The sequence below is a fragment of the Lepisosteus platostomus genome, chromosome 5, assembly GCF_059453375.1.
Source record: "Lepisosteus platostomus isolate fLepPlt1 chromosome 5, fLepPlt1.hap1, whole genome shotgun sequence".
In the NCBI taxonomy this organism is placed as follows: Eukaryota; Metazoa; Chordata; class Actinopteri; order Semionotiformes; family Lepisosteidae; genus Lepisosteus; species Lepisosteus platostomus.
Window position 1 is genome coordinate 45,029,339 of NC_142615.1, and position 65,180 is coordinate 45,094,518.

The 65,180-nt window shown below is 40.8% G+C and overlaps 7 non-coding genes across 7 annotated transcripts; all 7 read left to right on the forward strand.

Moving 5' to 3' along the window:
* The first annotated feature begins 25,909 nt into the window (after positions 1–25,909).
* On the forward strand, positions 25,910–26,003 carry trnai-uau (transfer RNA isoleucine (anticodon UAU)). The gene is made up of 2 exons: positions 25,910–25,947; positions 25,968–26,003. It is a non-coding gene; the product is annotated as a tRNA-Ile (tRNA).
* Positions 26,004–31,499: 5,496 nt separating this feature from the next.
* On the forward strand, positions 31,500–31,581 carry trnal-aag (transfer RNA leucine (anticodon AAG)). The gene has a single exon. It is a non-coding gene; the product is annotated as a tRNA-Leu (tRNA).
* Positions 31,582–38,776: 7,195 nt separating this feature from the next.
* On the forward strand, positions 38,777–38,834 carry LOC148667084 (U7 small nuclear RNA). Its single transcript, XR_015938974.1, has one exon. It is a non-coding gene; the product is annotated as a U7 small nuclear RNA (small nuclear RNA).
* A 946-nt stretch (positions 38,835–39,780) lies between these two features.
* On the forward strand, positions 39,781–39,838 carry LOC148667085 (U7 small nuclear RNA). Its single transcript, XR_015939058.1, has one exon. It is a non-coding gene; the product is annotated as a U7 small nuclear RNA (small nuclear RNA).
* A 13,102-nt stretch (positions 39,839–52,940) lies between these two features.
* Positions 52,941–53,033, forward strand: trnar-ucu (transfer RNA arginine (anticodon UCU)). Its single transcript has 2 exons — positions 52,941–52,977; positions 52,998–53,033. It is a non-coding gene; the product is annotated as a tRNA-Arg (tRNA).
* Positions 53,034–58,542: 5,509 nt separating this feature from the next.
* trnay-gua (transfer RNA tyrosine (anticodon GUA)) lies at positions 58,543–58,630 on the forward strand. Its single transcript is given in 2 exon segments — positions 58,543–58,579; positions 58,595–58,630. It is a non-coding gene; the product is annotated as a tRNA-Tyr (tRNA).
* A 3,507-nt stretch (positions 58,631–62,137) lies between these two features.
* On the forward strand, positions 62,138–62,219 carry trnal-uag (transfer RNA leucine (anticodon UAG)). The gene has a single exon. It is a non-coding gene; the product is annotated as a tRNA-Leu (tRNA).
* The last annotated feature ends 2,961 nt before the right edge of the window (positions 62,220–65,180 follow it).

The window sequence follows — 65,180 nt, forward strand, 5'->3', positions numbered from 1 at the left end:
GGCTCACGGTCTTTTCCCCAGGTCTGTGTCTTCTAGGATATAATGCCAGCGAACTCTTGTTTTTATGTCCACTATAACTACGCTGGGCAAACGTTCTGAGGTCAAATTCTTCCAGCACAGGGGTACCTTTAAAGCAGAGATGACGGCACCGACATTTTTTGGTGCGCCTTCTCTTTAAAGCCCTGGCCAAATATGAAGACAATAAATAACTTCCTAAGATAAGCGATTAAAAAATAAATAAATAAAAATTTGAATCTCCTGCGGAACACATTCCATAAGAATCAGCGGTTTTACAGTATATATCGCCTTTAAAGGTGGCTTCTCAAAACGCTTTATGGGATAAAAACAACCAGAACAGCAGCAACAACAATATTGTATTTCGTTGCACTTTGAAAACCAAGTAATAACTTAACTATACAGTACGTGCAAACGTTTCGTATGTTGCTGTCGTGAATGCCTGCGTACCCATAACTATCTTATTTGCCTTGAGTCTGTCTACAGTATATCTGTCCCACTACCCCCCTCTCTCCCTCAATTCAATTCAATTCAAGGTGTTTTATTTGCATGACAGATGGGTACAAGCAGTGTTGGGTACTGTATGTATATTGTAACGCTTACGGCAGACAGGCACTGTGTAGGAGCCGACGCACCAGAGCAGCGCCTGCATTTATAACTTAGTTTTTAAAATTAGTCAAGCAATACGAAGCATCTCCTTTTACTTAGTGCCTGAGCATACTGCAACGCGTGTGAAGCCCATAAACGATATTAATTTTGGAACTTAAACATACAGTATATGGCTGGTCTCGGTAGTTTAAAGAAAACATACACACCAGTATTCCATTTCTCCCTAAACATTTTAAGCATCGAAGTCTTTAACTAACGCGATACCGGAGTCAACAAGCATACTTTTAGAATTTGATTAAAAGGGAATATAATATGGAATCGCTTATCTCCAGAATTTAAAGACCAGACAATCGCAAACTCGTTTTCAATAAAATTATTTTATTCATTCAGCAGTTTGTGAGAGGGACATCCAGCAGGGAGAGACACACACACCGGTTTTCATTGACAACATTGTTTTTTTTTCAATTCCTCTTGTCTAACAGGAATGTTTTGTTTGTGGACAGACAGTTAGACAAGAGGAAAAGACCGCCTCCTCCTACGAAGCATTTCGTTGATCCGATCACGAATTCTTTTCCAGTCGTACGCAGCAAGGGTTGAGAATCTCCGATTCACCATTGTACTAATGGTTACTAATGGGATTCTCAACCCTTGCTGTTGATCGGATCAACGAAATGCTTCACAAACAAAACATTCCTATGTAGAAAAAGCGATTAGGTTTATGAGCAATCTAATTACCTATTCGCTTAAAACGCTATATAAAATAAAGTTTATTTAGAGATGAATGATCAGTGTCGCAGTTTAAATAATGGGAGTCAGGAAACTAACACACAGCGCCACCGGATTTAATAACGCAATAAAAACGCTATAAAATAATGTGACTAGGCACAGAAAAAGTTTACAGCACAGTACAATAAATGCTGACCATGACATTAGAAGCATAAATTACCTTACACTCAATTTAAACACAAGCTGTCTTTCTGTATGAACCTCTAAGCTGGTTCATACAGAAAATGTAGAAATGCATTAGCCTGATTATGATTAAAAAACACATAATTAAACACGCGTTTGCGATTTAAATCAGAACACGATTTAAATCAATATAAATGTTGATATTGTAACGCATACTGTCCAGCCTCCATTTCTCTATAAAAATGTACTCTGTTGCACACACACACACAATAGAAGCAGGAACCGCTGTCAGAAGGGAAGATATGTTCAAAATATCGCAAATATCGATCATGTTGCGATATTTTGAAATATAAAAGTCAATTGATTGTCCATAATATCGTTTACCTATTTTTTCGAAGAAATGTTTGTCCAGCAACAGAAAAGAAAAGTCCAGCACCAGCTGGATTCAAACACACAACCTGCCCGTTGGTAGTCACGCACCTAGACCAGTAGGCTACAAGACAGCTCGCATGAACAGGCAGGCGAAACAGCCCTACACAGCCCTGTCGCAGTACACGGATATAATCATACCGTTATTAAATTCTTTAGATACGCGATTCCATATTATATTCCCTTTTAATCAAATTCTAAAAGTATGCTTGTTGACTCCGGTATCACGTTAGTTAAAGACTTCGAAGCTTACAATGTTTAGGGAGAAATGGAATACTGGTGTGTATTTTTTTCTTTAAAGTACCAAGACCAGCTATATACTGTATGTTTATGTTCCAAAATTAATATCGTTTATGGCCTTCACACGCGTTACAGTATGCTCCTATTCTTTTTATGCTCAGTTACTAAGATTTCCTTTCAGTGGTAAAATTCAATATCTACAACGGGCACAGTAAAGACATTTACAGTAAGTCTTTCTACAACAGACCAACGGACCACGAGTGCCCCTGTCGGTCAACCAATCACGCACCGCGGTACCCCGTGTCATCTTACCTGCGGTAAGTGTCTGTACCGCTCACTTTGAATGGCTGCATCTGTAGTTTGCTTGCATGATGCCGGGAACAGCGTGGTTGTTCGTTGAAATATGGTCTAGTGGTTAGGATTCCTGGTTTTCAGCCAGGCGGCCTGGGTTCGACATCCGGTATGAGAACGTGTCGTTTTTGCCTCCTGCTTTCCAAAAGATCAGCACCGTGTACGAAGGAGCCGCATTAAAACTACTCGAACGTGCAAAACGTGCGAGAAGAGGGGGCGCTTGTTTCCAGTCGAAACTTCTCGCTTGTGAGACGAGCTGATCATCGCTGTGGGAGGGTTACTCTGGTAGACAGGGCTGACCTTCAGCAACAGGATTCATAGTCTCCAAGATGATATTTGCACTTTCTGGAGAGGCGATTTTCTCCACTTCAGTAGCCCGATTTCGTCGATTGCGTGGAGAGGGCTGTAGAATGTGGCGCCGCCTTTCCTGCTCCGTCCATGACAGGCGTGCTGGTCTCTGGAGAGAGAGCACGGTCCATCAGCGCGTTCCAATAAAGGCACTGGAAGCAGCTGAATCGCATTGGCGAAGCTCAGCGCTGGGCTGCTGGGCATGTCTTACCACTGTTTCCGTAGTGTAGTGGTTATCACGTTCGCCTCACACGCGAAAGGTCCCCGGGCGGAAACGGACTTCTTTTGTCGCCACGTACAAAAGGGGATTGGGGATTCGCCTAGCGCTGTGATCGAACAGACCCACTCACCTCTTAGTGTGGCAGGATCTGCACAGTGCATGTCGCAGCGCTTCCTGCTTTCACTTCAATGTGCTTCCTGATGTCGAGTTGTGTGCCGTGCGGAGGCTCTGAAAGCAAGACCAATGAAAAGGTGCACGACGCTGTGAAAGAAAACAGAGAAGTGAAAGGCAGTCCTTTCTCTAAGGAGGTGAAAGAAAAGCTACTCCCCGTCGGGGAATCAAACCCCGGTCTCCCGCGTGACAGGCGGGGATACGTGCCACTATACTAATGAGGAAGACAGCGCATGCACCGACCCCCTGCATCGTGTCCCGACCCACAGTGCTGGCAGCCGACGCTGTGATTCCTTTACGGAGCAGAAATGACAACCGAGGAGCCGAGAGATCATTTCAGCATTTTGCGTCTGAACGGAAAACACAAACGACCAACTCGGAATGACTTGCTATTGACGCTTTTCAAAGCCTTCTTTGTGGATGACGACTGCGCCGCCTAGCAGATACAAATGGGTTGTACAACTTTGAACTAGCAAATGGAAGAGGGCTAAGCCCCCTCTCTTTTAGCCCAGGTTCGATCTGTCTCCCAGAATCACCAGGACGCACACACACACCCGTGTCGTTGAAGTGCTCTGCTTCATTTCTAAGGGCAACTCAACATTCACTCCTACCCCGAGTGCAGAAAAGACGGCGTCCGCAGCAACAACAGCTCAGGTCTCTGCACAGGAGCTAAGCTGCCCCCATCTCCTCTGCTCTGCGGCTCCTGCGGAGTGAAGTCCTGCCTGGAGCCGTGTTTGCAGGCGGCGGCTCCCCGCGCCCTGTCTGTGCATCATTTCCAAGAGCTCCTGGGAGGAAGAGAGAGCCCTCCCACTCGGGGGCTTTTCCACGGTCTGTGTGAGGAGGGTGTGTCCAGTAGCTTATCGAGCGGAAGCCTGGGGCTGCGGAGAGCTGTGATCGTGCAGACCTTGGGGTGTCACCTCTTTGTCTGCTTTCCCGCCCCCCCTCCGCCCAAGCTCTGCTCCAAAATAGCCCGGCAACCCCTCACACCTGCACGTATCACAACCTAAGGTGTGGTCATGAGACACCCATGGGGTGTCGTTCTGTTCTTGCTAATTGTTTCCTGCCCGTCGCAGGCAGAAGTCCATGCGAGGAAGATGCGCTGGACAGAGCTCAGAGGGCGCACCTGGGTGGCTTTCCTTCTGAGTGACGTTCCTGCAACACTCTCCCGCTACTCTTGGTGCGCTCATGCCGCAACACAGGAAGGCTGGAGCAGGTGGCTGTGGGCTCTGCGCACCGCTGAAATAGCTCGGTTGGGAGAGCATCAGACTGAAGATCTAAAGGTCCCTGGTTCGATCCCGAGTTTTGACATTTTGTTTCATCGCGCCCTTTGTTCCTCTCTCCAGCGCCCCCTGCCTAAAGTGACGTGTCCCTTTCTCAGCCCGAAACGCAAGCGAGACACCAGCAGCGCTCCCTGCAGGTTTCCGTAGTGTAGCGGCTATCACGTTCGCCTAACACGCGAAAGGTCCCTGGTCCGAGACCGGGCAGAAACAGCCTCGTTTTGCACGCTCCTGTACTTCACAGAGGTCTTGAGCGACCGGTCATTTGTTCCCAATGTATTTCTGGTGCCTTCGTGCACTCTTGTACCAAACGCACGTTCCTTCTGTACGCGGAGCCGATCATTTGCAATTGGGCTGTGCCGACAGACCAGGAAGAGCTCTGTCGGCTCAAAAGCAGCGCAGGACCTGCAAGAACAACAGAAAGATAAGCATCCAGCGGGGGCCTCTTAGTGAGCCCAAGATCTCATCAAGAATCGGCTCCAGCAACAGGGCTGGGCGCATTGTTCCATTCTCCGACCACTTTCGGTGTAAACAAGTCCCTCCTGGTCTCTGCTTGAAATGCACTTTCCTGCGTTTGCTTTGGTGTAACTGGCTTCCCCTGCATGGGCGAATGTGAAGAAGATCCTTAGTAAGTCATTGAAGAAAACCGAGAAGAGGTCGGAGTGGCCTCTGTCGTTCATCAACGATCCAGTCAGGCAGTACTCCTCTGTAAAGTGCCGTTCGTTCACATCGATTGGCTTTTTTTTGCCTTCATTCGTGCAAGTAGTAAAAGCAGACGCCCCTATTCTGCCATGACCCGGCTTCAAACCGGGGTTGTTGCGGCCACAACGCAAAGTACTGACCACTATACGATCACGGCGAGTTACTGAGACACATGTGGGTAGGACGGAAAAGGCTGTGCTCTCTTCGTGTGACATAATTCGGAAAAGTCCTGACGTTGCATTTCAACTGAGCCCCAGTATAAATCGACCCTTCGACACTCTGAGTGACAACTCTCTTGCGTGTTTTCTCATATTTATGTAGTTTGCTTGCATGATGCCGGGAACAACGTGGTTGTTCGCTGAAATATGGTCTAGCGGTTAGGATTCCTGGTTTTCAGCCAGGCGGCCCGGGTTTCAACATCCGGTATGAGAACGTGTCGGTTTTGCCTCCTGCTTTCCAAAAGATCAGCACCGTGTACGAAGGAGCCGCATTAAAACTACTCGAACGTGCAAAACGTGACCGGGGAAAAGTTAACTTGAAGTTAGAAAACGATTTTGGCACGCCTGTAGGGCTTTCGCGAAATCTCTTAGAATTACAAAAACACATGCTTTGTGTATAAAATACATTGTGAATGCTTTCTCAGCCTTCACTTTGTCATTTTTATGACGTTTTTTTAACCACACTCGAATATTCTTTTGTCCATATCTTCGCAATGGAAGCACAGAACGCCTTCAAACCAAATGCATTTTAAAGACCACGACTTGCGGATATTTCCACAGCCTCTACACCAAACTATCAGTGTGCTAATAAACCTCTGGTTTTTCATCGATGCGTAATTACGCACGAACTGGAACCTGGGAACCGCTGTGTGCACACGTTCACAATGCAAGAAATACTGTTCAATACGGTCAATATGACCATAGGAAGCATAACAGCGCAGTCTCCAATTACCCAGACTGTAAGCACGGGAATAAAGCTTTGTTTGATTTCTGAAACCCCTCCTTTACGTCCTGTTTTCATTCAGGTAAGGGTCAACTATATTGACAATACTACTGACAGCAGGAAGATTAAAATATTCTTTACTCAGCGGCTTATTAAAAACAGCTCCCATGATGTTCCAACCGACTTTTTACACAGAACGCTGACACAGCTTTGTGTTCTGAATCTCTTTTTCTCGTGCTTTTATTTAATGTGGCACAATGCACTGGGATAAGGGTATTCTGTTCACAAACCAATAGCATTTAAATCACAACACCCACAATGCTGCATGTAAGTGTTTTGCACACTAAGCAGGTCCTCTGACTTTTCCCAGCTTTGTTTTGGGTTGTGGCCCCTTTATTTTTTTATGATTTTCTGAAGATAACACTAAAGGTAATACACTGGGATAGGTGGGTCTTTTTCATGGCTCAATAGCAATTTAAATACAACAGCCACACTGCTGAAACCAAGTGTTTTACACACCAGACAGGCCCCCGAACCTCATACAACCTTGCTGTGGCTGTGGCCCATTTCTTTATTTTTTATGATTTTCTGAAGATAACACTACAGGTAATACACTGGGACAGGTGGGTCTTCTTCATGGCTTCATGATTTTTTACTGTAATCAAGTGTTGTGCACACAAGGCAGGCCTCCTGACCTTTCACAGTCATGCTTTGTTGTGTGAAACTTTAATTCTCTTTTTAGGATTTTTTGAACATCAAAACTTCCAACTTTCATGGAGATGAACGGGGTGCTCTTCAATAGCTTTTTCATCTATACACACAAGCGTATATAACCAAGACACTCAGAACAAACAGAATCAACCTGAAGTCATAGAAAATCAAGAATGCCCCCGAGACACCTGTACCCCCCTCCTGGACCACTCTGGTATCAACACCCCCAAACCAAGCCATACCAGCTAACAAGACTCAGAATCGGTGTAACCCTCCAACTTGGACCAAGAGCAGGATGGGACAAGAACCTGCACCACACTACGCACCCCTCAGACCTGTGGTCAAGGGCTGGTGGAGTAGGGAATATGATCAACGAATTTCTGAAGTTTTCTAAACTCGAAAAAAAATAGTTGGAATGACAATATGTGGTCAACACTGTCAAACAGAGTCCTTGGAGAGGATTGCCCCAGCAACAAGAAATGGTTATCAGTGATTTGGCATGAAGATAGAAAAAAAGTAAGAACCCAAGTGCTTAGGGTGCAGAAAGAGGAGAGTATTGGTAGGGATTCCAAACCAGTTGACAGTACACAATCTATAGTCAGTATTTCAAGTCAAAGTGAGGGACATAGTTTGGAAGGCAACACAGAGCTCAGAAGTTCATCAGAAGATACAAAAGATGCATGGGCAGCACACGGCAGCACAGACAGTGGTGACATGTTAGAGGGAGAAAAAAAATCTGTGTAGAATCAGGAAAAAAGCCTGAAGAGCACAGTGAATATTCCCAGGGGGCAAGCTCGTCTGGGACGTCACCTCAGGATAAAAGGGGATTAAGAAAGATTATGTCTGTGTCTAAAACTTTCAAAGTATGTCTAAAGGCTGAACAATGGAGAAAAATAGCACCTCTAAAAGGTACGTCTAAACTAAGACGACCATGGACCCAGATGTTATATAGCGAGTTCAGGAAGATAAATCCTTGCTGCCCAATAGCCTTCAAATACCAATACATCAGGAAAGAGAACAGCAGAAAAAAAAAACTTTCTGATGATAAAAGCAGTCTGTACCTTCAGGTCCTGCAATGTAAAATACATAATGACAACAAGACACAAACCAATGGGCAATGATGACATCACAATTTATGTTGTACAAGTAGGGCAAATACAGCACAGTAAAAGGGAAACAATTTCAACAAGCACGTCAGCCTTATCGTCGAAAGATTGCCAGTGCCCTCACAAAAGGAATCAGCAATGTATACTACAGGAACCTGAGCAGAACTCCGCTTGCTGAAATTGCAGCAGGCAATTTATCTAAACCACTAACACAGAATGTCCTGAAAGTCATTTCATCAGAGTTCAGGAACAGTAAACGCATTCACTATGATCCAGTGATTGAATTACATATGGCACAAAAATATATGAAAGCATGCAACTTCAACACTGTCCATTTTTCAGGATATATACAGATTTTGCAATTAGACACATTTGCTGCCTATCTTTACACAGAACAGAGTATGCAAATTCTTATTGCCCATCTAAAGATGAAGGAGAAAGTCAGCCTTTACCTGGATGCGACAGGAGGGGTAGTCAGAAAAAATTCCATCGGAGAACAAAAGAATTTTGTACTACAGTCTTACGTTACCTGGAGGTGGAAAAGAAAGCCTCCATTACCAGTGTCTGAAATGTTGACAACTGACCACACCATTGTCAGTATAGATCGTTGGCTACGTAAATTCATGTTTGACATCTCAACATGTACTACCAAGAGAGTGCAGCATGTAGAAACTAACTACAGCTGGGCCCTGATTCACAGTGTTTTTTTTGCCTTCAATGGGGACACCATCCATGCATACTTAAATCGTGCAATGAAAGTCTGCCAAGGCAAACTTAAGTACACAGAACTTCAGATGTTCACTGTTCTGCACCTTTGCTCTGCCCATGTCATAAAGGCTGTCTCTCAAGCAATTAGTAAAAAAACAACAGACAAAGGACTGCGAGACTTTGCAACATTTTCCTTTGCCATTCTGCAAAACAGCACAACTTTGAGTGTCGCCAGAAATGTTTTCAAACACATGTGTATTGTACTCTCAAGCAGGAGGTTCACAACTGAAGTCCAATCTAGTGTCTGCCTCCTTAACGCTTACATTTCTCAAACAACCACACCAGACCAGATGGAAAAGGAAGCAGAAGTCAAAGACACAGATGAGGTACTATACCCAAAAATGAGAGGCAACCTGGGCTGCTCTCCTTTCGCTGTGGAGTTCAAAGGTATTTATGAAGACAGCATATCAGTTCAAGGACATGATGACTATGGGACACAACACAATGTGAACCCCTATTTCTGTGAAGACATAATTAGATTTATGTTGCAAAGATACATGGCATTATTTCCACTGTGGAGTGGAATTTTGTTGGGTGACCTGACAAGATATGCTTCAGACAGCAAAAAAGACATATCAATGTCAGAGGTATCACAAACAAGAGCCAATAACTGTCATGTTGAGACCTGGTTTGGCATTGTCAAGCAATCAATACTTCAGCACAGGAGGAAACTGAAGCCAGCAGAGTTTATTACGATGATGAGAAAATCCCTCTAGGGTGGTACAGAGAACATATAATCCAAAATGATCTCCCCAAAAAGGTTTTGATGGCACCATTGATCACCACTAAAACACGTCATGAACATGCACAGGAACAATGGGCAAAGAGAGCACCAGGTGTAGGCAAAGAAACAAAAAATAAATTCTACAGCGCACCACAGAAAATTCCAATCCCCCAAAAAATGAGAAAACAGGAAAAAAAAGTTAGCAATAGAAATATTGAAACAAGTGAAAAGTCGCCAGATGACAGCAACGGCCTGCAAGTACAGCAGGGGAAAGCAGGAACCACAGAATGTAAAGAATGGCAGCACAAAGAAGAAGGGAAAGTGTCACCCAAGCAAGCTGCCGTGGGCATGACTGAAGTGATCACACCACACTGTGATGCACGCCCCATTTCAAAACTTATAAAAGAGAAAACAGATTTCAGAAAGAAGGTAGGATTTGTATTTCAAATATTTCTCTGTGTGGACATTCACTTCTTTTTCAGAGCTTATGAATGTCATCTTCTACTACTGTAGGTGTTCTTTGTCGTTTCTCTCTAACTTGTTATACTTGTTGACATACTTGTGTTATACTTGTGGTGTGTAATCTCAATTTTCATTATGTTAGGTCCAGTGATCTCTTGTGTATGCTTTTGGCTTGGTAAATCTTTTTTAGGTTCACGCCCTTTGGAACATCAATCCGAGTGAATTAGTGGTTGCAGTTCTGCCATCCATGCACAGTGCAGACACATATATTCTCAGACACTCGGAGTTTGTGTCTCTGAAACCAGATGAGTGGCTCATAGGCGAGGTGAGATGAAAGTGTTTGATTGCAAGGTTTGTTAAGGTTTCTGAGCTTTTGTGTAATCAAATGTGTGTGAGTGCGTGAAATCATATCTTCTTCAATTGTATTTGCTTTTTCCATAAGACCATTGAGTGTTACTTTCAAGTAGTGAAAGAATCCATGGACTTGGGGAAGAAGGTTTTCCTAATGAACCACTACACAACTAGTGTAATCATAAGTGGGAATAGAGAGCACATGGCTAGACAACGTTTGTCCAAGGTAAGGAGATCAAACACAAATGTTGATGGATTACATTAGTGAGAGGCAAACATGGTTTTTCACTAACTGATGATTGTTTTATCAATAGAGAAACAAGGAGAGCTACAAGCAATCAAAACAGGTCACAACTGTGCCCATGGTGCTGCCTAAAGAAACTAGCTTTATAGTCAGAAATCAAAATTCAAAGGTAGCACACCATCCATGTGAGGCAGCCTGTAGTGCTAATCTCGTCATTCTTTTCATTACAGGTCAACTTTGAAAACTATGAAGCCATAATTAGTTTTTTTTAACACTGGTGTCCATTGGAAGTTGTTGGTAAGTGTGGTGCAGGTAATCCAAAACAGCGTAGGTTTATAATTACACTTGGAACCATAACACAGTTCAAGTGATTATCCCTGTTGCATCTAAAAAAATTACAATGTATTGGTTCCTCTCCTGTTAAAAAAGGCGGACATGGATAGTGAGTATCCAAGGCAATAGTGACAGTGCACTTTTCCTAAAATATTATTGTGAATACTGCTGTGTAATAAACAGAAAACCAAGTGTCATGAATTGCACCCCCGCAGGCAGGCGCTTATGCATTCCCATGAGCTCCTCCCATCCCAAACGTGCACGCACCAATCTTTCCTCTATTTAAACCCTCGCCAGACCCCCATTCAGTGCTCACGATTGAGATCTTCTCCCTGAGCTTAGTTCCTAGTTTACATTGTGTGATACTACTCTTTGACTCCTGGATCTTGACCCTGCTGTTCTTCTGCTACGTCTTTGCCTCCCAACTTTGTACCTACGCGCCTACTACTCTCTCCTGGATTTTGGACCCTGCTCTTCTTTCCAGGCGACGCCCACGCCTACCGATTCTGTACCGACGCTCCTACTACGACTACCCGGATTTTGGACTTAGCTACTTCTCGGACTACGCCTTCGCCTATCGTTACCCTTCCGAAGAGCTCCGCATAGAATCCCTATCCTCCGCAGTCACCCCCTCCGTGACACCAAGCAGGTCAAAGTGTCATGTAGGAAAAAAAAAAGTACTGTTAGGTCATTTTCTGACTGTCTTTGCTGAGGTTTGCAAAATATTACATGTTAAATAATATATAAATATAAATAAAATATTTAAATATTAAAAACTTTTGTTTCCACAACGTTAAACTCCTGAAACTGCCTGTGTGTCTGGCCCCACATTAAATGCAACTTCATGTCTGATGATGGGCCCTTTGTTTCTTGCAGTATCTGTGTGCTCCATCCCAGAAAGTCTTTGTGGTCGACCCTATGGGGAGTGACGAGATGGCAGACTCCACTGCAGCGGCAAAAAGTTTCAGGTAAGAAATCAAGCATTGGTTTCGTGGTGAAACTCTGCACGGGCACACATGCATTTCACATTCAAATTCAGCATGACAAATATGTCCTCATTTATCAATAACCTATTATTTTGATTCACAGAGATTTTCAAGATGCGAAGGAACGTCCTAGGAAAAGAAGACTGGTTGAATATCATCTGGCACCCAAGCGTGATTGGTCACACCAAGCAAGCAGATGCCTCAAGCTGTGGGGTCTTTGTGATGCAGGTCAGCATAACCTTTCCATGCAGAAATTTTGGACTGTCTCAAAACTATTGTATGAGAGATTTTTAGGGAAATAATAATTGTGACAAACCTTCGTCTGTTAGATGGGCGCAGACATCGTGAACAATTTCCTGGATATTCCAACATACATCGAGATGAACAGCAGCGCCAAAGAAATAAGAAAGTTGGGGGAAGACCTGTCAATCAGAATTCTTGAAGCTTCAGGTATTGTACCATTTGATCATCATTGCCTGCGTTTATTGGTGTATGTTGTTTTCCTGAAGCATGTTCTGTCTATGTAACAAGTCTGAATGAAAAAAGATTCTCGATTTATTCATATGCAGAACTCATTTGGGTATCCTTTTTGTACTATATAACACAGAGATGAAAAGTTAATTAAATCACATTTCGCACAGTTAAAATTCAATGACACTTTGGCCTTCGTCGTGGTTGACACAACCACAGTCTGGGAAAAGTGTGGGTCTTGATTGCCCATAGTGAGACAAACTGGTTGAACATGGCTGTGTTATCATGTGCCCCCTTAAAGTCATAGCAACAAAAAAAGGGTAACAGGTGTTGACAGGAGTATTCTGAGACATGACAATGTGCGGTTTAAGAAGCAGTAGAACACCTAATCAGGAAAGTGCATACGAAAAGGTCTCTATCAAATGGTCTTCAATTATGCAACAATGATCTGTAGATAACATTGGAAAAATCAGTCTATTTGGCATGTTTATTATAGCTCCTCTCCAGGACATGTGTCTGATGTGTGGAGAAACACTGGTGCTGCAGACAAACTGGGAAAGTGAACATCATTTCTATCTGTATGTGTAATTGTTATGTCCCAGTGTGTGGTCTGTGTTTTTTTATGTTCCACACTGCTGACCCTTTGATTGTTCTCCCTCCCCCATTGGCCCCCATTGGCCCACCATTACACCACTGTTCTGTATGACATCATGATCAATTAGCTTCTCAGCCAGCGTGCATCTTATTCACTATATAACATGGAGGTTTTCTGAAGGAAGAGCCTTTCGTTTGACTTTGGTCCTGCTTGGTTTTGCTTTGCTTCATTTAGTTGTGGTTATCGCTTTGTTTTGCTATTGTTTTGGCTTTGTTGGTTTGTTGTTTTCTGTTCATTTCTTTGTACTTTCGTTTGTTTGTGTTTGTCCTTGTTTTGCCATTATCTTGCCCTAACATGTTACATGTTCAACCTTTATGTTCTTTTGTACCCTGTTCCTGTCGATTAGTCTTGTTTTCCCTTATTTGTATTCCTAGTTCACTTGTGTTTTTGTGTAAACTTTTGTGTATAAGGTTAGTTCAGGTTGTTGGGTACATTCTACACACTTAAATGATTTTGTATTAGTAACACTAGTTAAGTACGGGTGAGTGGCATTTTTCTTGTATGGTTTTGAGTAGTCAGGGGAGGTTAGCTAGGGTGTTGAAGACGCAGAAGACCGTGTGTTTCGGGTTTTCTTTTGCAGTCAGGTTAGCTTTCCCTCACTTTTTTTAGCCAGCTCCATTTTGTTTGGTTATTTTCTTTTCTTTGGCACCACTCTAGTTCCCTTACCCCTGTGTGTTATCGTGTCTGACCAGTCACTTATTTAACTTAAAATCATCACTTTTACACCCACCTTTGTTATCGTGCTTCCTAGTCACTTACCAGAACCCACCTGCTTCCAAAAGAATTATTCTAAATGTTACACCCCTTTACCCCTAGATACTTGGGGTCGTAACATTATTATGCGTAATGTATGCACATAATAACAAAACATGCGAATGAAATGTGATAGCTGAACTAATATAAGGTTTACTCTGTGTAGGTCCAGTGTGACAGTTGTGAAAACTGGTTCCATGAATTGTGCATCTCAAAAGAAGAGTATGAAAGCACAAAGAATGAAGTAACCTGGATATGTACATTTTGCCAACCCCAGTTTGGTGAGTATGCTCTGCATGCAAACTATCACTATGAAAGGGTTTTTTAAGCAGGACATGTAGTTTTAGATTCAACAGAAACATAGGATGACATTTTTCAGTGGATGTTATAATTGTTTGTTATTGTTAGGAAGTTTGGATTTCAGGGTTATCTTCTGGCATTAATGGTTCTATAAATTAGAGATACCTTTTCAAAAAACACTCCAAAGAAGGCATAAAAAGGCATAAAAGATTATTGATAATCTTTGCAATTTATTACATGACACAGGCATCTCAAAGATAGAATTACTGTGTATCAGATTGATGATTAGATATGGATGCATCAAATCAATTATTAGGTTTCTTTCCAATAATATAGAAACAAAGGCACGAACATGAACACCTTAAAGAGCTTGCCATTTAGCACAGAAACAATATAATGTCTTGCTATAAAAACACAAAGTAAGAAAAAAGGAGTTTGATCAAGAGAGATCTGTCAAATTCTGCAAATACCTAGATCTTGATCTGTGACCCATTAATACTCTTTGGATTCTTTGCAGTTCGTAACCCTTCTTACGGTTTTATATTTCAGGCACTATTGATGAGTGAGCAACCACCCCCTACTCCCAAGCATTACATAAAAGACATGCTGGAAACTCAAGAAGACTGTCAATGTGTTCTCAGCAGAATTCAACTCCAAAAGACATGTAAGTACAAGTTTCAATATTCCCCCAAAAATCTCTTCAGACACTTTGCGAAAAAATAATGAAAAACACTAGAACACAAAAAAATCACTAGAAACCATTTGTTATCTATTGCCAGAAACCAAACAAAGTATTATGAAAACGGTAAAAAAGTTCATCATAACACAACACAGTCCCTTTTATATATGATTACTACACAGTGTTAACATCAAAGTAGCAGTGCAAAGAATTCTAAATCAACAGTATGTCACCATGACATGATTTATTCCACTCCGATGTAAAAAAGATCAATAAAACTGGCTTCTATCCAACAGAGGTGTATCTAATGTGATTCCTTATTATTAGGTTACCCAAATAGTACCATCTCTACAGTACCTTTCAGACATGACACACTACTAAAAGCCTAGACACCAAAGTGATCCTTTTCTTCCAGTAAGATTATGGCAGTTGCAGGATGCTGTCTAGATCAATGAACAGATTACGTTAATAATAGCGAGCAGGTAGCAGAGCATTTAAGCACACAGCCCCTAAATTGTGGAAATATGTCAGACCTTGTAGGATGCCCCATACCTACAAGCATATTTAACAATGCTGTAGTCTCCTACATCATCTCTGTAGTCTTATTGATCCTGAGTGATCTAATTCTTTAGGAAGTACAGAAACAGATATCAGGTGGGTAAGTAGACAACCACGTTGCAATTGTTTTTTCTGTGTCTAACCCATTTTTTTTCTCCACACCATGCCTGCCACTGTTCTCTCTTCGGTGCCTTTGGTTTATATTGAGCTCTGTCCCCCATGACAAGGGATCCTCCTGGATTTCTGAAGCAAGGAACCCAGCCGATATGAGTCCTTACAAAACTCAAGATCCTGTACTGCTCAACCCAGTCGATGGGACATACTCAACATTAATATCTAGCCTGACATAATACAGGAAATAGAATTCACCATGTCAATCTGCATGGTGGTGCATGTGAACTGTTTCTAGTAACTACTTGTCATACCTGGAGGGGAGGTCAACCATCAGGCCTTGGACCCCCAGAGATTTTTTTGTTTTTCTCTCCTTCGTGCCTGATGGTTACACAGTCACATCTGCATACCACACCTTCATTGTGATTTGCTACAGATACAGCTTATTTAAAATGTGAAATTAGGAAAAACTAAAAGAAAGCGTGAAATAAAAAGAATGTCAAATCTAAAATTTTCAGATGTTGTGATGAAGCTTTTGACTCATGAATAGCACCCCCCATCCCAGTGTAATGCATGTTTAATGGTGCCGTATTGAAAAAATAATTTAAAAAAAGGTTTCACAACCCCAAGCAAGGTTGTATAAGGTGAGGGGGGCTGTCTGGTGTGTAAAACACTTGGTTGCAGCATTGTGGGTGCTGTAGTTTAAATGCTATTGGTTTGTGAACAGCATACCCCTATCCCAGCGCAGAATGCCACATTAATTAAAAGCATGAGAAAATGAGATTCAGAATGCAAAGCTGTATTAGTCTTCTGTGTAAAAAATCGGTTTGAACATCATTGGAGCTGTTTTAATTAAGCTGCTGAGTAAAGAATATTTTTAATTTTCCCGCTGTCAGCACTATAGTGTATATATAGTTGACCCTTACCTGAATGAAAACAGGACATTAAGAAAGGGTTTCAGAAATCAAACAAAGCTTTATTCCTGTGCATACAGTCTGGGTAATTGGAGACTGCGCTGTCCTGCTTCCTATGGTGATATACTGTTTTTTTTACACAAAGCCCTATTGAGCAGTATTTCTTGCATTGTGAACGTGTGTACACAGCAGTCCCCCGGGTTCCAGTTAGTGCATAGTTACACATCAATGAAAAACCAGAGGTTTAAAAAGATAATTAGCTCACTAATCGTTTTGATGGCTTAAAAATGACATCGTGAAGGCTGTGAAAATGGTCACAATGTAGTTTGCACACTAAGCAAGTGTTTTCATAACCCTAAGAGGTTTTGTGAAAATGCTGCAGGTGTGCCAAATCGTTTTCGAACTTCAAGCTAACTTTACTCTGCTCAATGACAGTACCTACAGGCTATTGATAGGTTTGCTGGCACTGTGGGTTTGTTGTTCCTGACAATGTGCACGCTGAGAAATGGGCACAGACTGGCTTTCTTTCGGAATGAAAATGTTACCGCTTGTTCCTCATGTAAACACAGTTTTAACCATTAGCACACTCATATATATATATATCTCCTGAATCAAGAATGAATGTGCCCTGGAATCCGCTGTACCGCTTCAAACTGAAAGTCAGATATTTAGAGTCTTGGTAAAGACTTTTTACAGGAAGAGACGTCGTGCTTCAGCTGCTCTGGCCTGCAAAGTGCGAAGGGGCTTCATTTGAAATACCCGATTGTATTTCAAAATCCAAGGTATTTTTGTTGTGCTAGAATGTATAATTTATTATAAATGTTTTATTCACAGCCTCTTCTTCAGGAAACCTCGCACACACTAAACAATCTTCAAAGACTATAGGAACAGTGAAAAAGAAAGCGGTAAGATGGATGAAAATAAAAGATTTTGACATCTCTTCCGTAACTGATGAATACTCCTGTGTGACGTTATTTCTTACATGGATTCCGTTATTTTGCCACAGGCTGCGGGTCTCCGTTTTCAAAAAGAGCAAGTAAAAAGTTTTGTAAAAAAAGCAAGAGCACCTGTTTGGAGTGTTTACGACAGCAGCGGGTCTCCAAACAGAACTTCATCTCCTGAAAAGTGCCCGTCCCTGCCACACAGGTTGCTGTGCCCGGTGCAATGCATATCTCCACACAGCCCTCCACCCCCAGCAGAGCACACACCACCTTAGGACACTCCATCCTGTCCTCTCTGCTCACCACCACCCAGGAATTGGCTGATGCCATCCCCACTGTCTCTCTCCCCTCAGGAAGCACTATCTACACAGCAGAATTCACAGATGCCAATGCCATGTACAGTTCTCCCAGATTTCCACCTTTTGTCCATCAGTCAAGAGAAGGAGGGGGGGATTGAATGTGCAGTGTGTCGGCACGGGGGGACAGCCAGAGCCGACCACTACGCCGCTTTTCTGTTTTGTAATTTTGTGACTAGGAGTGAACCACATCCATAAATGTCGACTGGTCCAGAGACAAAAGGGCCTTGCCTTGCATTCTCCGCGAACGCATAGGCATGGTCAATTGGAGATTCCCAAAACTTACTTTGTATGATTGGAAACCGATACATGATAGGATAAACAAAATGCTTCTCTCTGGTTTTAGTCTGTGCAGCAATGAAACAATCAGATTAAACAGAGAGTGTGACGTTACTTTTCGTTAATGAAAAAATTGTCTTTTCATGTTTATTTAAGTGTCCTTCTTTCATTTGGATTGTATGAAACAACTCGGGAGTTATTGTTATGATTACTCTATTATCGAATCCTCAACTCGTTCACTTCTTATTTTGGGAACATTTTGACATGTTGCTTTTAGCCGTCGATACTGTTGAATTCATTCAGTTTGTAATGTAGGGTGCTCTGAACAAGTTAAACTTTGATACAGGACAAATGTATTTCCCACAAGCTATACTGTAGTAGCTTTAAAAGTATACAATATCACACCATATGCATGTGGCACGTCTTTGTTCAACTTAAGAAAAAACAGGACATTTGATTGCTGGTTGCCTTATGTTAAAGGCCAACAATGACACCAGAAAACTGAAAGTTCCTTCCCCTCCCCCCATAGAACTGTCTAATCTACATAAACACAGTGGGATGTAACACCTAGCCTAGACTTTGTGAGAAGTATGGAGCTGCGTCGCATTAAATTGGCTGCAATGGAATATACAGTAGTAGGCAAAAGTTAATTTCAAGCTGAAAAGAAAAGACTCAACATGTCCCCTCTATATATTTTCCATTTAGACCATCCAATGTCATTTATTATTAATAGCTTCCGTATCCCATTAAAATCAGAAAGTTTCTTACACGTGTAAATCCAACTATTTTCTAATCGCTTTATCCAGGACAGGTAACAGTTTCACCAATACTATTTGGTAACTTTTTACGATTGTCAGACTTCAGAATGCTTCAACTGATGCTTAAAGATATGACATAATGCGCACTGTGTTAAAGAGCTATTGAGCACAGAACATCTTTTCGCCTGTGAAAAGATTTGCACGTCCAGTTTATTCTTATCTGTGTGAAAACAGGAAATATCTATGGAGTTTCAGAAAGTAAACAGAGGTATAGAACACCCTATCTCAGATGTTTAATAAATTCAAGTTTGTGAAAACAGTGACAAATCACCCCAAACAAAATACAATTTTAGAATACAAGCAGTTTGAAATTATTAGTTGTTGTTATTAATAAATCACTTAACTTTGAACATGTTGTGATGTTTAGAAATAGCAACAAATCAATATAATTTACTATTTTAGTTTTTCAAAGAAATGTTTTTGTTAAAGGAAAACTCATGCCAGGAGCTAGGTTCAAACAAAGCTATAGCTGAAAAGGGCAGGCAAAATGTTTAAGTAATCATGGGCGAATGAGACAAATTGATGCAGATGTTTAGAAAGAAAGTGGACTACAGTAATATTTTGAGCTTACAGCCTATCCAATGTTATTCATTATTAATCTTTCATATCACATTAAAATGAATGTTTTTTTTAAATGTAAGAGGCAATACACAATTTGTGTCCTCTATAACACTCCAGTGTACTTTTTAACCAGTTTAATGTTTAACAATGCAATACAAAGCTTAAACTTATTAAATTGGATATACCGTTTAGACTGTTTAATTCTGTAATTGACAAAAGATTGTCCCTCAGCATTGACAGGGATTCAAAACCAAGTGTTTTCTGGCAACAGCCCAAATGCTGCACATGAGAGCTTTCATAACTCCACCTGGTGGTTTTACAAGATATTCCACCCTACTTCGATACATCATGCGGTATCCTACAGTTCTTTGCGGAACGAGCACTGCGATTTACTGCAGCATACCTTGCACATTTTGAATGGTTGGATCTGTAGTTCTACTCAGTTTGGTGAATTCTTGATAAACCAAACTGGTGCCCTCCCTCTAACTCACCATTCCTCCCTTATGGTAGTGTATGCAGAGAAACCCATAGGGTCAAATGCAATGGACTTCCCGAGTTAAAACACAGCCGCGTACTAAGTTAGTATGGTACATTGTGGAGATTATCTCCTGCTCCGAGTTCAATTTCAGCAAAAAACATGTGGAACAAAGTTGGAGCTCAGCTCAACTTGTGCTTAATCCGGTTCCAAAGGCTCGGCCTTGTTGTACTAATTAGCCCGAACTGGAGAGGACTGTACATCAGAACACTTCTGATTAGTAGAATAATATGTAGGTCACGTTAATATTCAATTACTTTTCTGTTTCTCATTTAAATTCAAACTAAATTTCCTAACAAATCAGTTAGTTTTTAATTTAAGAATTGCATTTAGGCTACAATTCATCTCATGAGGCTACATAGTTATTAATGAGATACCCAATTATAATTAGTCATGAAACAAATGAGAATCGCAGCTGTGCATTTGAAATTAAACACTACTGTATAATTGCAGCATTAATTTTGTTTAACACTCCAGATGAATAAGCAGACATCATTATAGCTAAATCGTTACAAAAGACACCGACTAATAACCAGTAAAGTTAAGTTTTATTTTTAACAGAACTGGAAATTAAACTTATAAAAATACTTGAGCAAAAAAAAAAAAAACCAACAACAACAATTGTTCCTCTGACCTTCTAAGCATTTTTTTTAAGGCAATACATTTCTTTAGCAGGGTGTGCCTTGTGCTTACTTTTCAGAATTTTGATTTTCTCTCTCTCCTGTGTCAGCTCAGATTAAGCTCTTTAATCAGTTCCAACATCTTCCTTTCAAAGTGGGGAAGTGCTTGCTGGCGTGTTGTTTTGCTAACTCATGCTTATCCTTTATGACAGTATCTTCTGACACCTGTGCACAATCCAACAACATTGCAAGACCAGCACTATAACAGGAATCATAAAAACACAAGAAGCCACGAGCTTTCAGAATTGTAAAACAACACTTTGCTTGTCTGTCATTTGGTTTGCATACCAGTCCATCAAGAGATAGCACAACCCTGGCTGTTTCAACACAGTCATTGGATCACAGCCACAGGACAGAAAAGGGACTGTAAACCATCATATATCACTTAAGATGCTGAGTTTTTTCCTTTAACATGCTTGGGTGCCACCTATTTCCTCCTCATCCCTGCTTTCCTCGGATAACCACAAATACGGAGACCCATCACTAAAATATTTAACAAAATCTATCCAGTTGACTCCTCAATTTTATAGAACAAATAAAAGGCTCATGCTACATTTTTATAAATAATAGCTTAGGTTCTGTTCTCTTCACTCCCTAGCACCTTAAACTTCACAGCTACTAGTAATGATTAACATTCAACATAATAAGTAAGTGTCACTTTTGTAAATAGCCACATTTATTCATAACGAAGTGGTATGAGTGTTAAGCAATTTTAATTAAATATTACAATGTTTCCAAGCGACGGATGCATAAATTCAGTACGTGGTAACGATATTATTTCCACTATATTCTGGAGCCTTCTAATGCGATTCTTCGTTACACCAAGTATGGTACTAAGTTGCTCAAGCCATATTAAGAGGTGGTTTAAAATAATTCACTAGTTTAGTCACTTCTAGCGGGCAACAACTATTAATTTGTGTTCGTTGTAACGGAGAAAAGGTTTAGTACAGTGCTGTGGACTAAGCACAGCAGCAAAGTTCGTTGCAATTGGATTTAAGGTGGAGCACAACTTCAGACCACAGCTGCGTACTAAACACGGGTTGAACGCCTGTTAGTACGTCACTCTCAGTTTGTTGCAATTAACCCCTAGACTTTGCACTACTAAGGTCTAAATCAAGCTCAAGCAGAGACAACCCATTAACGGCTTTCATAACTTCCATTAGTCTCCACCTCTGTCTTCCCTAACTCGTTCTTGATCTTCCTAAATAGGCGTTTAACTGAAATTCAACCCAATGATACTGTTTAGTCTGAGAAAAAAATATAATAAGCGCTATTCCTGACAGCCTGAAAAGAAACACATATTCCTATAGGCTCAACTGAGCAAAAGAGTCAGTTTCTGCACCTTCTGAAGTATTATTTAAAAAAAAATTACCCTTTTAAAATCTCCAGCACTGGCTGGAGAGGCTGTGTGTCCGGGCTCAGCGGTTATATAGGACAGGACTCAGCGCGCAGCAGGTGTGACTCATTGCTCTGCGCTGCCCGTGCGGAATGCGCGTCTCCTCCCTCTACACGCCACCGCCTCGCTAAACCGCCTTCATACTCCCCAGCGGCAATAACATCTCCATTTATTACATTTATTCTTCCCTCTTAACCCAGAAAACTCCCGGGACGTTTCTGTGAACCGGTAAAGCTCTCTCTGTTGGTGGTCACAAGTAGAAACAATGCACGAGCTGAAAGCAGGAAGTCAAGCACTCCTCCCTCACTGTATATCTGAGTCCAGACTTCCGAAAACTCCTAAAAGTGAATTTCATATTAAAGTCTCCCATCCGTTCGTTTCAAATACATAAATTAGATGAGTTCGGGTACTTTTCTGATGTATTTTAATAGTTCGGCACTGTGCCTTGTTAAATATGTTAAATATGTCACAAGCAAAGTTTATCAACTTCACTTTAATGCGAGGTTTTGCGTGGATACAAAAACATTATATGATATCTATATATAAACATTACAATACGGTAGATGAAAATTGTTGTTCAGCGCTCTTGTATTGAATATACTCTAGTCATGTGTCAGAAATAAAGTGTATACAATTTGCTAAATCAAACAAAACACAAGCTCTACGAAAAAGAAAAAAATGTGTTAATCCTGCAATTTTATCTCGTTGAAACGTTTTTTTTTCTCTGTGGCACTAACGGGCTAAGGCTTAGGATTCCTGGTTTCCTGATTACATAGAAATGTGTCTCTCTTGCCTTACGATGTCCAAATGATCAGTTCAGTGTAGAAAAGAGCACCTAAAACCCCGTCAGGCGTGCAAAACGTATAAATGAAAGAGATCGCTTTGTTTCTGCCCGCTATCTCACTGAAGCCCTTTGGTGTGTTAATAGAAGGTTATAACCGCTACACTGCGCGGTGTGGGGAGGGGTGACTTGCAAGCAGAGTTGACCTTTGAGAAAGGACTCGTCTCGGGAATATATTTCCACATTTTGAAGAGATTTTCTCCATTTCTGTAGCCTGATTTCCAATATTCCTAGAGAGCTGTAGAATCTGGAATCACCTATCTGGGAACAGTGTGTAGATGACAGGTTTGTGACTTTCTCATGAGCACAGTATATGAATCCATCAGATTAAAGACACTGTGAGCATTTGAATTAAATTAACGATAGTCTGTCCCAGCTCGCCGCGATGGTATAGTGGTCAGTACTTTGTGCTGTGACCGCACTACCCGCGCTTTGAATCCGGGTGACAGCAGCCCAAGACAAGAGAGTTTCCTTCTTCTATGTTATTTCAGTGAAGGGGGGGCATGCGTGTACAGCAGCGATCTTCGAGTTGATGTGTTGCCCCATATAAGCAATGTGAACCAACACTGCTTTACAAAGGAGCACGGTCTGATCTTATCGTTGATAATCTGGAGACCAGACCTCTTCTCTAACGAGAAGAAAAGGTCAGGAGCCGCAGTATTTAATATAAATAAGAGATTTCATTTTTTCTGTGGCGCAACTAGTACCAAGCACTTAATCTCGGGGTTGTGAATTCGAGCTCCACGCTGGTAAGAAATCATATAGGTTATGATAAATTTTTTTTAATAAAACTTTTTTTAATAAAAACAAATATCGGAAAGAATTCGCCTGTCACTAAGGAATTTAAGTGGAAAGATAAGTAGAGACATAATCAGAAAACCTACATATAGGAAATGTTAGTTACTTTGTATGTGCTTTAGCGTTTTCTTTTATATACCGAAAAAAAAGTTCAAGGCGTTCTAGTCGCTGTACTCCTCGTAGATAATCTCAACGAAATCACAATACAGTACAGGACACGCAGTGAGGAGCTCACGCAACGAATAGTCTTGAACATGCCAAAAGTAAAGGCACACTGAACATCTGCGAAACATCACATCCTAGTTTAGTTACAGTGAGATTATAGACTGGGAGGTAGGAAGTCTCAGATCACTTTTTTATTAAAGGTTCAAGCAAACCCAAATACATTTGCAAGAGACTTTGCAAGAGAGCTGTGCGGACCTTATCTTCATTTACCTAGTTTAATCGTTTTCAGAAAGTGTAATTGTATTATTTTATGTACCCCTGACGATTCTACTGATGTTATAAGTGCTCTTGTTTATATTGAATCTATTTTGTTGTTCAAATAAAAAGTTAAAAAAAACTTTCCGGATGCGTCTGCTGTAAAAATAAAATGACATCAAAGGCGTTGTAAGTAGAGTTCTGAAGCCTGCTCCACAGAAGAACTAGCTGAGATGAAAAGTTCAATATTCTACTGACAGGGCTATTCCCGTCAACTCAGTTTCTTTCTGAAACAACGTTTTATAAGAAAAACTTACACTTTGCAAAATGTGAAATAAAATACTTGCTTAAAAGTTCAAATTGTTTTTTACCCAAAAACTGTAAATGGAGAAAACCGACCCGTTGGAGTCTCTGTTGTACCATTGCTCAGTGCGGTCAGGTCGGGACTAAAATGATAGTAAGGTGCTGGTTCAAGCACATCTAGGCACGCCTTTCTCACTGTTCCACCGTGAACATCATCTGGAGAAAAAGTGGCATGTAATGTTTAATACATTATTGACCTTATTAATAATTTGAGGGAATACAAATGCTTTGCATGTATCGAATTACAGCACGTAACAACTGACTACCTGAGTCGATATCACCGGGCAATTTCCAATAACGACCAACATCAGAAACTTCAAGAAAAATAAGATTCCATATCTTGGAATGTAGGGCGGGAGAATTCATTTATAATCCTGTTGCATCTTGAGCTAAACTCAAGAGGGCACAAGAACCCGAATCCGTTACAATAACAAAAGGACAGACATTGAAATATGGGCTATTTCGAAGTAGCAAATGTGAGATATAAAGTCGGAATTCTGAGTTGCTAAGTCGCAATTCTGAGATACCATAGCGGTTTTTTTTTTACTCCCTGGCGGAAACGGGCTTCCATAGAAATCCGGGTTGTGAATAACAACTGTCACTACACACGATTGAGTTCTTGAGGCTGGCACCTAAGACCACTCAGCCATCCTGACAAGCAGTGGAGGATGCCCGTTACTTTGTCAAAGGATTATTAACTACTTTTCTTTTCTTATTATTACAGAGATTTCTACATTGCAAGACAATTGACGATTTAGATAGAGGTATATCGTGGCACGCAAACCAGGCACGGAGGGGGTTTGAACCCGCGCTCTTCGGTTTACGAAACCGATGCCTTACCACTTGGCCACCGCACAGACAGTTTAGTTTTTTTTCCCATCAAGGCTAATACATTTTGAAAAAAAAAATCTGTGCGCAAATTGCAATGGCAGGAGAAGTAAAGAATATAGTTCTTCTGTGGAGCTGGCTTCAGACTCTGCTTATAGCGCCCGTCAAATAAAATAGATATTTTATTTTTACAGGAAGACGCATTCCGAAATGTATCTCTGCAGTTTTAGAAAAGTTTTGAATGGTATATTTTATACAACGCACAAACCGTATTCTAATTGCAGACTGCAGATCTGTGCAGCAATCCTACTACATTTCACTGTGATTCTGAAATACTTCTAGCAAACATATTCAGGTTTCCTTGAACTTTAATAAAAAACTACTTCGCTTTCAATCTCTGGTGTTACTGTAAACTCGGACGTGATGTTCCGCAGATGTGCAGTGTGCCTTGTCTTATTCGTTTACTGGATTTGTGAAACGAAAATACAAACTGGACAGTTTCAGACACATGAAGACTCATAAATGTCACTACAAATGACAAATTTGTAGTGTAAATCCGCCGGGCTGATTTACGTGTCTGACCATCTCTCTCCTCCCTCTTCGGCAGTGAGCACTATTTTTTCATTTTCTTCCCTTGTAGTTTCCTCGCTCTTTTACTGTCCCTTTCTCCCACGGAGAGACGGAAAACATGCCGAAATCGTTTTCACCCTGTGTTTGTGCAACGTCAGTGTGTGAAGGGAAAGTAATCTATGTGGTTCCAGTGGCGCAATCGGTCAGCGCACGGTACTTATACAGCAGTGCACAGCGGAGTCATGCCGAGGTTGTGAGTTCGAGCCTCACCTGGAGCAGTGTAGCCTGTCTTTAGCTACCGAAAGCAACCGTCCACTTTAGATACTGTTACTTATAGGTCGTCCTTAACACCTTATCTAACGGGATTGTAGCCTGTTAGGTGTTTGCTGGAGATCCAGTCTAAATTAACATCAAAGGAACAGGTAAAGGTTTATTCCACGTCACACCCGAAGAAGGGTCCACGTTGTGTTTCCTTCTCTTTTCAGCATGGAATAAACCTATAATTTTTCCTTTGCAGCTGACGCAGGTCATTACTTAAATTCCCATCAGCTGTGGACCCCCAGCTGATCTCTACACAGACAGATGAGAGATATCTCATCTTCTTAGATGAGAGGTCTACTGGGACTAAGGGAGCACGATGGTGTACCGAAGACTTGAAAAAGCTCTCGCATTAGATTCTGTTTTTGTTGTTTCCCAGATTTGTTTTTAATGTTCTTTTTGTTTTGAAGTTGTTCCTTTAAGTATTTTTTTATTTTATTTTCTGTAGTCGTTAGACTACTACAGTGATTTACCTAGGTTCCCGGAAGGCTTCTCGCATCGTGGTTGTTGTGTTTTTGGGTTACAAGTATTTTTTTTCTATTGATAGGACCCCACGCATTACTGTGGGACTAGTTAACTGAAGTTCTTACATTGTACCTGAAATTACCACATAAACTACTACTCTGTTTTTCTTTTTTTTAAATAAAGGCACAAATGATGTTTTTTTTTCTTGCAGCTGATTGGCAATGACCCTACAACGGGTCATTGCAACGAACGTGGCTGCTGAAATTTGTCAGCAGCTCCATACTAAACCTGTTCTCAATTGCAACAAACCTAAAATAACATATGCTGCCCATTAGATGTTACCGATGTAGGAGACTAACTTAAACCACCTCTTCACAGGGTTTATGTAGTTCAGTAGAGGAACAGTCGATCGCATTTGAACTGTTCTGAATGTAGTGGAAATAATATAGTCACAAAGTAACGAACATACGCACCACTCGCTTGAAATATTTACTGTAGCTAAAATTGTTTTCTAGACACCACAACTATTCACAATGAATTTGATGAATACATGTCTTTATTAATAAAAGTGTAATTTATTAATAATTAAGATTAATGTATATCTTTATTAGTAGCTGTATTACCGGTAATGCATGTACAGTCCTTAATATGGGATAGTGAACTTTCAGGTATCCTGGGGAGGTAAGAAAACTGAAATGAAGGAAATACATATTTAAAGGGGGTGTAAGTCTTAAATGTGTTCTGTTACATCTGGGTGTTAACTGAATAGATTGTATTACTTATTGTGATTTGACACATGTCTGTCTCAGGAGACAGCAGAAAAATTGGGGAATTTGCAGGTACAGAAAATAACTTGAACTGAACAGGCAAATGTAAGGTTATGTTAAAGAGAAATAAACTTTGTCACCTTTTTAAACATGATTATTTAAGACAGTTTATCGGAACCGTATCTCTCCTCGATTCTGTGGCTGTGGTCCAACAGTAACGGTGGTGAAACAAGCAGAATGTGCGGAAAGAATTGGAGACGTAACGGGAGACTCATCCAGTCGATAGAAGGGTTGTGTACGCTGAGAAGTGTAGTTTAAAAGCTTAACGAGCCAGGGAGGAGTCAAACCCAGACCTCTGGCATCACTCAACAGGGACCCAGCCTGTTGAACTAAAGGGAGACCGTCCTTAAGCTCAAGCGGCTGGGTCCCTGTTGAGCTATGGTGGCAGTCGCAGGTTTGAGTCCCCGACGGTGGGGGGCTGACTTAAGTGGCAATGGCAAGGGTGCCCGCCTGAACCCCCAACCATTACAATACTATACATCGCTCCAGTCCAAATTTTCTCAATTAGATTCACGTGTTTTCTACTTGTATTTAGCTGCTAGGTCTTTCGTTTGGTCTGTTTTAAAAATAGCATCTCAAACGATTTTATGTGTCATGCTGAAATTCACACACGGGGGACGTCACATGAAAGACAATCACAGATAAGATGTTGCATTTAAAAAGAAATCCAGAGTGGCAGTAGAAAACAAAGCCTTATACACGAGATGCAAGTGCTCTACCACTGAACTAAACTGACAGGCACTTTTGCCTGCAGCTCTTTAATTGAGTTAGGGAGAGTGAAGGGTCTACACAGTGTACAATTTAAAGGTCGAAGCAAGACAATCTGATGCGAGGAGAATTCACAAAACGAGCCTCTGCTTTATCGTTTACTGAGCATTCAATGAACGTCTAAGTGAAAGACAAATTCACTATTTTCACTTTTTGTTTAAAGAACACTTTTATCACGTTCTGCACTCCCGGTGTTTAACGGTGTTCTTTTCTACACTCCTGATTTGAGGATCCCCAGCTAAAATATTTTTTAAATACAACAAAATTCCGATATATTGAATAGTATTTATGTTTACATTTATATTCACTCGTGCCAAAAGCTTGTGTTCTCTGCATATATCAGGATGTGGAAAGAGGCCCAATCACATCTGGAGTAGATAGTATTTAGGTCAAAGCTAATTCAAAGTGCATCTCTGGGTGTGTTTGAATTACCTACGTGTTTGACTGAAGGACAAGCTCACGGTGCCATAAAAATTGACACTCGTCATCTTTTCTTCTACATTCACAGGTTTTACGCTAAAGACAAAAAAAATTTTTTTGTCGTTTTCATGCCAGCTGGCACTAATTATTCTGCACTGACAGGGAAGATTAGTATTTTATCTATCGCAATATGTGTGGAATTTGTTTTTAAAAAAGTTGTTCCAGAAATGAACACTTCCATTAAAGTTAAGGCAGACACCTGTTGCTGTCCACAACGACCAACTCTGCATGGCAAGAGAGGAGAAAAGCACTGTGGTGATTTCAACCCAGAAACTTATTTACTAGACATGCACATTAACCAGCTAAGCCACAGCACCAACAGAGCACTATCCTTTTACAGCCTCTTAGACACACCGCTCTGAGATACCTGCGTTCTGTGTGCGCTGAGCCTGCTCGCTGAGCAAGTGATGAGAAATGGCTTTTATCTGGTAATTTCAAGTCCAAGGAGCTCAATATGCTTTTTATGTTGGACATCTTCAAGGAAAATGGTGAAATCGCAGGTGGAACAGGAAAATGATCCTTGAGTAGAGGAAAGACGACCATCTTGAGTACTAACTCATGTCAGGAGGCTAACTTCTGGGATGAGGTGGTGGAGTGGTAAGGTGATGGACTACTAATCCATTGTGCTCTGCACATGTGGGTGTGAATCCCATCCTTGTGAAGTTCAGTAGTTGACAAATGTGCCTTTTTAAACTGGGTGTGCTTTCGTTTCGTCTTTCGCTCCTGTACTACAGCAGTAATATTTCTAGATGTGCATGAACATGGTATAGTAGGCTGACGGCAGGAACACGGGGTCCACAAGCAGTGACAGTATCAGAGGTGTCTGCGGTGTGTTGGTTTGTGAGCACTAATAAAATAACTTGCCGTGGAAGCACGTGTGCCTGCATTAATACAGCTCCATTGAGCAGAAAAAGCAACACAAACACCGACTTGTCAACAGGAAGTTTCCGTAGCTGAAAACACAGCCATTGTGCTCCAGGTGAAGCTTGTGTCGCAGGATGTGGGTCATTGAGGCAGTCACGGGCTGGGATTGATTGGGTTATGTTGATTTGTGTTACAGGGTGTGGGTCATTGAGGCAGTAACAGGCTGTGATTGATTAGGTTATGTTGAATTCCAGGATGGTGTCAATGTTGCCTCTCACTCAAGGGGGTGACTGCAGTTGTCCCAATTAATACAGGAACAGTCAGTAAAAACAGTCAAACCCAAGTCGTTCAGGGAGCAATTAGGTATCGAGACTTGGAGGTGTGAGGAGTCGCTGAGCCAGTTTTAGCCAGACCAAGGGGTGAACTGATAAGGTTCCATGACACCTAGCTCAGCACTCCCACACCCCTCAAACAACACAAGCTTCCTCCTGGAAAAATACTGGGCAGAACTGATTCTGACAGGGACAGTGGAAACCCCCCTGAAAGGGATTGGCTAAGGAGAGGGATAAAAAGACCTGAGACAGAACAGAGGGGGCTCCCGATTCCCACTGGATCCTGGAGACGACACAGGCAGCACAAGGGAAGCTGCAGAGTGCAAGACCCCGGAGGAACTCTGCAGAGACTTCTAATACCTGGAGGCAAGGATCTACTGGTTCAGTAACTGACGACAACGAGAGACATTGGCATTGAAACAGAGGTACTGTACAGACTTTTAACACCTGAAGGTGAGGAACAAGGAAACTGGCACAGCTAGCCGATTCAAACTGAGAGGAATGTAATACAGTCGCAGAGGATTTCTATTGTAACCTGAACAGAGACTGGGAAAATAGGACTGGGTGATACCCCTCTCCTCAAAGTGGGCCATCAGAGACTACAGGTACTAAGTAGAGACGTTCGAGTGACCTCTCTTTAATATTTTACAGGAAAGACTGCTGCCCCTCTGTATTCATTATGACCCTGGGAAGGACCTTTTGCTGCTGTGAATTCTGTTTTCGTTGTGTTTTTGGGTGATAGTGCATGTGAATGTAGTTGGAAAATAAAAAGGGCACTTATACAATACAAATGCTTGTCGCTGGTCTATGTGTGCATTGGTGATTCTAGGAGATAAACAGAACCTGTGGTAATGTAGAGGGGCCCTAGCACCCCGTTTGTATTGCTAGGTGGTATAGTCGTACACGAGGCAGGAACATCCCTCGCCCATAGGATTCACCTTACTGTGACACCTTCTTCATCTATGTTTTTTGAGTGCACTGCAAATGATCTTAGTATCGAAGTGCCGTCCCACATAACCGATCCGAACAGTCTGCTTTACAGAGGAGCACTGCCGGAGCTTATCGTTGGCAACGATTGCTGGATCCTTTGAATTCGACTGAACTATAGCACAGATCTGCAGTCCACCATTAGAATACTGTGGGTGTGCTGTATAAGCCATACCGCCCAAAATAGTTCTAAAACAGGAGAAGCATCCTCGTTTAGGAATGTGGTATAAAGTGAAATGGTCTGGGAAGAGTCCTACGTTTGAACAGTTCAAAATAGACGTAAAGGGGTATTTACGGACTCTTTCGAAATGTAAGAACAAGCTGTGCGGACCTTATCTTTATTTACCTTGTGTAATCGTTTTTCATAAAGTGTAATTGTATTATAGCATGTGCCCCTGACGATTTTCTTGATATGTTATATGTGCTCTTGTTTGTGTTGTATGTAGTTTTGTTGTTCAAATAAAACGTAAAAGACACAACTTTCTGGATGCGGCTGCTGTAAAAATAAAATGACATCAAGGGTGCTGTACGCAGAGGTCTGAAACCTGCTCCACAGAAGATCTTTATCCAGAGGTGTTAAAGAAGTCGAGATCTCGCCATGAGAGGGGAAGCATCTCAGAAAAAGCAGGTGCAGTCGGTTCCACGGTCATAACGCCACTAAATCGGGCGACAAGAGCAAAACCCACCCGGCTTCCTCTGGGCAAGTAATGAGACAAAGAGACAGCACACAGCGGGTAGCGTGGCCGAGCGGTCTAAGGCGCTGGATTAAGGCTCCAGTCTCTTTGGGGGCGTGGGTTTGAATCCCACCGCTGCCAGGTGCTCCTGTTGAGATGCCCTTTCAGCTGGCTTCAGACAAAAGGGAGGGAACTGCTTTTTGGCAGTCTCTCGAGAAACTAAGCAAAGTGTTTAAAGATACTTTCTCAGTTTGACATCAAGGCACAAAACAAAAACCTTCTTGCGTCCTCTCAACCCAAAAGCGCTTTGCCACTTTTGCCACTTTTTGCGTTATGGAGGGAACGACGTCTGCCCAGATCACTTTTGTGTCAATGCAAATCGTAGTGTGCCCTCCGTTTTAATGTTGGCTGTGCTGGCGTGCTGCTTCTGTCTGTGAAACTTGAATGTTCTGCTTCTTCACACCAAACCGTCGGCGGGGGTTGAGCTTGTTAAAGCATAGCGCTCCTTTGGAAGTACTTTGTCCAAGTTCAAAAGCGATCGTGGGATTTACTTCATGCGTGCAAAAAGCCTCGCACGACAGATCTAAATGGGGAATGGAGCCTGCTTCTTGCTCTTTTTCCTGTGGTTGCAGTTACAAAGTTGATTGTGCTTTCACATTCTGTTAACAGTATTCACTGGCTGAGCTTTATCAGTTGGTTCGTAAAGGAATCTCTGCTTCGGTTCCAGAAAAGTCATCTGTAGTGTGTTTTTTTCCGTGCCCATGGCAGTCTTTTAAAGCTGGTAGTAATGGCGGCGAAGTTAATTTTTTATCCTCTTTAAAAGAATAAGGACGGGCTGGGGCGAGCTCCATTTACCACTCTTTCAGCTAACCGCCGAACTCGCGAACTGATTACACTGCAGAGCCACAGGCGCCTCGCTTTTCTCCATTCTCTGGGTCAGGGTGAAAAAAAAACTTGCTGGTATTAGCTGGCCTGCTGGGAGCACCTCTTCTTCACTGATAAGCAAGATTTGTGTTTCATCTTTCGCAAGCTGTATAGATTTCTTTCAAAACAAGTTGTTCCAGAAAGGAAACGAACACTTGCATTCACCTGAATTAAAAGGCATGGGATTTGCCCATAAGGATAAATTCTGTACAGTAAGACAGGTAGAAAGGCACCGCTGGGAATCGGACCCAGGATCTCCTGTTTACTAGACAGGCGCTTTAGCCAATTAAGCCACGGCGCCAGCAAAGTGCTGTCCTTTGACAGCCACTTGGACACGTCTCAACTGCTCTGAGACATCTGCGTTCGGTGTGCACCGAGCCTGCTCGCCTTGCAAGTTGCCTCATTTACATGCGATAGCTCCACCACTAAGAGAAAGGATGAGAAATGGCTTTTATCTGGCACTTTTCATGTCAGAGGATCTCAATCTGCTTTCCGTGTACAAGAGGATGTCCAACTCATGTAGCTAAAGACGTAGACGACAGTGCTCCACTGAAATCTTGATCTCACAACCCTCGGCATGACTCCGCTGTGTTCTGCTTTAGACAAAGGGGGGGAAAAGACTTCTTTCATCACACGTTTTGCACTGTTTACGGTGTTTGCAGTGCTCTTTCTTAAATGAAAACCAGGAATCGGCACCATATGAGGTGAGACTAGATAATATTGGATCAAGTAGCCTCGCCATTCCATGCGTGACGTGAGCAAAGTGTAATTCCTGTCTTTATAGTGTGCTTGTTAGAGACTTAGCTGGCACCCAGAGCGCTTTAAATCCGGGAGTCAGCAGCCCAAGACAAGAGAGTTTCCTTCGTCTATGTTTTGTGCGTGAAGGGGGAAACCATGCGTGTGCTGCAAACAATCTTAGTATCGAAGTGCCGTCCCACATAACCGATCCGAACAATCTGCTTTACAGAGGAGCACTGCCGGAGCTTACCGTTGGCAAACTGAAGACCAGGCTGACCTCTTCTGTGACTCTTGAACACTGAGTCTCAAGGTTGTGAATTCAAGCTCCACGCTGGCGGGAAATTCCATAGGTAATGATCACATTTTCTTGCATGCTTCTGTAGGGTTTGGGCATTTACTTGGACAATTATTAATTGTAGCAGTAAATCACAAAATTGATTCTTTTGATGGCTTTACAATCCAACCATGCGATATAACTCAAACAACGCACAAACACAAGTACTAATACACGAGGATACATTTATTAATACATAGAATATGCATATAAACAGATCTTATCGAGAGGGTTATCAGAATACAAAAGGTATATATTCAGTCAGTTACAAAGAGTTACATATATCAAGAGGACATACATTCAGTATATCAATCATTTAGACCGTTTCATAAATGAACTTGGTTATAACTTCTACATTAGATACTCAAAACAAGTACATAACTCTCAGGAATTAAATTGATATCAACTGGTTGGGATAACAATTGAATTCTCGAGCAGTAATGCAGTGAAGTTGAATACTCATCCAATCTCTGGGGATTCAGATCTCCTGCGGGCACAAAGAAACAGTTGCAGGCTGTTGCTGTCCAATCCGCGCTCTCTGGCTCGTGCCAGGCTGTGCTGTGTGGCTTGCGACGGTGCGCTGCTGATGCTCACTGACCGGCTAGTTAGTGTTGGCTTTAACTAGCAAAGTTTGCGCACAGGAGAAAAGATGACTGTGGGTCCCAGCAAGTCAGGAAGAGGACCGGTTCGTTCCTGATGAAGAGCTAGTTCTGAATAGTGATTCAGCTCTCCACAGTTCTGACCTGTTCACGAGGTCTGCTGCTGGTGCTAACCTCGGGTGGATCCTCTGGTTACTCTCTGGCAACCTCCGCTCTAGACTCTTAGAACAAAGGAAAGTTCTGGCACTCGGACACACTGGCCGTTCCGTGGTGGTCCGGACTGATTCTCAGGATGGTCAGGAGGCGCGCTGCGAGAATGTCCTGCCCTTGGGAGCCTTCTGCTCCTGGGCTGTCCTGCCCTGGAATTCTCCTTTGAATTCCCTTTAGAATAGTCCACAGAATTCTACTGAATCCCACTGAATCTTACTGAATCTCCCTGAATCTCTGTGTTGCCTGTTTTTACCTAGAGGAACTTCAGCTCATTGATTGGCTGAAAGTTCCATGGGCATCAGAGTCCCACGTGGGTTACTCGGCCCTACCAGTCCCTGATTGGTTGATCAAGGTGAGATATGAGTCACTTACTCCTGACACTTAGGAATGCAGTCCAGATGTCCAACTGGCACTCCCTAGACAGATAGGCGCCAATGGATGACCATTGATCATGATAGCCAGGCTTAGCTAAGTGCATCCCCCTTTGGGAGCTGTCCCTTATCAAAGGAAACCTTAAATCAGCCTGCATGAATAGTTTCTCTGTGGCTGCACCACAGAGATGAACAGAGATGAACTTAATTCTTTCTTATTAATAAGCCTCGCCGCTACACTGACATTTGCTCTGCTTTAAGTAATCAATGAAGAACACAATGTGCTTCACTAGACTCCGGTCCAAACAGGATTAAAAGCCAGCAAGTATACCTTTTCAAATTGACGTCAGCAGGGACTAGATTGGCACTTTAACCAGTGCCTGATTGGCTCAGTCAGTAGAGCATGGAACTCTTTATCTCAGGGTTATGAATTCAATTTTGGGTGATACAGGTGTTCTCATTAATTAAGTTTCCTGTTCATCTTTGACCATGTTACATCTTGATGGTGACAAGAAAAAAGAAAAAGAAAAAAAGAAAAAAAGGACTGATCTAGCTCCTCATCTGAGTAGATAAGTCATAGACTCCGTAGATAACCTATTCATACCAAGCACTTGGATGCAGCTTCACCTATCACAACTAGTATTTAACATTATAATAGCTCCTGTCTATTTACACTATAATTTACACTAGTGTTTCCTTAAAAATTGCTTGTAAGAATGAGACATTACACATGTATTCCAATAAAATAAATAGTATTAATCTTTTCACTGTAACAGTTTCACTGTGACTTGGCAGATAACTGGCAGTGATCAATAACCACACCAAAAAATATGGGAAAGCAATGGGGAAAATCGACTCTTCAACATGTGGAAATGTATTACTGAGAGGAGGAGTCCTTTTCTCTTAGGTCAACACTCTTTGTAAGAGTCAATTCTCCCAGCTCACATCCCTGGGTTTCCGTAGTGTGCCTGCAAAGAGTGATCAATTTGAGACAGGTAAACGTCCTGATTTTATTTAACAAAGCTAGATGCACATTTGCTAATGCTGCCTTCATTGTAATAGGCGGTTTATTTCTCGAAAGCATGTTATGTAAAAAAAGAAAAAATGAAAACATGGATAACAATCTTTCAAAGCTAAAGATTTTACTTTTGAGAACTGGACATTTTATGTTTCTGGGTGCTTTTCAAATGCTGGTTTTAGAACTTTGCTGTGCTTCAAGCATAATTTTTCACCTTATAAACTGGGTATTGAGTGTTAGGGTTAGTGTTTTTTATTTTGATGACTTAGTAAAATGTCTGGAATTTTTTCACTTTGATATTATAGAGCACTTTGTGTTGATGAGTGCAACAATTCTCAGTTAAATACATCATGGTTCCATACTGTAACACAATAAAATGTGAAAAGGCCAAGGGGGGTGAATAGTTTTTATAGGCACTAAACGTATTACAAAAATATAATGCTTCATTTTATGGAAACTTCTTACTATAACCACCAACACACTCGCTGTTTAAGCAATGGGGGTTTCACAATCCTCTTTCTCACTGGTAATGTTATGAGCAGGAAAAGTACCATTGAAAATGGATTTCAATCACTCAAAACTAATAGTTGTCACACCCTCTACAGCTAGAGGGCGCTCCCACTCTGTCCTGTCCTAGTTTCCCTGTGCTTTGCTTGTCCTTCTGGTTTGTCTTTGTCTGGGGCTATATATTTCCGGGTCACCCTTTCCTCCTCATTCAGTATTGAGGGTTCATATGTCTTCAGACCTGCCTAGCACCAGGCCATCTCCTCCGCGACCTGAGGACTTAAGTTTCTACCCGACATCATCTGACCTCCTAAACGGGCTAACACCCGTTTTGCCACTACACATAGGGCCTATTTTGCTCTCCTGGCCATTCCACGGTATGCCCTTATAACATCCGTGACAGTAGTTCCAACGCTGTGCTGCCCTTTTAATTAACATTGGCTGTAACAATGTGTTGTTTTTGTCTCTTAAAGGGTCTGCTCCTTTACTCCGTCTTGCCAGTGTCGTATAGAATTGAGTACCCATAAAATCTGAGACCCCTTTCAAAGTCTGCATGTGCAGTGGACATAAGAGGCTTGGCGCGTGTCGCAATTGTTGCCCTATCTACTAAGCCCATCCTCCAAGTTTGCACTTCTGTGATGTAGTCTCACAGGCCTGAGAGACATAGATTTCACACATGTAATTACTTATAAAAGCCAACAAACCTTTTCTGAGTGGTCTAAGGCTCTGTGTTAAGGTTGCAGTCCCCCTGAAAGCTGGGGTTATAGTCCTGACGTTATACTTCAACTAATTCTCAGTAAATAGATCTTGCAGTACTCTGAGTGCCAGCTAGCTATGGAACAAGTGCGCTATAAAGACAGAAATTACACATTGTTTGTGAGGCTGTGTGCTCCTGTATGGTCTAGTGGTTAGGATTCTGGATTTTCACCCAGGTGGCCTGGGTTAAACTCCCAATAAGGGAAACTTTTCTCTTCCCTTATGTTTTCCAAATAAGCAGCTCAGTGTAGAAAAGAGCCCCGTTAAGCACTGTCAGGAGAGCTAAACTTTTGATAAAAGAGATCGCTTGTTTCCTCCTGCTTTCGAACTGAAACCCTTCAGTGTGTTAAGAGAACGTGAAAATCACTACACTGCACAAGGTGGGGAGGAGTGACTTGCAGAGAAAAGGACTCAATCCAGGAAAATATTTCCACATTCTGGAGAGGAGATTTTTTCCATTCCCCCACTTTTGCAGCCTGACCTCCTCTATTTCTAGAGATCTGTAGAATGTGGAGAAAACGTTTGAAGTTGTTACTGCTACCTCCCCTTGCTTTGAACAATGTGTGGAGTTGTTTGAGTCAAAAAGAGTGATAGTTCAGGCCCATGGGAAGATCCACATTCAACTGTGCATGTTGTTTTGTTCTCAGAGTTTGCAAAGATGGAGGACATTCGCACCTGGCTAAGCCAGTATTCTATAGTCCTTCATGGAACTGAGTTCAGAGGTGCTGACGGAATAAAAACAGGAGGTTGAGGAACATGGGGGTGTTCAAAGGCATTGAGGTTCCAGTCAAGGGAGCAGGTAGCCTGGCCCTGTCCATTATTAGAGCACTATAACCTAAAGAGATGGTTTCATATATATTGTTTTGGGTATTGTCATGGAAATATAACTATCAAGGAAGCCACAAAAGAGAGTTCTCACCTGAGTAAGATCTTTATTTCAATATTGCAATATTGGGAGCCCTGCTGCCACTTCGCAAAGTGCAACCAGAGACTCAATTTGTTACAAGCAGTACAGGGTTTTTATAAGACGTTGCGCTGTAAAAAAGTTCAGCAATTGGACCCTTCTAAAACTTCCCCTTTCTCTAAGAGAAAACAGATTACATCATAGAGCGAGAGAAGAAAAACTAGATTTGTTATTCAAAGCTTATCAGTTACTTTCAGCTAATTCTAATGACCCAGACAGCATATATTGTTTTGGTACATTGTCTTCTAAACTAACCTAAACAGTGTACTTTGTTGACGAACTGTTTTCTAAAATTCTGTAGCACAGCAGTTACATCCTTGAAATACATTATCTAAAAGCACCAATATATTTCTCTACATTTTTAAGAATCAATTTACTTATTAGATTTCCACTTCAGTATATTTATTAAAGTTTCCTATTTTGTGATTCTTTGTATTTGTTTGTGAAATTAAAATAGTTCTTAAAAAATAAATGGAAGGTTTTTCTGAAGTCAGAAAGCCAATTTATTTGGTGGAAAAACAGATTGGTGAAGCTCCAACAAATAAATCCAGTTTATTTGTTTACTTTTTTTTCTGAAACAACTGAATTAGATGGTGTGCTAATATGCAACCTAACACCAGTGTGAATAACTAGAAGAGGGGAGCAGCGCTATTCCAGACCATGGGAGCTTTGTGATTGGCTGGCACAGATCTCTAATTTGCATATCAGATTTGGAAATATAACACTAAATTTAGTGGATTTAATTTACACTCAAGAGTCACCTACTGTGTATTGCCACTTCATTTTTTTTATGAGTAGCTGTGATTACCAGTTGACAGCTTTTATTTGTTTAATTTTAAATTGTTTTGTATTATCACGCTGAATGGCCTGTACTCGAGGTTTGGTAGGGTATATGTGTTTTTGTTTTTTTTCACCAACTGGATTTTTTGCTCTTTTAGTATTTGTCTAGAAGGCTTTCTGAAGTCAGAAAGCCTGTTTTCTGGTAAAAAAATAGATGTGTTTAACAATAATTTTCAAACAATTTAATTGGGACTTTTATTAATAAAAAGATCTTGTATGATAGTTTCAAGAACACTGCTGTTGTCAGCTGACTTTTAGTGAAGCTCTTTCCTCTGGCCACCTGCACAGAATTTTCTTGTGCCTTTAATTTCAAGATGTAAAACCTAACAAACAGTTGCGTTTGTTCATGTATATTTCTGAAACTGTTAAATGAACTACTGTGTGTAAATCTGCAAATGTTGTTTGATAGGATGCTGGATAAGCAAAGTACTTTCTGATTGGTTAGCCAGATATCATATTTGCATACAACATTTGAAACAAAACCATGTGGTCTCTTTCTTATATGCACTGAACGTTACAACCACATTCTTCTACATCTTCTTTATGAGCAGGTTAGTTTGAAAGCCATTTTACACGTTTTGTGTTCAATTTGAAATGCTCTTACATTCTTGAAATCTTGTGTTAGGCAGGATATGTCAGCTTCAGTAAACTTTCTTTACAGGGTTTATTGTTCTTTTAGTCCTTGTCCTTCATATCTTATGAGAAGGTTCACAAGCTTATCTGTCAAACTACAATCTAATGGTTGTGTTTAAATTCCAGGTCATTTGTTTACATTTTTTAACAATAACAAGAAGAGGAGAGCAGCTCCATTCCAGACCATGGCAGCTTTGTGATTGGCTGAGCCAGATCTCTCATTTGCATATCAGATTTGGAAGAATAACACTAAACTCTCTTCTTGCATGGATTTAATTTACACCCAAATATCACCTACTGTGTATTGCCACTTCAGTTTTTTATTAGTAGTTAGGATTGCCTGTTGACAGGTTTTATTTGTTTAATTTTAAATGGTCTTGTATTATCACCCTGAATCGCCTGTACTCAAAGTTTGGTAAGGTACATGTGTTTTTGTTTCCTTCAGGAAGTGGAATTTTTGCTCTTTTAGTATTTGTTTAGACGGTTTTCTGAAGTCAGAAAGCCTAGTGTTTTGGTGAAAAACAAACATCTGTATTAATATTTCTCAAACAATATAAATAGGGTCTTGCATTTGGATATCTTGATATAGCTGTGTGCTTCTGTAGTATTCCTGGTATTTGACTGTGGTTACTTGGGTTCAACCTTAGGTGTGGGAACGTGTCTTTTTCACCCTTTAGTTTCCAATTGATCAGCACAGTATAGAAAATAGACCCATAAAGCAACGTCAGCAGTGACAATTGTGAGAAAAGTGATCACTTGTTTTCGCCCGCTTTCAAACAGAAACCCTTTGCTGTGATAAGAGAATGTGGTAACCACTACACTGCGCAAGGTGGGAATGGGTGACTTGCAGGGAGTGTTGAACTTCGAGAAAGGACTTCTCTCAGGAATATATTTCCACATTCTGAAGAGGAGATTTTCTCCATTTCTGTAGTCTGACTTCCTCTATTGCTAGAGAGCTGTAGAATGTGGAGTCACCTATCCAACTCTAGAAACAGTGTGTAGGTAACAGGTTTGTTACTGCCTGATGAGCACAGTAAATTAATACAGCAGAAGACTGTGAGTATTTGAAGAGAATTAACAATGTTCTACGTCTCGCCACGTTCAATGCTGCTGTCATTTCTGTAATATTGTGATTATCACTGTTACAACCCCAAGTGTCTATGGGTAAAGGGGTGTAACATTTAGGATAATTTTTGGAAGCAGGTGGGTTCTGGTGAGGGACTAGGAAGCGTAATAACAAGGGTTGGTGCAAAGGTGATGATTTTAAGTTGAATAAGTGACTGGTAGGACACAATATCACACAGGGTAAGGAACTAGTGTGGTGCCAAAGAAAAGAAAATAACAAACAAAATGGAGCTGGCTAGGAAAGTGAGGGAAAGCTAATCTGACTACAGAAAACCCGAAACACACGGTCTTTGGTATCTTCAACACCCTAGCCAACCTCCACTGACTACCCAAAACCATACAATACAAATGGCACTCACCCGTACTAAACTAGTGTTAGTAATACAAAATCAACTTAGTGCGTAGAATGTACCCAACAACCTAAACTAAACTATACACAAAAGTTCACACAAAAACACAAGTGAACCAGGAATACAAATAAGGGAAGAGAGTAATCAACAGGAACAGTGTACAATAGAACACAAAGGTTGAACATATAACACATTAGGGCAAGGTAATGGCAAAACAAGGATAACACAAACAAACGAAAGTATAAAGAAACTAACAGAAACCAACAACACAAGAAAGCCGAAGTTATACGAAAATACACACACAAAGCAAAACAAACCAACAAAGCCGAAACAAAATCAGAAGCGAAGCGATAACCAAAACAAAATGAAGCGAAGCAAAAACGAAGCAGGACCAAAGTCAAACGAAAGGCTTCTCCTTCCTGAAAACCTCCATGTTATATGCTGAATAAGGTGCAGTCTGATTGGCTGAGAGGCTGATTGATGATGATGTCATACGGAACAGTGCTGTAATGGTGGGCCAATGGGGAAGGGAGAACAATCAAAGGTCAGCAGTGTGGAACATAACAAAAAAAAAACACACACAGACCACACACTGGGACGTAACAATCACATTCATCACACATGCGCAAGATCCCCTGTTTGAAATCAGGCAGAAACAGGTGTCTTTTTATCCGCTCAAGTTTTGTACTTCTGCCAGTGTTTTATGGATCTTGTTTCTCTTATTGCAAGAACACGCATTTACCGTGTCATTCATGATTACGCCAAACAGCCAGAAGATCATGGCACCTTTCAGATAGTCATTCCTCTCCTTCCTAAATATCCCTATAGACAGGCCATTTCAGCAGAACTGACAAACGTGCCAAAGCAACCTGATAAGACCAGGTCCTTGGAGTCACTTCTCAGTCAGTTACTGCTGCCGAAATGCGAGCCCTTCCTCCAGCCTGAAGAAGTTGATCCTACATTACTCATATGGAAAATGTATCTACCAGACCTCAGAGAGCTAAGCTGGATCACTTCCCTTCTGAATGACATCTCAGTAACACTCTACCACTCCTCTTTGTGCACTCATGCTGGAACAGTGGGTGGCTAATGCAGACAGCATTATTATTTATACTTACTCATCAAAAGAGGATAGCTGAGAAAAACGTGACAGTATTTAACCTAAATGGCAAACAACAAAGACAGCTTTGCAGCCTACGCATGCTGACGCAGCTACCCACCTGAACTACTACCGCCTACAGCTGCTGCGACCCACTATGCCTTCCTCCAAATCTTTTTCTAGATCTCTTCGCCATACCTTTGCCTACTGCCCTGTCTCTCTCACACCTGAAGAAGGCTCCACGGCCGAAACGTTGTGTTCTCTTTCTTCTTTTTTTCAGCATGGAATAAACCTATTACTTGTTCCTAAATAATAATAATACTATTTAAATACATACAGGTCTTACTTAATATTATTTTGATTAAAAATAGTACGTTAATAAGCAATAAATGGCACATCAAAATATTGTGAAGGTGAAGATCATACAACATCAACTACAAATGTGGAAATTTAACAATTTTAGGATTATAAATTGCATGTAGCACATTAACAACACTACAGTTATGCTAATGTAACAATAGTGTAAGAAAATCCTGACCTAATTCCTTACAAATGCTGATACAAAATGTGAATGATTTCAGAGTTTTGGGTATTGGGTCTCCTGATAGAGATCAGAGATGAACTGAGGCGTGTGGGAAAGTGTACAGAACAGGTGGACTCCCAATTCCACATCAAGAGGCTGAGCACAATGGAAGAGTCCTGTACACACAAGCAAGTCTTTGACAACATGGACAATCAAAACCTACTGGTATGATATTATATTCTCTCTGTGGTGTGGAAAATATTCACTACTAGTATTCTAGGTTACAGATAGGTCATTATATGACAGCTTACATCTGATTAATAGGATCCACCTCTGGCATACTTTCTTTTTTTAGTTTATAATGTATAATCTTGCTGATCTTTTAATGCCAAAATAAAGTGTTTTACAAAAAGCTCCATGTTCTAAAAAGTTACTACAACTTTTGAACTTTGAAATATGGTCACTTTGTATTCTATGACTGAGCAAATACTGTAGAAAAGTGCAGTTAATATGTGAAAATGTGTAATGGGTATGTCTGATTGGTTGATTTGTGAAGATCTAGTAGTAGTTGATGATTAGCCATATGTTGATTACAATATTGTATATAATGTACTATAATTTGTGACTACTTAAATTACCATCAGCTGTGTACCTCCAGCTGACCTGTAAACAAATATATGAGAGAGGTATACTGAGACGAGAGGAGCACTGAAGACTTGAAAAAGCTCTCGCATTAGATTCTGTGTTTTTGTTGTTCCCCAGATTTGTTTTGTTTTCTTTTTCTTTTGAAGTTGTTGCGTTTGGTTGTTTTTTTTTCATAGTTGTTAGACTACTACAGGGATTTACCTAGGTTCCTGGAAGACTTCTCGTTTTGTGTTTGTTGTGTTTTCGGGTTACAACATTTTATTTTCTATTGATAGGACCCCACGCATTACTATGGGAGTAGTTAACTTTAGTTCTTACATTGCACCTGAAATTACCACATAAACTACTACTCTGTTTCCCTTTTTTTAAAAGGCACAAGTGAAGTTTGTTTTTCCTTGCTGCTGATTGGTAGCTACAATGGGTCAATTGCAATAAACTTATATACAATAAACTCCACTGAAATTTGTCAGCAGCTCTGTACTAAACCTGTTCTCAATTGCAACAAACCTAAAATAACAGCTGCTGCCCATTAGATGTTACTGCATTAGGAGTCTAGCTTAAACCACCTCTTCATAGGTTTTAAGCAACTCAGTAGCGGACTAAGCAGAACAATTGATCACATTAGAACTGTCTTGAATGTAATGGAAATAATGTACTCATTAATTAACAAGCTTATGCACCACTTGCTTGAAAATTATTATTATATTTAACTAAAATTGCTTTCCAGACACCACAAATATTCACAATGAATGTTATCATAACACATCTTTAGTAATACAAATGTTATTTATTAATAATTAAGTTCCATGTATATCTTTATTAGTAGCTGTATTACAAGTAATGCATATACAGTCTTTATTATAGTTAGTTTTCAGTTATCCTGGGGAGGGAAGAGAATGGAAATTAAGGAAATAAAAATTTAAAGGGCTTTTAAGTCTTCAATGTGTTCTGTCATAGCTGTGTGTTGTCATATCTGGGTGTTAATTTAGTATATTTGTTGTATTATTTATTGTGATTTGACACTACACTTGTGTTTCTCAGGAGAAAGCAGTAAGATTTTTTTTTATTTGAGGGTACAGAAAATTGTATTGTACGGCCAAATGTAAGGTTACATTAAGAAACCCTTATTGTTACCTTTTGCAACGTTATTTATTTAAGACGGTTCTTCGGAATAGTGTCCCTTACGTATCTGTGACTGCAGTCCAACAATAACGGTGCTGAAATAGCCGGAATGTGTGGGAAGAAGATGGAGATGGAACAGGAGGCTTATTCAGTCGATAGAAAGGTTGTGTCGGAATGAACACACTACGGTTATGGTATTGGGTTTAAGAGCATTACGATCCTACAGTCTCCTGATCCATAATCAGATGCGTTATCCAGTGCACCACTGGCCCTTGTACCGCATTCCTCAAGTGCACCACTGTGAGCTTGCACCACTACAATAATAAATCGCCCCAGTCCAAATTTTCTCAATAAGGTGCATGTTTTCTATGTGTATTTAGTTAAACAGTCTTTCATTTTGTCTGTTTTAAAAATTGCATCTCTTAAAAACAGACAAACGAGTTTATGTGTCGCGCTGAAATTCACACATGAGGGAATTCTAACGAAAGAAATCACAGAAAAGATATCGCGCTTAAAAAGAAATCCAGAGTGCAGACACCGGTGATAGAAAACAGAGCTTCATACGATGCATGAGATGCTTTACCTCTGAACTAAACTCGGCTCTTTAATCGTGTTAGGAAGAGTGAATAGCCAACAGTGTACATTTTAAAAATCAAAGCAAGACAATGAGACAAGAAGAGAATTCGGAACACGAGCCTCTCTTTCATTGTTTAATGAGCTTTTGATGAACGCCTAAGTGAAAGACAAATTCACTATTTTCACTTTGTGATTAAAAAACACTTTTATCACACGTTAAGCACTCCTGATGGTGTCGAATAGTTCTCTTTTCTACCCTCATCATTTGAGGATCCCCAGCTAAAATATCTTTTTAAACTACAACAAAATTGCAATATTTTGAATACTATTTAAGTTTACATAGTCACATTCCCGGTGATATTGACTTAGGCACTCAACTATTAACTTCTTGTAGTTAGCCAAAAGTTTGAAATCTCTGCAACTATCAGGATGCTTAAAGACATCCAAAGAAACCCCATCATATTTAGGGGAGATGGTGTTGAGGTCAGATTAATTTGAAATGCGTCTCTGGGGACTTTTGATTTACCAACGTTATGTTTAACTGAAGGATATGCTGACTGACTGTGCCATAGAAACTAACGCACATCACCTTTTTTCTACATTCACAGGTTTTTGACTAAAGACAAAAAAATCATTTTTGTTTCCTTGCCAGCTGGCAGTAATTCCTCTGCACTGACAAAACAGATGAGTATTTTATCTTTCGCAATTTGTATGGATTTTTTTAAAAACAAGTTGCTCCAAAAATTAAATGAACACTTCCATTAAATTTAATGTAGAAGCATGTTGCTGTCCATAATGATAAACTGTGTGGCAAGACAGGCACCACTGGGACTCAACCCCAGGATCTCCTGTTTACTAGGCAGGCACTTTAACCAACTAAGCCACAGCATTCTCGCATCCTAGTGTTAATCCCGCATCAGCAGGGTCAGCTTGTCGGCACGCCTGTCTCCATTTGGTGGTTTGAGCTGACGCTGCCATGACGTTCCCATTAAATGCGACCGAGAATACTCCAACCGGCGCGCCGCTACGCCTGCTGTCGGAGAACTAAGCCACGGCACTGGCATCAAATATCCCTTTTACAGCCACTTGGACACATCTCAATTGCTCTGAGACACCTGTATTCAGTGTGCGCTGAGCCTGCTCGCTGAGAAAAGTGACGAGAAATGGCTTATGTCCAAGGAGTTCAATATGCTTTTTATGTTCAATGGGGTGTCCACTACAGCTAACACTGAAGCGCAGCACAGGCTCTGTGGTTTGACATCTCACAAGGTAAATGTTGAAATTGTAGGTGGAAGAGGAAAATTACCCTTGAGTATGGGGAAAGAGGCAACTCATGTCCGGAGGGGGCTGAAGTGTGTATGGAGGTGGCCTAGTGGTTAAGGCAATCTCCTCTTAATACATGATACTCTGCACAAGTAGGTTTGAACCCCATTCTCCTCGAGGAAGGGCTTTGACACATTTTGACCTTTTTAAACTTGGTGTGCTTTCGTTTTGTTTCTTCGCTCCTGTCCTACAGCAGTAATATTTCTATAGGTGTATGATCATGGTAGGCTGACAGCAGGAACACGTGGCCCACAAGCAGTGACAATATCAGAGGTGTCTGCAGTGTGTTGGTTTGTAAGCAACGATAAAATAACTTGACATGGAAGCAGGTGTGCCTGCATTAATACAGCTCCATCGAGAGGAAAAAGTAACACAAGAACCGACATAAATTCAACAGCACGTTTCTGCAGCTGAAAACAGAACATACTCCACGTGATGATTGAGCTCACAACCTCGGTATAACTCCACTATAAAAGCACCACAACCTGACCAATTGCGCTACTGGAGCAGCACAGCACAGTAGCACATTTTCCTCAGTGCACTCAAACAGTGCTTCTTCCCTAGCCTACCAGCTTCAAGACTTTTTTAAATTGATCAAAGATTCATTGGAAAAGGTTTGTTGATGGGTCAGGTGGGAATCACACCCAGATTCACTGCTTGCAAGGCAGCTATGTTCATCATTATACCCAGGACTGGCGCCAGGGGAATGATCTGTAGGGGGGGGGGGGAGGTCTGAAATCCTGAGGGGGGTAGTGATATTTCGGTTTAAATGGAGCCATTGCAACCATCCAAGTGAATTCTCGCAAGCATGCCACTGATTAGTATTTCATGTTAGAAGATAACGACAAGCAATCTGGTATTTAGTGATGAAGAACAGTTCCACGTTCATCAGAACTCACGTGATTATTTTTGCCTGGAGCATCAACCATATGTGTTCATTTTTGCAACAACATCAACGGTAACGAGGTTCTGAATCATTAAGAAATCATTGTAAAACCAACAGAAAGTAGAAACTTCTATAACTGCAGTCCTAGTTATATAACGATTGTAAGTATAAGGATAAACTACTGCAAGGCATTGGTCCACCTGAGCAAATAAGGTCATAATAATGTTGACACCCCAAAACATAGACACTATGTAACGTGCTGTTCCTGGACAGATAGCCCTCCTGCACATTAAACAGTCTGATGTAGTAACTGTGAATTCGGGGTTAGTGTAGTTATCTGACCATTGACAATTTATCCAAAACTGAGGGGGGTGGGACTGTTCAGTTGAGGGGGCGATTTTGGCATGCCAGTAACATTTTGACAAAACGTCCAAGAGTTACGAAAACACTTACTTTGTGTATAAAGTACATTGTGTACACACTGTAAGTTCAGAACGCGAGAAATACTGCTCAATATGGGATCCTGTCCAGGAATATCAGGGCTGTAAGGGGGTCAGATCTATAGATGTAGTAAACACATTAGTGGAGACAGTGTGTCTGCCCTCTGTGTGAGAGCCAGACAGGAAAAATAATCTGTGGTCTGGGAAGAAGAGACCCTCGTTGGAAGAGCGGTGCTTCTCACAGGAGAGAATGAAAAAAAATATTTTTCTCCTTGGGGGAATTAAAAGCACTTATGGGGAGTGGTGTGATGGTAGTGCATCTGATACCACATCAAAAGGTTGTGTGTTCAAATCATGTTGAGATCGGATGATGTATGTTCAGGTTCAGCTGGTGCCGAACCCAGGAATTAGACCATGCCGTTTGGTTTTATCTGTACACCACATAGATAATCTAAATGAAATAACAGAGCAGTACAGGACACGCATTCAGGAAATTACACAGCAAGTCATTTTGAACATGACAAGAGAAAAGGCACACTGCACATCCGTGAAACATCACGTCCGACTTTAGAGACAGTTACATCACAGAATGGAAGTTTCAGGCCCCTTTTTCATTACAGGTTCAAACTAACCTGAAAGTTACAGAGTTTTAGGTCACTTTTGTATTAAAATGTGTCTGAAGCCTATAAATATAATTTGCCCTTTTTTAAATTGTGGATGAAATCCAATCCCATGTACCAAGACCTTACAGTATATTCATGTTAATTAAAATGACTAATGCTATTGGACATTAGCTGGTGCTTTTTGTAACGATTTGCTATTTCATGCTGGAAAGAAGGAAACCTGACCAACGTTTGTTTTCAGGTGCGGTTCATTCACATAATGGACTTCTATTTCTGAGTAGCCTGATTTAAAAACACACGAACCCGGTAGAAGTCGAACCTCCAATCTCATGATGCAAAATCAGACGCGTTATCCATGAAACCACTGGCCAATCATGTAACTGAATTGCACCATGGTGAGTTCAGCACTGCAACTAGTAATTACTAGTAATAGTAATAATCCCATCCTAAATTTCTAAGTGAGAAACGTGTTTTCTACATTTTTATCAGTTTTAAAATATCATCTCTTTAATACAGACAAAGGGTTTGTGTTTCACTTTGAAATTCTGATTGATTTAGAATTCAAAGAAAAAGATGCTTTCTTCAACAACGCAGTGCAATTATGACATCTTTCACTCTACTTCTCTCTTGTAGTAAAGCAGACCTTGCAGTGTGAGCATTTACTCTAGTAAATTAGGTCATGTATCATGTTAAATCACTTCTTCAAAACAAAACATTCCTGGTGCACGTTTTCTCCATGAAAAAAATACATTTTTCCCTTACATGATTTCTCTTTTTTTTTCCATCAGAGTACAGAAAGAAGAAAAAAGGGAAAAGCAGTGTCGCAAAAAAACTCCATCGCCCTTGGGAGATGTCAAGCTCATCGGATATGAAAAGTGCCCAATAAAAGCAATTTCTTTTCATTTATCTTAGCGTCAGGGCTGCTATTGTGTGTAGAGGAGGCAACTTGCTCAGCCAGCAGACTCACCGCTTACTGAATACAGGTATGTTTTGAGTGTCATGCTGATCGTCTTATAAATGCAAAAGAAACTTTTAAAGCTGATAAAGTTTTCCATTGTAATTTGCATGTAGCTACAACGTCCCTGGAAGAGAGATTTTATCAGTTGCACGTAATCAGTATTTTTTACTTTTTGTTTAGTACTGGAAATATATTTTTTTTTAATTTTTCTAAAGAAGATCTCAAGAAGTATTGCCAGGACCTACCTTTAGCATTCAATAGCGATATTAATGGATCAGAAATGTAAGGTAAATTGGTGATCTGAGCCAAAATAGTCCTTACACGCCTCCTGGAACAGTGTTCATATTCATAGCAAGTTATATTCTTTTTCAACCCCAAACGTTGCTATTGCATTAAGCTTTGTGTGACCATTAGAGGTTTCGGTAGCTTCTGGAGAGCGCACTTTTCCAAACTGAAACCTATAAGAACATTATTCAAGACGCACCATGTCCCAGAATCATTCATAGGGACTAGGATTAATATCAATGGAAAGTACTTCAAAATAAAAGATTTAACTGAAATATTAAAAGAGTAGGAAAGCATTTAAAGTAGAAAAAAATCAGTTCAGATGATATTTAATTTTTTGAGAAATGGGCACATACATCAGCTCAGTGAGCAGTGCGAGGTGCTCTTCTGGAGATGATGTTAAATTAGTTAAAATCATGTGATAGTTAAAAAAGCTTAATACTTAGTTAAACAGCCAGCACAAATGGTTGCGTTTGTGATTATGTCACTTCTCTACTACAGCAGCGTCGGTAAAAGACCCTCTGAAAGCAGTAAGGCTCTGCACAGCTGAATTCGTTGCTATTTGGAGAAATCCACAAACTCGTGTTTTTCATGTGCTTTAAAAGACAGCCATACTCACCGACAAAATAAAGACACTGCTGCTGATTTTTTCCGAAGCACAGTTGACCTTTCTGAGCCAATTGATGAAGCTCACCCAATGAATACTATAGCAGAAGGTGGAGGAAAGTGCAACTTTGTAACTATCACAACCACAGGAACAACTGCAAGAAGTAGAATCAATTTCCCATCGAATGGTGGTGTTGTCTGAGGTACGCGATGTGAGCGTGTGCAGAGAATCCCACAATCTCTTCAAAACTTGGACAAAGTATTTCTGATGGAGCGCTGTGCGCAAAGATTGAATAAGCTTTGCTCCTGCCGATGATTCTGCGTGAAAAAGCACAGCATTCAAGTTTCACAGACAAATGCACCATGCCTACTGTAGCGGCGAGGCTTATTAATAATAAAGAATTAAGTGTTCTGAGCCTTCCCAAATGAGGCCCCATTTCTGTGTTCATCTCTGTGGTGCAGCCACAGAGAAACTATTCATGCAGGCTGATTTAAGGTTCCTGATAAGGACAGCTCCCAAAGGGGATGCACTTAGCTAAGCCTGGCTATCATGATCAATGGTCATCCATTGGTGCCTATCTGTCTAGGGAGTGCCAGTTGGACATCTGGACTGCATTCCTAAGTGTCAGGAGTAAGTGACTCATATTTCACCTTGATCAACCAATCAGGGGCTGGTAGGGCCGAGTAACCCACGTGGGACTCTGATGCCCATGGAACTTTCAGCCAATCAACGAGCTGAAGTTCCTCCAGGTAAAAACAGGCAACACAGAGAGCCTGAGAGATTCAGTAAGATTCAGGGAGATTCAGTAAGATTCTGGAGAGGATTCTGTGGACTGTTCTAAAGGGAATTCAAAGGAGAATTCCAGGGCAGGACGGCCCAGGAGCAGAAGGCTCCCAAGGGCAGGACATTCTCGCAGCGTGCCTCCTGACCATCCTGAGACTCAGCTCGGACAACCACGGAACGGCCAGTGTGTCCGAGTGCCAGAACTTTCCTTTGTTCTAAGAGTCTAGAGTGGAGGTTGCCAGAGAGTAACCAGCAGCAGGCCTCGTGAACAGGTCGGAACTGTGGACAGCTGAATCACTATTCAGAACTAGCTCTTCATCAGGAACGAACCGGTCCTCTTCCTGACTTTCTGGGACCCACAGTCATCTTTTCTCCTGTGCACAAACTTTGCTAGTTAAAGCCAACAGTGAGCATCAGCAGTGCACCGTCACAAGCCGCACAGCACAGCCTGGCACCGCGCCAGAGAGCGCGGATTGGACAGCAACAGCCTGCAACTGTTTGTTTGTGCCCGCAGGAGATCTGAATCCCCAGAAATTGGATGAGTATTCAACTTCACTGCATTACAGCTCGAGAATTCCATTGTTATCCAAACCAGTTGATATCAATTTAATTCCTAAGAGTTATGTACTTGTTTTGAGTATCTAATGTAGAAGTTGTAACCAAGTTCACTTTACGAAACGGTCTTAATGAATGATATACTGAACGTATGTCCTCTTGATATGTGTAACACTTTGTAACTGATTGAATATATATCTTTTGTATTCTGATAACCCTCTCGATAAGATCTGTTAGGTTTACATGCATATTCTATGTATTAATAAATGTATCCTCGTGTATTAGCACCTGTGTGTGTGCGTTGTTTGAGTTATGTCGCATGGTTGGACTCTAAAGCCATCAAAAGAATCAACTTTGTGATTTACTGCTACAATAAATAATTGTCTCAGTAAATGCCCAAACCCTACAGAACTGGTGCCTTCAGAGAGCCACTACAGTTACATATTTGGCGTCCCTGAACGGCCGGTTTTTCTTACACTACAGAACCAATTTTAAAAACAATTGCGGCACACTACGATTCACACTGACTCAAAAGTGATCACGGCAGATGTTGTTCCCTGCATAATGCTGAAGGGACCAAAGAGCATTGCTGTTGGGAACACAAAATGAGGCTTTTTTATGCCTTGATGTTAAGCTGACAAAGACTATCTTGAAACACCTAGTTCAGTCTCTCGACAGACTGCCAAGCAAAGCTTTTACCCATTGACGTCGCAATAGAAGGAAGGTCTTAACCCACCAACACTTAGCAGTGGCAAGATTCAAACCTAACCCAGCGAAGAAAATGGAGCACAAACCCAGCACTTAGACCACCCAGCCACACTCCTTACACCTTACTCTCTTGAGAACGTCGGGTGGGTTCAGCTCTTGTTGTGCGACGCGTGGAAATGACTGCATCTTCATTTTCTGAGATGTTTCCTATCACATCTTTGTCAGCTCTGAATAAAGTGCTTCTTTGGAGCAGGCTTCAGACCTTTTATTTTATTTATAAAGGAGGGCCATTCAGAAACATGTAATTCCTGTTTTAGAAATGCTTTGGGCGGTGTGTTTTATATAATGCACAAACAGTATTCTGATTGTATACTGTAGACCTGTGTAGCAATCATACTGGACGTGACTGGGATTCTGAAATGTTTCTTGAAAAGGTATTCAGGGCTGCTTGAATCTATAATAAAAAAGTGACCCGAAACTTCCAACTTTCCAATCACTGATGTCGCTCTCCCTAAACCTGTACAGGATGTTTTGCTGATGTGCAGTGTGCCTTTACTCCTGTATTAAAAACGACCTCTGTTGGTGGGCGGAGTTGAAGGAGAACTTACTGCACAGAAAAAGTACGTAACGATAAAATATTTCTGCGCGTGAAACACATCAATCGTTCAGCATTTCTAAAATGTTTAATTGAATTGACAAAGAAATCCTCTCCTTAAACTTCGAAAAGGATTATCTGTTGAGCCAGCAGGCGTAACACTGCAGTTGCCCGTTTCTCACAGGTGTTTGAAGTTGTGGATAACATTTAGCAGGTTTGGCACCATGGCTTAGCTGGTTAAGACGCCTCACTAAAAACCAGGAGACCCTGGGTGTGAATCCCAGCGGTATCTATTCGTAGACAACAGGCCACTCATTGTCAATATTTATGGAGCTTAATTTAAAGACAACGGGAGAAGCATGAGTTACAGCTTTCTGTAGCTGTTTTATATAGCGATGTATCGGTTGGCTCTGTGGCGCAATGGAGAGCGCATTGGACTTCTAGGCTTTGATAGAATGAAGTCATTCAAAGGTTGTGGGTTCGAGTCCCACCAGAGTCATGTATCATCTTGATTCAACCTTTCAAAATCCTCTAGGGATTAGTGTTGATCAAGTCAAATAAAGGACTTCTTAAGAGTCCACAGTTGAAAATGAACCAGCAGCCACAAGAAAGAAATTAGCACTGGACTGTGATCACATTACTCCTGTCCTGGACTCCTTGCACTGGCTTCCTGTCAACTTCAAAATCCTCATGCTCACCTATAAGGCTCTCCATGGCTTGACACCACAGTACCCGTCTGGGTTATCGCCCTACTCCCCACCTCACAACCTTCGCTCTTCTAATTCTGGTCTCCTATCTGTCCCCCAGTCCATCTACACTCTATGGGTGACAGGGCCTTCTCCTGTTTTGTACCAAAGCTCTGGATCTTTATTCCCAAAGATATCAGAGAGTCACCTTCTCTAAACTCCTTCAAATCCAGACTCAAAACCCTCTTCTTTAGAAGAGCCTTTAATGAACTATTCTTTACCCCTCTGTTCCTACTGTATTTAATACCACCATATATTGTCTCCTCTAACTGTGTATTCTCATCCTGCTTATCTTGTGTATTTTTTAACTTTCTTGGTTTCATTCTGTAAAGCACTTTGAAAAGCCACCTTTAAAGGCACTATATAATGTATAGATTATTATTATTAATAATAATAATGAACAGCGCATTTAACACTGAGCACATGCGGTCCTTCTTTGCAAAGGATTGCAAAGGCTGGGAATTAGCCTTTCACTCGTGTTGTTGAAGACCGTATCCTGGCTTTGTTGCAGGAAATGTCTGGATGCCATCACCGGATCAAGGAGAGGATCAGGGTTTTGGGAAGTCTTTTTGATGCCTGACACTGTGTGTTTCCTGGTTGTAACGGGTGTCATTCTGGACCTAAACAACAGAGAACACCGTTGAAATAGCTGAACTGCCTAGCGGACACTTTGTCGCCTTCTTCTGACCTGTATTTAATGCGATTCTCTGAAAACTTGGCACGTTATATCTGTGCTACCTTTATGGAGGGCACACTCATAAGAATCATAGATTCGATCACAAGCATCTAAAAATGAGCCTGAGAAAATGACATCACGCTATGAGGCTGAATGGCACAAATTCTCCTGTTACTTCTGCAGCAAATGTGTGTTTTTTGCTTCTTATTTGGCAGCAGTGGGATTCCAACTCACACCCCCAAAGAGACTAGAGCTTTAATCTAGCTCTAAATTAAAAACTAGGTGACTTGTAATGGCTGGTAGGAGAGGAAAGGTATAAATGCTTCTTTTTTGGACAAAGTCTTTATCTTTTTTTTCACCAGTTGTTTTGATCAAATTATTGTAACGCAGTGCCATATTAAGGTATAATATGTACATGAACGTCATGTCTGAGTCGATGATGGCAGCTGAGTATCGCTGGAGGACAGTTCATCATGAGTGGGTAAGCCTGCATAATGAGGGAGAAGAGATCGGCCTCTCTGATGCAGTGTCCAGTGACACTAACCTTCTGTCCTACTGTTCTCTGCTAATGTAGATGGTGAATGTTTATTTAGGTGAATGTAAGGTTTCATTCTTGTAAAATATTTCCGAGCACTTTTTTTGTTGCTGAAAATTAATCCTGAGCATTTGAATGAATTCCGATATTGTCACCTAATTCCATACATTGTTTCATCAAACTAGAACATTTAGAGGAGGTCAATTGCATTTATGAATTGCATAGTGATAGTATTTCTTTCCATTTAAATACTTCAGTCAAAAATGTAGAGAAGGTGCTCCTGTTTTCACCATTATAAGAACTGTGATGCACCAGTAATATTTACTCTCATAAAAGTATTGTAATTGTATTGTTCTGTTCTGTAACAATCTTGAGTGACACAAACCTTCTGTTTTACTGCACTACACTTCTCCAGAGGCCAGTTCAGCACACAAGGATCCTCAGTCAAACAAACACTGCAATCGCTTGATAAACGCTTTTTCTCATCCTTTCTCTTAGTGTCGGTGCTACTATTGTATGCAAAGGAGGCGACTTGACAATGAAGAGAGTCTTCATGAAGGTGTGTGTCGGCAAGCTCTCCACTGTCAATTGACTGGGCTTGTGAAGAAATCAATCTCATTCAACAACCATACAAATTGCACAGCTTAAGGCACATGAAGCGAAATCTGTGAGCTGATTGACACAAAACAATGTCACTTCACATTATCTGCAAAGTTGTTTTGCTTGTCTGACCACCTCTTCCTACTTTACAGTGAGCACATATATTTCAGTTCCTTTCTCCCATGTGGAGATGTATCCACTGCCAAAACTGCTGTCTGATTATTTAAATTATCTGTAAAACTGTTACATGACTTCATCTAATTGTAAATTTATAAGACGGTCTGTGAGACATTTGTGAGAGTAGCTGAATCCCAGGGCTGGTATGGAATCACACACAGGCGGGTCTTCTGTGTGATCTGAGTCCCACTGCTCAGAGCTACAGACTGGTCAAATGGTCACTATTGTAGACACGACCATCGGACCATAGGCTACAAATAATCAATATACCGATCATAGTGTCACTACTGTTGTTTATTACATAAATACTGTATATAAATAATAAGATAATTCCACACTCATAAAACATTTATAAACATTTTGGGAGGCTGACATACAGTAAAGAAAGTAATACTGAAGAGTTTGGAAGTCCTGGAAAGCGTTAATAGATCCTTCTTGCTTTCGACCTGGAACAGAGCCCACAACTGCCAGATCAGTGACCCCTGAGCCCAGTTCACAGAGAGGAGAACCAGGAGCTCTTCTATGTCTCTAAGAGGGCTGGGAGGAAAGATAAAAGGGGGAAATGTGACATGAGTCCAGGCTGTTCTGTCTGATATTGTTCATGTAGCAGCACTGATTGTCTGAATATCTTCTGGTTCTGGATTGTGAGGATAGAGAGCAGTACGGAGTTGAGATCCTGTCTGAGTGTGAGTCTGAGCTGTGAATCTCACTGAGAAGAGAATAATGATTTTTTATTCTGCCTGAGAATTTTCCTGAGAATTTTTTTCTTTTCCAAGTGGTGTTACATCCCCTTCAGATACTCTACACAGACTGCCAGAGAGAAGAGGATAGAGAGATGGACAGATAAGAGCACACACAGCAAGAGACACCGACGTCTTGATTTACTTTGAAGCAAGTGTTAATTTCTTTTCTGGAACAAGTTGTTTCTGAACTTCAAGAAATTCATACAACTTCTGAAAGATAAAATACAAATCTTGCTTCTCAGGACAGAAGAAATGCTTCCAAAAAATGCCAGTGATTTTTTCTCCTTTTAACGAAAAGTGGAGAAAAACAACAGCAGTGCAACTCCGTCGGCTTGATTTAGCTTAATACAAGTATTCACTTCCTTTTCTGTAGATTACAGCCTGCGAAAGATGAAATGAACTTCTTGGTTACTCTTAGTCAGTGCAGAAGAAATACTGCCAGCTGGCAGGAAAATGACAGTATTTTATTTTCTTTAACTACAAACATGTGAGTTGTGAAAAGCAACGGGAATGTGTCCCTGTGCAGCTGTTAAACAAAGGGCTGGTGGGTCAAACGTACTCAGGGACGTGCTTCAGATTGTGATGATGTAAACAAAATCTCCGCTAAAAATTGAAGGGATTTCTTCGCAAACCCTCTTGAATGTGGCAGGAAATCTTCGTGTTTTACTCGTGTGCAACTACAACAAGTAAACAAATAAGTACCTAAGTCAATGTCCAAGAAAACCATCTTCACGTGTGGAATTTTTCTTTAACTGGCTGTTGGGAGAATTCATTTATACACCCGTTGTATCCTTAGCAAAAATATTTTAAAATTAGAACACAGATTTGTTGGAGAACTTGACAATCCTTGACAATCATTATTAAATGAGCATTATTCAAATGTGTGTTGATGTTTTTAATATGTACCTTAATTGTAATATATATATATACATAATTGCTTTGATATGGATGTTCATTTGAAGGAATTGAGGAAACTATGAAGGATCGCAGAACAACCAAAGATACATTTGGGCATCTGCTATTGGTAAAGATGAAAGAGTACCTTAAGTGTGAAGCTTTCATACACACGAGAGAAAAAAACAGTTTTAATGCACTTCATTAAACTGATGGTATGCTTATCAATCGTGCATAAAGTGTACATAGCAGAGGATGGTTTTGATCCATCGACCTCTGGGTTATGGGCCCAGCACGCTTCCGCTGCGCCACTCTGCTGACAGCTGTTATAATGTGATTCAACACAACTGCTCTATCTTTGCTTTCTAAAAGTGCGCCCGAGATGAAAAGTCTAAACGGTAAACGCAGACGTCACTTTGAGCACTTGGTCTTTTATAGCACAAATCATCACCCGCTGCTCTACATGGGCGTGTCTTCAATATCGTTGAGAACCAAACCTTCTGCTTTCCGAGGCAACTGATTCTTTCGTCGTTAATTCCCAAATCTTCAATGAGAATCAGTGAAACGAAAATCAAACACATGTACACACTCGCGTCCTAACCTGAAAGAAAAATCTACACCCACTTTATAATACTGAAAATGATTCAGGAAGTACAGCAAAGTTCTAAAACCAGCGAATGCATCTGCATACAGTACATAAAATGTCAATTTTTCAAAAGTAAAATCTTCAGCTTTGAAAGATTACCATCCATATATTTTCGTTTTTCTCTTTTTTTACATAACACGCTTTCGAGAAACAAACTGTCTTTTAATTAAGGTTTCATTAGAAAATGTGTATCTTGGTTTGCCAAGTTAAAATCGGCACATCCCAGTGGGCAAAAGATGTAGAATATACGACTATTGAACGCATACCAGACGTGTAACTGTGCTCCGTAACTGGTCTAGAATGAAATTGATTATATGTTTATTATACATAAATGGTTGTAGTTCTATTATACGGATAAATTTAGAAGACTACTATACATATATAGTTAAAGGTCTATTATACATCAAAGAAAGATTAGATAGAAAGAAACTATTCACACCTGAAAAATATGTAGTTCAAATTATACATTATATACAATATTGTAATCAACAAATGTCTAACCATCATAAAAACACAACTAGTAAACTTCAGTTACAAATTCTAGTAACATGGCAATATATATATATAGTAATGACAAACACAAACTAATTACATGAACACGCTAATATTTAACTCAAAACCACATTTCGAAACTTCTTTATTTCCACGAAAATATTATTAATGTAGCACAAACGCTACTTTCTAATAAAGACAGAAAGAAACTATTTGTTTTGTGTCTCATAGTGATCCTCCTCTCGATACTAATGAAATGTTTAATATGATCCCTCGAGAAAAAAAAGGAGTCAATTTCCGCCTGGAATGATTGATGCCCCATCAAACATTTTGTAATATCCCTGGAAGTTTATACAGTAGAATCCTGGTTCGTGGCTTAAATTCAAGGTAAACAAGACTAAGGAAACGAGTTGGAAACTTGATGTCGAAGTGGGATTTAAATCACCCGGAACATTTCACTATATTGGGCAGTATGTGCTAGGGAGCATTGCTTGACGTCCCTTCGATAGCTCAGTTGGTAGAGCGGAGGACTGTAGTGGAGTCAGTAGGGAATCCTTAGGTCGCTGGTTCGATTCCGGCTCGAAGGAAGGTGCTTTTTGTGTACTTTAATCAAAGAGTTAAAAAAGCGAATCTGTTTCATTCAGACATTTATCAAAAGTTCAATAAACGACGAAGTAGAGGTTCCTGTTCCGAATTCAGCCCACGTCTGATTGTCTTGTTTTGGCCAAGATCCGATCTTTGAATTAAGGGACTACTCTGTCTGCTTTGTAATTCAAAAATACATACAAATGTCAAGTTTTTTGTAGATATAAAGGTGTTCTCTGTTTTCAAAGGATAGGTACTTAATTGGCATAATGATTTGGTATTGATTTTGTATCGTTGTATTATGAAGTTTGTGCTTTCTGTGTTTTTATTGTATTGTGAACTTATTTTTTAAACAAATGCTTACAAAGGCAAACACGGCACACATCTGTTTATACCAGTGGTGAATTGTACATTTGTACAAGCTACTGTGCACTTCTGGGAGTATAACAGGTTCGATATAAAGTGGCAAAAATATAAAAGGGGAATATACCCCAGACTGCGTATAAGCTCTCGTTGTGACTGTTGTTTTATTTTTAGATAAAAATGGCGTACTGTGCACGAAATGTTGCAGAAACACAATTTGATATTTTAATAATTATTATTTTAATAATTTGATCAAATTGAGGCCCAGGATCCAAATCTTCAGTTCTGATTTTTTTAAGTGATATCTTTCCTTCCTGTCGTGGAAGTCACACGATGTGAGCAATTGTTTTTTTTACGTTGCGATCCAAAGATCCTCAGGCGCACTGTAACCAAACCAGGATGGATTCTGCTCGGAGCCGGACTGAGCTCATTCTCACTCCCTGTGCTAAAAACAGAATTAGCTCTTCCCCGAACATCGTCTACAGCTGCTGGATGGTGCTCTGCGTCTTACTGCTCCGGCAATTACTTTGACGAAAGACAGATCACTTGTGCGCTTTTAACCTTCTCGCAGCTACAGCTATAGCCCTGAAAAAAGCATTAGCTTTATCAGTTTTTACATTAATCTATTTTGAATCAAAGTTTGATATTTTTTTATTTTTTATTGCATTTTACATTACAATTATAATAATAATAATTATTATTATTATTACGCACACTTATATAGCGCTGTTCTGGATACTCCACTCAATGCGCTTTACAGATAATGGGGACTCCCCTCCACCACCACCATTCTCCTGAATGATCACAGAGAGTCAGGACCTCGGTTTTACGTCTCAGCCGAAGGACGGCACCTGTTTACAGTTTAGTGTCCCCTTCATTGTACTGGGGTATTAGGACCCGCATGGACCGCAGGGTGTGCGTCAAGCGACAGAAACCAGACGTGTGTCGGGCTCGGCTGCGAGCAGGACAATGACATCACAGGGACAAAGTAGAGGAAATCAAAAGGGTTCTATAAAAGACCTATGTAAGCTGTTGGTTTGCAGTCTGGACTCTAAATCCTCCGATCCGATTTTAAATCTCTCTAATACCTGAGCTGCGGCTTCTTCCGAGTATTTATTCGTATACTTATTATGTGTAAGTGTATAGATGAAACCTTTCATATATTGTTCAGTTTAAATCAAAATGCTTTACTAATACAAGAGAGAAGTATAGTATGAAGGATGTGACAAATCTATGATTTCTTGGAACAAAACGGTTTTTATTTGCATTCGAAATGAAGCGGAATTTTAGCGGGACACACAAACCCTTTGTCCTTTTTAGAGTTTTTAGAGTGAACAGACATAAATGTAGAAAACGTGTTTTTTAGCACTACAATAGCAGGGTCAGTGGCATAATGAATAACGCGTCAGGCCTCGCGTCAGAAAATTATAAGTTGGACTGCCGTCTGGCTTGTTGCGTTTATACCACTTACGTTGTTTTATATAAATGAACTCCACCTGAAAGCTATAGAAAACACTTTGGGTAAGTTGTCTGCAGCCTCATGCGAATTTCGACAACTTACCCAAAACACTGTACTGTCTGGAGATCAGCTCCAGCTCTGAACTCAATTGCAATGAAAAACCATGCGTAACAAAACTGGAGAACAGCTGAACTTGTGTTCAGTTCGGTGATGAGGGATCAGAACTGTCCTTGTTGTAATTAGCACGAACTGCACAGGCTCTGAATCAGACCATGTCAATTAGTCTGATCAATGTAGGACACGTTAATGTAGAATTATTAAAAGGTTTATTAGTTAGTTAGTTCAAGTTTACCCACCTGAACTAATGTAGAATTATTACTTGGTCTGTCTCTTGTTTGTATATAAATGAATGACTCTGACAACTTAATGTTAGTTTTTAATTTAGTTTTACGATGTAGGTCAGGCGTTGACATATGCACGAGTATATGAAATGTCTCACTCCTGATTCAACTCATGTTCTATAGGAGATTGGCGATTCCTGCTGTTTCTCATACAACCATATCAGAACAGAAGCCGTTTCACCCAGCTCTGATTCAAGATCGACTTGCATCTTTATCCCTTTTTTGTTCGTGATCATTATTTTCTTTAGTTATGATCAATATTGAACTTTTTCTAAATGAAATGACAATAATCAAACATGCAGGCAGATTTTTGAAAAGTATTCGGAATTGACAGGGTGCCCCTTTGGAACAATCGTCAGAAATTGTGAGAAAATGAAAGTTATGTAAGCTCTCACACAAAGCATTGAAGATTGGAATCTGAGTGTAAAAAAGTTACCCGTCTCCCAATGATAGGCAGGGATACACACCATGACTCGAATAGACTCAGCGAACTTTAACACCTATGATATTACGAGTGCTTTGCACGTGTCGAATTTCAAGAAGGAACTACTACAACAGTTGTGGACATAATTCAATACCACCGGCAAAGTCCAATGCCGGCAACATCTGAGAAAATAATGTTCACTCATGGAATTTGGTCTTTGAATGGCTGGCGGGAAAATTCATTTATACTCCTGTTGCACCCTCAGCTGAAACATGTTAAAATAACAACGCAGATTTGTTGCAGAACCTGACAAGAATTATTGGGTTAGCACTGTATGTATTCTTGTATATTTACTTTAATTTTAATATAAATGTAAACATGCATGCTGTATAAGCTATTGTAATTTTAAAATATGTTAGCTGAGGATGCGAAGGGGGCTATTATACCTTGTGAAACACACAAGGAACTGTAAAAAAGGCTGTTATTTGAATAAAATTGGCGATCACAAGAAAACCACAATTTATGTGGTATTATCATCAATATCCTTCAAAATCTACGTTCAAATGAAGGATTTGAAGAAACTATGAAAAAAGCAACAGTAATAGCAGAGGATTTTGATTTTTGCTCTTCAAGTCAGCAGATCACCGTAGAGTTGCACCCCTACAAAAAGCACAAAGGATGAATCCCACCACCTTCATTATTGCTGTGTTTGTGCCAGTGAAAGTAGCGTTTGTGTTATTGAAAGCATCTCGGAAGATGAAGGTGCAGTCACTTCCACATGTCATGATATCATTAGATCTGACGACAAGAGCTGAAGCCCCCCCTAGTCCAAGCCAGCAATGTGAAGATGGGTATGGAGGAAGGTAGCGTGGCTGAGTGGTCTAAGGTACTGGATTTAGGCTCCAGTCTCTCTGGGGGCGTGGGTTTGAATCCCACTGCTGCCAAATATTAATGTTTTAAGACCTGCAATACAATCAGTAAAAGCGCTTTTTGTTAGGCTGCGGGAGGTGTTTAGAGATAGACTTTCTAAAAGACAGGCTTAACATCAAGGCAGAAAAAATATTTTGTTTTCTCAACAGAAATTCTCTTTGGCACGTTCAGCTTTATGTAGGGAACAACGTCTGCCGAGATCACTTTTGAGGCAGTGCACATGATAGTGTACCGGCAAGTACATTTAATATTGGCTGTGGTGGTGAGCTGCTTTTGTCTGTGAAACTTTTAATTCTTCACGCCGAATCGTTGGCAGGGGTAAAGCTTATTAAATCTTTGAACATAGCGCTCCATCAGAAATACTTTGTTCGTGATCAAAAGAGATCAGAGGATTAACTTCATGGATTCACATAGCATACCTTACAGGAAAGATTTAAAAGGGGAATTGATTGTGCTTCCTGATGTTGTTCCTGTGGTTTCTTTGGATACAGAGGTGAATGTTCTTTGACGTTCTGCTAGAGTATCCACTGGGTGGGCTTTATCAGTCAGCTCGGAGAGGTCATCAGTGCTCTGTCTCTGGAAAATAATCAGCACTGTCGTTTTTCCCTGTGCTGTCTTTTAAAACATATAAGATCACGAGTTTACAGATTTCTCCAAATAACAACTATACATTTTAACCCAGCGGTTAGCATTCCTTCAATCCAATAGTTTTACTCCGGGTAAAAAGCAGCGAAATATATAGAGAGATTATATTCAAATATTTCAACGTTCTTATTGGATTACCTGTATGGAGATATCGCTCAGAATTCCTAATATGATTTTGAGTTCAGTTTTGCTTTACTACTTTCAGAGTCTTTTATTGACCTTGCTGAAGCAGAGAAGTGACATAATCACAAATGCGACTTACCTGTGCTACTGTTTTTGGTTAATAATGATTATTGCAAGGAAAAAAAAACAGCTCCTTGCATTAAGAGCAAGAGCAACCAACACGCTCGCTTGTTGAGTTGGGTTTTTTTTTCCGTGGTGCTCTTCCTCAGATGTAAAGTTATTTGGCGAGCAAGGACCTCTGAGAAGGAGCCTGAATCCATCAAGAACTCAGAAATTCTAATATCGCACTACTGTCTTGTGTACAGAGATCTGCTTCTTCCTTTTTGAGTGTTTTGGTGTTTAAGAGCACGCTTCCTACCTCGAATGTTAGTTTCAGGAGATGTGCTACCGGATAAATGATTATCTTGAAAAGGTTTGGGGATGCACTGGCCGGGATTAAAACCCGGCTCAATTATTTGGAAGTCACCTGTACTACCAACACACTTCTAAGAAGCACCCGCACATTTTCGCAATCCTCTCTCTCACCTACAAAGTTATGAAGACACAGACGACCAATGAAAACTAATTTGATTCACCCAAGGCTTCACTCTTCTGTTGTGATGTTGTTTTAATTAGTGTTAGCTGTGATGAGGTATTGTTTCTGTCTCTTAAAGTTTAAGACTCTGCTCCTTTCTTCCTGGTATAGAAAAAAACATGTTCCATCTTTGTTTACAAACACCACTGTAAATTATTTGTCCATCTCTAAAGCCTGTGTGTATTGACAAGGCAATTCAAAAGCACATATTAAATAAGAACATGATCCTTCTTGTTACCATTCCCGTGGTTGGAGCGTTGTTTCGCCCTTTAACGTTCTTCTACAATATTTACAGACGGCTTTATCACTGGAGTTGTGTGCATCGGTCCATGAACATCAACTGTACTGCTGTTTTTCTATGCGTAATTTAATCGCAAGCACTTAAAAGATGCAAAAAGATTTCAAAGAAAACATAATTGAAAGACAGTCGAGTAAGGAGGTAGAAAAACGCTCTCCCCCGTTGAAGAATCAACCACCGTCGCCCATGTGACTGGATATAAAAATAAATTATTCATTTCAATTATTCATGAAGGGTGGATTGTGGTCAGTGAACATATGCACATCTTTAAGTCAGTTCCACCATCTGTGCCATAGGGGATGTAGTTCAATCCCTGGCATCACCAGATGTCTTACATTATTGTGCTCACATCGCAATCTTCTGTTGAGTGAGAACTCTTTGCTCGTGTTCATAGAGAGACAGGTTTACACAATTAAACTCAGTCACACACGAAGTGCTACAGTGTTGCTCTGCTGTTTTAAATGTACCTCCAAAGCATTTTGTTCTGTTAACTACCAAATGATTTGAACTAATTTTACATCATATTCAGGAAATCCAGAGAAGGTCATCAGACTTTTAGTGGCTGTTGAAGAAAACACCTGTTGAATCTCACCAGGGATTTCTTGAGAGATCATTCAGCAAGCGAGTTAACAGGGGTTAACGTAGAGAGTGGCGGAGGTGGGATGTCAGGGCTTGACGTCACTGCTTTATTCAAAGAGTGGAGGGGTGGGTGTCAGGGCTATATGACAGTGCTTTCCGCAGAGAGTGGTGGGGGTGGGATGTCAGGGCCATATGACACTGCTTTACACAGAGAATGGAGGAGGTGGGATGTCAGGGCCTGAAAACACAGCTTAACGCAGAGAGTGGAGGGGTGGTGTCAGGGCCATACGACACTTCTTTACAAAGAGAGTGGTGGGGGTGGGATGTCAGGGCCATATGACACTGCTTTATACAGAGAGTGGCGGGGGTGGGATGTCAGGGCCTGAAGATACTGCTTTACGCAGAGAGTGGCGGAGGTGGGATGTCAGGGCCTGACAACACAGCTTAACGCAGAGAGTGGAGGGGTGGGTGTCAGGGCCATACGACACTTCTTTATGCAGAGAGTGGTGGGGGTGGGATGTCATGGTTATACGACAGTGCTTTCCATTGAGAGTGGTGGGGGTGGGATGTTATGGCCATAAGACACTGCTTTATGCAGAGAGTTGAGGGATTGATGTCAGGGCCATACGACAGTGCTCCACTCAGGCCTCTGCTTGAATTTGTACTCCTCCTCTCTCCCTACCTCTACTTCTATGA